The sequence below is a fragment of the Cyprinus carpio genome, chromosome B14 (assembly GCF_018340385.1).
Source record: "Cyprinus carpio isolate SPL01 chromosome B14, ASM1834038v1, whole genome shotgun sequence".
NCBI classification, from domain to species: Eukaryota; Metazoa; Chordata; class Actinopteri; order Cypriniformes; family Cyprinidae; genus Cyprinus; species Cyprinus carpio.
The window spans coordinates 23,859,356-23,930,836 of NC_056610.1; the positions used below are offsets into that span (position 1 = coordinate 23,859,356).

Consider the following 71,481-nt stretch of genomic DNA (forward strand, 5'->3'; position numbering starts at 1 on the left):
TTCATTTAGCCATTAATTGTAATAATGCAGTGAGATGTTTGTGCTATATATATTTGTAGCAATAGCCAAAAAAAACATTGTATGGGTCAATATTATCGATTTTTTTTATGCCAAAAATCATTAAGATATTAAGTAAAGATCATGTTCCATGAAGATATTTTGTAAATTTCCTACTGTAAATATATCAAAACTTAATTTTTAATTAGTAATATGCATTGCTAAGAATTCATTTGGACAACTTTAAGGATGATTTTCTCAGTATTTTGATTTTTTTGCACCCTCAGATTCCAGATTATCTCGGCCAAATATTGTCATATCCTAACAATGCATATCCATACATCAATGGAAAGCTTATTTATTCAGCTTTCAGATGATGTATACATTTCAATTTTAAAAAATTGACATTTAAGACTGGTTTTGTGCTCCAGGGTCACATTTGGTGTGAGCACCCTTTGTGTTTAAAGCAGCTTTAGGTGCACTTGCACAGCTTTGCAGGAAGGTTTCTTGCAGCGTCTCGGAGACACAGATCTTCTGGATTGAGTCTCAGTTTGTTCTGTTTCTTCATGTGACTCCAGACACACTGATGATGATCAGATCACATCTCTGTGTGCAGCACAAACATCTCACTGCATTACTACAATTAATGGCTAAATGAATGCTTGTAAATGTAAACTGATATCACCTACTGACACACTACAGCAGAAGATAGAAATAACTGACTTCAAACCATTTTTAGCTGCTGAGAATACTAGTGTTGTAATCATTTTGGCCTCCTCTGTGTGTCTTTAGAGGTATTTAACAGTCCCTGTGGGAGGTGTGAATATATGCAGATGCAGCGACACTCATTTAGCATGACAATAACTGTGACACACTTCGCTCGTGATGTGCATATCGTATAACCAGGAGCTCCATCAGCTCTGCCTTCTGACCAGAGTGTGGTGTTAACTAAGTTACCGTCTCCGGCTCGTCGTCGCTGCCCTGGGCTATGGACTCCAGAACGGAGGCCCTGGAGAGCCGGCGGTTTTCCCTGTTGGCCTCGAGCGTGGCAAAGTAGTTGACCGCAGCGAACTCCACGAGGGCCGAGGCCACGAAGGCAAAGCAGACGGCGATGAACCAGTCCATGGCGGTGGCGTAGGAGACTTTGGGCAGCGAGGAGCGGGCGCTGATGCTCAGAGTGGTCATGGTGAGCACAGTGGTGATTCCTGAGGGTCACAGGAGACTATGTGAAGACGCACGTGCAGATTTACATCAGAAATTATCCCAGACACAATGAGAACATGAAAGAAAACCTTAAACAGTGAATATTTAAAGGGACAGTTCACCCAAAAATCTGTATGAATGTTGGGAACCAAACAGCTGCTGGTCATCATTGTTTTTTATACTGTCCAGTTACAACATTCTTCAAAATATCCTCTTCTGTGGTCAACAGCAGAAAGAAACTCATTCAGGTCTGGAAAAACATGAGGGTGAGTAAATGATGATGGATTTTCAATTTTCAATTTTTATTTTTATTTTGGGTGAACTATCCCTTTAAGACCACTAATATACAGTATTTTTAAATAGTGTGTCAAACTATGAATTATGTTGTTAGCTACATTGTGGTTACATGAACTAATCATCAAGGACAACATTAAAAACTGTACTTTTGTTTGTAAATCACACCATACTCTAAATACTGCAAATGTGTTGCATGTTCTTTGTGTACAGAAAAAATTGTGTCTGTACAGTTTCAGTGTGATTATTTTTAAGTAAAACTAAAATGCAAAAATATTAAAAAATTATTTTCATTCATTGAAACAAAACTGAAATAAAATATACAGTATATATATAATTGAAAAACTTTAGATGACTGTTTTATCTGAAAATAAGTTGTAGATGAATGGATGAAAGAATTAATTTTATTTAAAAATATTAATATATATAAGCTAAGTACACACACACACCCACAATCACACACACACACACACACACATATATATATATATATATATATATATATATATATTAATATATATATATTAAAGAATAATAAAAAATCTTAAAACTGTTATTTGTACATTTTTTGTAAAAAAGAAAAAAGCAACATATGATCAAATAAAAATTCAAGAAAGATTAATAATTGAAGCTGATATTACTTTCAGTTAATTTGTCTTACTGGAAATGGAAGGTCAAAACAAATGCATTGCATTATGGGATGCAGTATTCTACACAATCTACTCTGTTGTATACAATGCATTTTGTGGCGTGTCCTCCAGTTATTTTATACATACAGAAAAACTGCATACTGTGCAAAGTGCACTATATAATGCAACAGCAAGAGTAAGAGTGGTGTGCTATTCCACAGAATAAATACGGACCATAGCATGCCACGAGTGATGAGCGTGCACTTTACTGAGATGCAGGTAAGCAGCTATTGAAAAATATCCTCTTCGTACAATTAAATAATGTTAATATATATTCACAGTTTTTGTAATAATATGTCACTATTTTACTATTTTTACTGTATTTTAGGTCAAATGAACACAGCCTTGATCAACATATTGATCAACCTCCTTCAGAAATCCAAATCGAAGGATAGTGTAGATGTTTAATTTGATATGACCATCTAAGAGACGCACTCATACCAGCCACTGTTCGAGCCGGGACAGACTCCTTGTTGATCCAGAATGCCACTTGTGACAGCACAACCACCATAATCAACGGGATGTACGTTTGGATGAGATGGTAGCCGAGCTTCCTCTGAAGATAGAAATGGACAACCTGGACAGAATACAGACCTAGACGGTGCCAAGACATTAGAGGAGGACACTGATGAAGACAAATCGTGCAAATTCAGTACATCCATATGATGCTCTGATCAAGCCCATCTGGCCAAGCACGACTCCGAAACATTTAGAGGGAATTTTGGCTTTATTTCTGTCCTTAATTACAAGAAAAGGTAAGCAAGCACAGATCTTTCTTTTGGGTTTGAGCCTGATCCATTTCCCACAGATCTCATTGAGCACCCAGCAAGTGGTCCCTGATTTTTGCCTGCATATAAATCCCTCATTACTGAGCCCCCGGTCATCCTCGGGACACAATCAGAGGCTGAAACGGGCTTATTGTAATGCAGCTATTTTTAAAGACAGACCTCATGAATTAGGCTTGATCAGTTAAGCATCTTAGATTGCCTCTCAGATGGAAAGCTGGCTGGGAATTGTAGCTTTTAACACACACACACACACACACACACACACACACACACACACACACACACACACACACACACACACACACACACAATTCATTACCGTAGTAATATAGACGTGTGATATTGTTTTTGTGGTTTTTTTGCTTGGTGTGTTTTTATTCTGGTAACTTGACTCGTTTAGGCCTGTCATGGAAAACTAGATATGATATTTAAACCACCAGTAGGTGGCGGCAAGTCCCTGTCTTAATTAGTGATTCATTGAATCATTCACTCAAATGACTCATTCAAAGTGGACGGTTCATTTAGAAACGAAGCAAGTGACTGTCTTTATAAGTGAATCATTGAGTCATTGACTCAAATGATTCGTTCAAAAACAGATTCGTTCAAAAACTAAACACTGCAGTGTTGCTCTGAGATGCACCAATGTTTTGCACCGGCTTCGTTGCAAACTATTTCCGTTATCAAAACAGAAAAGAAGACAATATTGTGTCTAAAAAAGAAAAAGTCTCACTCATATCACATCCACGTGCTGATATTCAGGAAAACGCACTCTTGTTTGTAATATACACTAATTTCAGTGTTAGTCCATTTAAGGCTATTTTTTGCTTTCATATTTTTTGTCAATGTAACTGCATTCTAATATGCTTCATCACAGACTCTCAAGACGTGTCTGTATTTTATTTTTTGCAAAGTGAATGACTCCACAATATCAGCTCACAACAATTACCATATTATCGCAGACGATACACATCGCACACAGTAATAGTACAAGACATCTGTAATATTTAGTGAAAACTGAGCAATGAATGAGTGAAAACACACCTGTGCTGAATTTATATGTCTCGCTGAACAAGGTCTGGCCCACAAGATCATACTGAAGTAAGCTGGATGACTCTGGAGGGAAATCTACAGATGCTTGAAGACCCTTCCTCCACGTGTAGACGATTTCACGATTAGTGTACGCATCTGAAGGTGTAAGAGAAAGCAGGTGAAGAATGGTGGATGGAAGGATGGATGGAAAACAGACTGAAAGACGGATCTTACAGCTTCCAAACAGGAGAGGACATGTGTGTCCATCCATAGGAAAGTCCATCATCACCATTGGACACACTGCACTTACAGTCAACCTGAAATATAGAGAAAACGTGCACTTATTCCATGACCCAAATTATTAGCTATTTTAATATCTTATTAAAAACATTCACATTTATACAGATTCCTGAAGAGAAGGGTTTCCCCCTCATCTGATAGTTTTACCTCATGGTGTAAAAGACCGTTCCGTTTTGCATGATCCGAAACAGCTTGTTAGGAGACGTCATGTTGTGTGCGAGGGACTTCCTCGCGTTGCGAAAAAAAAACGTGTCGGGCGTCCAGATCTTGTCCACCATGCGGTTGTTCAAAGGCAAGATTTCGACGGGCCCCTGAAAGGCTAACCTCTCGTCAACCCACATTTGGCGGAAAAACATATCCATAGTGAACTCCTGAGAGACAGAACAATTTCTTTCTGTGAATCGTGTGCTTTTTTTATGCCTATGAATTCATCATTTGAGTTATTTTTTAAGCATAGTGTGGGTGAGGCTTGACATACTCATATTAGTTTGAACAGATGTGAAATAAAACATCGACTTATTCGATTTAGCTTTCTAAGTCTTAACCTTCTAATATGTACAACAATAAAACACAAAAATAAAGATGTAAAATTTGGGTGCTGTATTTTCTTACCATCTTAACATCAGATACTGGTCCAAAACTTGTAACAAATATGTCTGTTTTGACCTCAGTTACAGAGACTGCAAAGTTAATTACAGATTACATATGCATGCAGAAATGCCAGTCTGTTATATTGTTACAGTAAAAGTAAAGGTGAAATACATGTGTCAAAACAATACAGTTTAATACAGCATTAAAAATCGTTTCATGCATTACACTGCATTTTTTTCTAAGCAAATAAATCATGCATTTTTACCACGACTTACAGAAAATGTAATTTAGTGTAACAATAGTTCATATAACAAAAATCTTGACATCTATTTACAACTAGAATCATTAGATTACATTACAAAGCTATTTAAAGATCACAGTTCAGCCCTAAAATACTAATTAACTGTCATTTTAAATCTTAACCAATCTTTGCCACTATCCTTCAAACCACTATTTGTCATTAATGCATATTTAAAATATAAATAAAATTTAGTATGGCTACTTATTCTTTTATATATCTTAGGTCAGAATAAGTTTCTTACATAAATATATGTTACGCTTAATAACAATGGAACAGTGTTTCACACATATTTTGACATTTTAGTTTCTGAAAAACGTTATTAGAAACATTAAAGCAGACACTTTTCTAGCATTTAATATGCTTTCCATTTATAATAGAATCACTTTCGTGCTTACCTCCAGATCCCGGGCGTAGTCGATTGTCATAACCCTCAAGAAGTCCGTCTAGAATCCGTGTTATATTTTCTGAATTTATCTTTTGCTTTCCTAATACGACCTTCACGGAGAGAAATGCCCACCTTGATTAGTTCTTTCAGTCAGGTTAAATTAGGCATTAAAGTTAACTCATTTAAAGTCCATTAACTCACCTTGTGAGACATAACAAGGCCAAAAGAAGAGCCATTTCTGTGACAAAAAGGTAAATGAATGTAAAGTAAAGCCGTCAGTGGTTAGAGCTCATAATGTGATGTATAATGTGCTCTAGATGTGAGAATGAAGTCTTATGAAGAGCTGAATGTGAAATGCTTTCAGGATAATCTAATTAAGAGCTTAGTTAAATCCGCTTGCTTTTTTAGCAACAGGTTAAAGAGTATCATCAAGCAAACTAGACATCAACTAGCAAACTAGTCTTTCTTGCAAAAGTTTTTCAGCTTTAATAAGCATTGCCTCTTGTCTGACTATCATAACATAAATATGGAGTTAAGTTGTTGGTGAAGTATTGCATTACACTGATAAATACATAAATGTTGTTGTATTCATAAATATATGTTATTTAAATCTAGAAGCTAGTGAACGGTGCATTATTGTTCATCCCAAAGAAACACAGAATCACTTTCACAGACTTTTACATTAAATGTTAAAATTGGATTAAAATGTAAATAAAAAACTAACACTAGCTTCTCCGATCTTTTTGTATTCTGTCTGTTTTCTTTTTATTTATTATACTATTAACAAAAAAAGGCCTCTGACACTAGCTTTCTCTATTCTATATGTTTTATTATTATTATATAATAATAATAATAATAAAACCATTATACGTGTACTGCGTTAGGCTAACTGAGACTTGTTATAGCACAAATATCATTGCTCATTTATTTCTTTTGATTGCTTCCATAAGTCGCTTTGGATAAAAGCATCTGCTAAATGACTGAAATGTAAATGTAATATTTTGCAGCATTAGACTTGTTGCTAGCCTGTTTGTTTATGATGCAAGTAACCGATTATTTCTCTTAGAAGTTAGACGGCGGTCTATGATATTACCAGAATGTATGAAGGATTTCTGTAATGAGTGAATCTGTGTAAAACAGTGTGGGGCTGACCACACAATGATTTACGAAAATTAAAAAACGGAGTTGTCTGGTTTTCCAAATAAACTCTTTATCTGTTAAAGTGTAATGTATTTCTGTGATGTGCAGCTGTATTTTCAGCATCATTACTTCAATCTTCAGTGTCACATGATCTTCAGAAATCATTCTAATATGATGATTTACTGCTCAAGAAACATTTCTGATTATCAATGTTGAACACAGTTGTGCTGCACAATATTTTTGTGGAAACTGTGATACATTTTTCAGGATTCTTTAGGAGCATAAAGATCAAAGGAATAGCGTTTATATTTGAAATATAAATCTTTTGTATCAAATCATAAAAGTGACAGTAAAGAACTTAATGTTACAATAGATTGCCATTTTAAATGCTGTTCTTTTGAAATTAAATTCATCAAAAGTAGATTAAAAAAATTAAAATATACTGTAATAAAATAGTAAACAATAGTTATATCTTACTGAGCCCAAACCTTTTAACAATTTAATCCTGGCCAAAACAATTGGTGATATGCATTTTGTGTGTAATAGATTTTTTTTTTTTTTTAATTCCGTTACTGTATTTTTTTGGGTTTTTTTTTTTTTTTTTTTTTTTTAAATGTTCTCCGTCTCCATCAGAAGCCTGTATTTGACTTGATCAGAGCAGAGATCTCTGGGAACTTTCTCAGCGGAGGACCAGATTTCTCCAAGAGGACTACTTTCATTCTTGTACTCTGTGGTCTTACTAAACTGCACCAGTGTTTCTTCCGGAGTCTGAGTTTCAGACACAGGAAGTGCATCACAAGCAGCCTTTAAGTAGAGTCTTCACAATGGGTTTAATTTACAAATGCCAAGTTTTTTTGTTTTTTTTGTGGTAATCACCAGAGGACTGCTTGCTCAGCTTATCATTTGAATTCCAATATCTCAAGCACTTATTAAAAAACCTCAAACAGTACAAACGAACACAAGTGTTTTACGTTCCAATAAGGTTTTATTGAAAGGTTCAACGCTGCTCTCAACTTCCAGATTACAACCAAAACCAAGTCTCAAACTTAAATTCAATCCGCTTTATTTGTAGCACTCATGTCTTCGGTATAAAACAAACGATCACGGTCTCGTTAGACCGTAGTAGCAACCAAATGTAAAATGAGCTTCAGCCAGGTCAGGCAGCGAGTACTTACTGACTCTTCTTCCTATTAGAGGCATATTTAAAACCTGCTTTTCCATAGCCATCAAAGAAAAGAAAACCAAAATAAAAAATAATCTCGTTTCGTCACCTTGGGTAGGAGTGTGCATTACGACAGCTGACAGCCTAGGGTGGGAGTGAAGGGCTTTGGGCCTGATCTCTTGGTTCTGTTGTTGTGTTGAATCTCAAAACCCTTCTCCCTCCTCTTCCACACGGTGGACTGAGGACCTAGGCGGCTCTATACTTCACTGCTTCAAACAACCAGCGCCTCTCGCGCCGATTCAGAGGAACATACTGTACACGTGCAAGCCTTACGCGCTCACACTCACCCTTGACTCGCAATCAAGATGTGAAATAAATACAATCACGGCAGGAGTCAGGAAAGGAAAAGTGCCCAGAACACAGATTAGGACTAAAGCATTCACACGACTCAACGGAGCAGGGTTTGTCACGGGCGCTCGACACTAACGCTGTTAACAAGCGTATTCGGGAATGGTGGGGAGATGGGTGATCTTGTAGTAGCTGTGCTTCAGCTGTCTGGCGGTTCGGCCCGAGATCATCCAGCGCAGTCTCTGGCCGCTTGGCTTCAGGCACTTGGTGGAGGCGTATTCAGCCAGGCACTTAGCCACAAGCTCCCGCACGCAAACCAGCTCCCCAGCTTTAACCTGAAACACACAATCAACACTGACACAGTGTTCTTAACGCATCTTGTTTTCTAGTATAAATATCTACACATTCTTGAGCCAGGATGAGTTTACTTGACAAGTTATTTAAGATTATGTCTTGTTTTCTGAATATATTATCCAAATTTTGTTAGTTTTTGCTTAATGCAAGAAAAATAAACTTAATTCAAACGCTAAACTTTTTTTCCCCCCATTGGCAGATATTTTTGCTTGTATTAAGCAAAAACTAACAAAATTTGGATAATATTTTCAGAACATAAGACTTAATATTTTAAGTCATTTTACTTGTCAAGTAAACGCATCCTGATTCAATAATTTGTTATACTAGAACACAAACAAAAAAAAAAAACCAAAGAAAATCTTTTTTTTTTTGCATCGCTAAAGTAGTTTTAATGTCAGCATTAAATGAAAATGTTAATATTTTGTTAATGCATGTTATTGATCTTACTCGATGGTTAATTGTAAAATTTTAAAAATAATAAAATATTGCAAACTTCGGATTTATCAGGACCCTATGAAATCAGTTTATTTATTTTTCCACAAATTCCTCTTTTGTTTTTTTCCTGTTTTAATTTGAAGATTCCGTATTGTTTCATTTCAATCCTTTTTAATTTGAAGATTCCTTTTGTTTTTCCCTTCCATTTCAGTTTTACTTTACTCCATTCTAATTAATAAAAAAAAATAAAAAAACAATTTAAAAATCAGGACACGTTACATTGCCCACAAAACATTTTTAGGATTGTGAATTTTTTTTCCGGTAATCAAGAGAAGACAATTTAATTTATAATCAAATGAAACTCAACTTATTTTGGCAAAAAAAAAAAAAAAAAAAAAAAAAAAAAAAAGTGCTGTGCAACAGAGGTTTATGGTTAAAATTAGTGCTGCCAAACAATTAATCTCATCCAAAATAAAAGTTTGCTTACATAATATATGTATGTGTACATTTAATATGTATATATACATAAACATAAAAATATAAAGTACGTTTTGAAAATTTACATGTATTTTATGTATAAATATTTAATATACAATAAAAACATTCTTAAACACACATATACATATATATCCATATATCCATACATACAATGTAAAAATACATAAAAATAATGTTTTAGTATAGTCCATATCGCAATCTGATTTAAGTGTACAGACCTACTTTTGATTAATTCTCAAAAAATTACAACATCCACACATCACATCACGCTATACAGTTAATTCCATTTTTATGCCTGGATTCAGTGATTCATCTGCATTTATTGTGTTACACAAATCAGCATTAATTTATGTAGTACTTCTCTAATCATTTAGTCCCCTAACTTTACTTCAGCTCAATGCAACTTTATCACTTGCATCTTATTTGATGCACAGTTCTGCACCTTCACTGAGTGACTAGTTCCCTCCGCTCTACGTCACAAACTAGTAAGTCTCTTTAGCACCAGCTGTGTGTAGAAATCTTTCAGGAAACTTACAGTCAAGCTCTCCTGAAGATCATCCAGAGCCTCACACTCGTGTTGATCCTCCATCTCCAGAGACAGAAGAGCCAAAGCCAGCAGCGACGGCTGTCGAGACAGAACTAGTCAAGCTCCAAACACACTCGGACCGCGGCGAAACAAAGCTGCAGACTGACCTGAGCTTACCTTGACTTTAGTGAAAGTGAAGGAGCAATGGCAAGCCTTCAACTGAGCCTCCAGCCTCTCGAGGTTCAGAATCCGCCTACTGAAGAGAAACATAGCCACTTATTAAACCAGATATATGCTCACTTTCAAGAAATGTTGCTGTTTTTACAACAAGGATGCATTGCATAGATCAAAAAAAATGATAGTAAATACATTCATGTTTGTAATGGAAACCTTTTGAAATAAATGCCGTTCTTTTCTGTGAATCCCGAAAAATAAAAAGCATCAATTTCCACAAAAATATTTGGCAGCACAACGGTTTTCAACATTGATAGTTTATTATAATAAATTAGAAATGCTGCTTTAACTGAAATAAAGCAAGTTGCAGATGAAGCACTAAAATTTCTAAAGTGAAAAATGAATAAAAATGCATCACGGTTTCTGCAAAATATTGAGCAGCTCAACAGTTTAACACTGAGATCTTTCCCCAGACTCAAATTTCCAAACCCCTCAGTCGATTTTCATACGATATTTAACAAATGGTCCATAGAGCATTATTTTCAGCTTTATATTTGGTATACAGCTCAGACATCTGATTTATTTTTTTTCTCTGGGTTTTTTTTTTTTCCATTGATTTTCGAAGTGAAAAACACATTTTGCATAATGAAGACGTGCATATTTGACAATCACTAAAGAATCTCACTTCATGTACAATATATTTCATTAAACTCTTCATTTATTTGTATTAGGCCATACTCTGCTTTTTTTTTTTTTTTCCATACTTTTCCAAACCCCATAGTTCAGTTCATTTATTTGTATTAGGGCTGCAACTAACGATTATTTTGATAATCGATTAATCGGTCGATTATTTTTACGATTAATCGATGAATCGGTTTTTGTGTAATTATATTTTAGTTTTGCCCATTTTTTCCCCAAGTAAATTATTAAAACAAAGGGTCTTTATCATTCAACATAGACTTTTTAGAGATTTTAACCATTTTTGCATTGTCATATCCTCATCAAAAACCATACCTGAGTTGTGTTTTTATTATGTGTTAGTTATCCCGAACTCTTCTGCAATCAAAACATACGACCCATACATACTCTAGCAAATTTCACAAGGAGATTTCAAATAATGTTTTCACCATGGCAGTCCTTAGGGCTCCTAAAGTAGTTTAACATCCCGAACAAAGCTTATAAGAGCTTTTAAGGAATCTTTCAGAACATATCATGAAGAATAAGAATAAAAAACAGAATTAAAAATTGCAGTAAATTGCATTTTATTATTTTTTTTCCTGTAAACACACAGCTTATACCTGGGAAACAGCTTTATAGCTTAAGTGAAATTGTAAACAATCCTTCCAATAAAGTGCCAATGGCATGAAACCCTGAATGGAACTCACATTTTAAAGTAAAATTTTAAAGTAAAATCCATCAGAAATCAATCAGAAGGTTGTCCAGAAAAAAAAATTGGACACACACAAAAAAAAATCAGCTGTGTGAAAAAGAGCAGTGAATGCTAGAAAAAAGCATTTCAAATACATTTAAACACTAACCTCTCTCCTATTCAGTCATAATTAGCTGCGTCAAGACTGAATTATGAACTGGTAAACGACAAAGCTTTAAAATGTTAATTGTTAAAAAGCAAATGTTATCAGCTTTTACGACAGCAAACAACATTGTACTGCAGAATCTACACAAATAAAAAGTCTTTTTGCACACTGTGATTTTCATCGGATTTAAATATGTAGTGGTCCTTTTTAACAGTGCAGCAAAATTCTAAAATGTAATAAAGCGATAAAATGTTAACAAAACAGCTTATGCCTGAACTGACAGGAATTCGACTACCTGTGGGAAATGAGGCAGAACAGTATTCACTCATTATTTAAGAAAAACTTGGCATTGCAGTGCAAAAAGGTCAACATGTCCAAAATGTTCAGGGCAATTAGGCAAGCCTCTTTTTGCTCCCACACTTTGGAGACTTCGTTCCACGATTAGTTTTATCTTCCGCTTTTTCGTTTTCTTTCTCGAGCTTACTCCACTGCTGCCTGCCTCACCCATCACGCTGAATGCTGCAGAGAGACGAAGCACGTGACATAAAAAACGAGGCCAAGCTATTGGCTATTCGCATACTTCTCCTGCTGTACTCGCTTACGTAAAACCTCTGGTGGCTCATTACTGCCACACTTTGGTCACCGCAGATTTAAAATATGCACGAAATGAGCCGCTTACGGCAAAATAAAAAATTATTTAGCAACGAATCGATTACTAAATTAGTTGACAACTATTTTAATAATCGATTTTAATCGATTAAATCGATTAGTTGTTTCAGCTCTAATTTGTATTACTAGTATATACTGTTTTTGATCAAATAAATGCAGCCTTTGCGAGCAGTAGAGACATTAAAATCTTTTACACACAAACACAGTCCAGCGGCTCACCTCTCTGTGTCCAGCTGCTCTTGGATGCGAGAGTGAAAGAATCGGAGGAAGTGGAGGGTGGTTGGAGCCTTGACCTTCCAGTGGAGCTTCTCCAGAATGATCTTCTCCATCCTCATCATGTCGTGGACCGTGAAGCGGTTCTGGCTGATCCTGATGAGGTCACTGGCCAAGGGGACGCTCTTCTGGTCTTCGGACGTCTTCACAGCGATGTAGAAGCAGCAGAGACCCACGCAGGCCAGATGCTTGGGCTGAACCTGACACCAAGAGAAGACGTTACACAGGAAGCGACAGAAAACACCTGCGATGCATTCTGAGAAGAACAGCTGGACGATCAATCAAAACACAAATTCAGAACCTCATACAGACATCATTTCCTTCATGTCTGTCATCTGTTTTTTTTTTTTTAATCCTAATAACACTCTCGCCTTAAAAACATAACGCCGTGTTGGACGTGTGATTTATATTCATTCAAAACATGTTTACACAGATGCAAGTCACTTTTTCTGCTTTTCACATTGCATTATTTAAATTATTAATTTACAAGTTTATTCACTCACTTTTTGACGTCATGCCAGCATCAAGGCTACTTCATGGCAATCTCTAAATTATTAAATTTAGAAGAGAAACAAGTTATTTCCTACTTTTCGCATGACAATATTTAAAATGGATTTTGTTTGCAAGAGATGCTGGGTATTTTATTCTTCCAACATGGCAATTTTAACTTATTTTGTTGGCAAAAAAAACACGTTATTTTCTTAAAAAAAAAAAAAAAATTATGTCTTCATTTATAGCAAGTTTTGATTTCAACTGTTCGAAATATTCAACAAATAACCATAGTTTGTTTACTTCAATTATTAAAAAAAATAAAATAAAATAAATTAAAAAAAAAAAAAAAAAGAAACACTCATTAGAAAAAAAATTAAAAAAAAAAAAAAAAAATACACATTTAATAGTGGAGTATTTTTACACTAAAGCACTTTAATGAAATATGAGGGCAAAAAAAAAAAAAAAAATAAAAAAAAAAAACTCATTTCACAAAGTGGTATTTTTTTTTCCTTTCAAAAATGACCATGATTAAAAATGTGAATAAATCAATAAGTTAATTAAGACACTTAGTTCTTTTTGTGTTTAGAAATAATTCTAAACACAGCCACAGCACTGAGCTACGGAGTTTCGTTCCTGAATGAATCAACGGTTTAAAAGATTCGGTTCGATCGCAATGACTCACTTATTAACAGTGACTCGCTGCCACCTGCTGGCGGGTTTAGTTTGACATTTAAAACACCTTTTTATGATTTAAATAATATTATATGCATGTGTAACTGCAGGCTAAATGCACTCGTGTTCTGCATTAAACGGTGTGTAAATGCATCTAAATGTCACTCCAGACACAGCTTCTGTGTTTCCTCTGCGATGCAAAGATGAATTGATGAAACTGATATCATTTGTTTGGTAACAGCCCGAATGACTTTATTCTAATTGACTGATTAAATGCAAGAATTTCACTTAAAAGATGCACACTTTTGGAAAAAAAAATGGCTTTATTAAAAAAAAAAAAAAAAAAAAAAAAAAATCATCTTTTTAAACAACACAAAACAACAAATAACATACTCTGCAAAATATAGTCTAATTATTAAAAAAAAAAAAAAAAATCCCAGAAAACAACAAGATGTTCTTTTTTGTCAATACCGCACCTTCATCACAGCCAGGAACCGATCGAGAAGATTCACAGCGAGGGAGAAGGTCTCCGAGCCGAAGCCGAAGAACTGCGTCAGGGAGAGAAGGTCTCGCACTTGGAAGTCTCTCAGCTTGACCGTCATCCTCAGACCGTTGTCCTGAGCGCACTCCATGACCCGCAGGCCACAGAGCTTGGGCTGGAACCTGGCTTCTAGCTCCAGAAGAGCTTTGAGCTGGACGGTCCCCGCTCCGGTCACCTGATCGATCATCTAAAACAATAACAGCAGCAGCATTTAGATGAAGCTGAAGCAGCATCAGAGACAGACGCTCTGTGATCAGTATCTCTGCCATGTGCTGCTGAAAGCCTTTATTATGAGTTTCACATATAGACTCAACAGAACATGAAATGCAAACAAACTGAACATTTGACCTCTGCGCTAACAAGCTTTTTTTCATTTTAAAAAAAAAAAAAAAAAATTTTTAAAGAAAACAATCAGTAAATGAAGTGCAAGTCTAAAAGGGACATTTTTTCTTTAGAAATAAAATATATATAATTTTTTTATAATTATATATTTAATAATATATAATTTACATTTTTTTTTTCGACTGAAGAAAGACAGACATGAACAAATGAACTAATCCTTTAAGCATCCCAAAAGAATATCTGATTTCGTACTTTAAAATAAAAGCTCGTAAAGGGTTTATTTTCTCTCAGACAAATTATTAAATCACGTTAACCGCGTAAGGGACATTAAAACAAGTGTCCATCTTACAACATGTCCAGGCTTCCGAAACCGGGACGTTATCGGTTTACTCACTTAAACATTTGCACATAATTGGGTTACTCCAAACAAAACGACTCGTGTTTACACTTTTCTAGTTATTTCTACGTAACGCGGTCGCGTACAGCGCGAGACAGCAGGCGTGCGTGCGCGTGCGCGAGACGCTGGTCATGTAGGGGCATGTCCACTAACTAGTGCGCTAGCTATATTTTACCTCAGTTAAAGCCATAAACCAGTTGGTTTTGTGTCAGTCGTCTCTAAATAACATTAAAATCCACATATCTACACATTTACGCCTTATAATCAATTCCCACGCCATTTATTTTAGGTTTAGCGTACGAACGTGAGAGTCTGGTGTTGTTTTACGGCGGTGGAGAACATCTGAGCTCAAAAGAAACCACTAGAATCTGACAAACCACACCGCAGCGTAATAAGTAAATAACACGTATACGTGTAAAATCGGAAATATCGGTAATAATTGAATAAACTGCTTACCTTTCGTAGTTTTGACGATCTAGATAAAAAAAAAAGTGTGTTTACGAAATAAAACGCAAAATAAAGTTATTAAAAACAAACAAAAAAAGAAAGTTCCAAGTATGTACGTTTAAAGCACTATATCTTCTTCTTCAGCGCCCTGCACACCCCCAACCCTCGGCATCAGGCGAAGACGCTCAGGCTGCCTCCGAGCTTTATACCCGGAGAGACCCACGTGTGAACATAGGATCACCTGATTGGGCAGTGCTCGCACAGAGCTCCGTCTTACTGAATGCCTATTGGTTGTGCTCTATCTGTGGGCTTTGGCCACGCCCCGCTAGCAAGATATAGGCGGGGTTTACGCGCTCGGCACTGCAGTGAAATCCAGCATGTTATTTATTTATTTATTTATTTATTTAGTGCGCTCCTTTGATATAGGCCTGCAAACTAATAAAAATAACTAACTAACTAAATAAATATATTTAAAAGTATTAAAAGTATTAAATCACCACCATAACTGAGTTGCAACATTTAAATGTTACTTATTATATTATATTATATTATATTATATTATATTATATTATATTATTAAACATATAACCAACTAATATAACAACCTGTAATAAAAGCCAATGTGTTGATAAAAAAAACAAAACAAAAAAAAAAACACAATAGTATTTAGTTAACCACACACATAAACACATAAAAGTGAAGCACTAAATCTGAATCAAGTCATAGGTTTTTTTTTTTTGGACTTGTGTAATAAAACAGAATCATTTAAAAACGAATCGAGAACAATACTGTAATAACTTTTTCTAGAAGGATCTAGAAGGTTCTAGAAGGTTCCAGAAGGTTCCAGGGGCTTTAGGACAACAGCAGGCCAAAACATTTACATTTACATTTACATTTAATCATTTAGCAGACGCTTTTATCCAAAGCGACTTACAAACAACAAAAAAAAAATATATAATTAATATGCATTGTGGCAGTGACCCTCACGGTCAAGCAAACAATCATATCAAGAAACAGATCATAAAAGAAATACAAAGTTGTCTGTGTATGAGGACATAGTCAACATTTCTAAACACATGCTCCAAATCCACAGACGACAAATTCTGCAAACATAAGCGATATATATAAGATGTTTGCAAAAATCAGAATAAAAATCTAATATCTGTATTAATTTGAGATTATAAATGCATTAGTTTAGTTCCAACAGATGACGCCCAACACATTACAAGGCCTCCATCTCAATACACTTCACTGCAGAAACATCACACCGAAAGCAAAGAACTCCACATTTCCCGTGCTAAGAGCATTTATATGCGTCTTACAAGCATGTCGAGATGCTTTTTAGCATTTCTTATAAGCATGGATAATCCCTGACCCTCCTCACAGCTATTTCTAGAATTAGAAGTGAGAGTCTGACAGCTCCGATGCGGCTGTGTACAGACAGAACTCAGTGTATTTGTCCTAAAGAGAGATTCCCCAGAGCCAAGCCTTCTACACGAGCTTTCCTTCGGGATCCTTTTAACCCCAAAAACTGAGCTTCAGCAAGGATCAGGTGTTATTTCTGTCGTGTGAGACGTGGAAGCAGTTAAACAGCATGGTTTGGAACAGTAAGACTTTTAATATGTTTTAAAGAAGTCTCTTCTGCTCACCAAGCCTGCATTTATTTGATCCAAAAATACAGCAAAAGCAGTAATATTGTGAAATATTGTTACTATTTAAAATAACTGCTTTCTGTGTGAATGTATGTTAAAATGTAATTTATTTCTGTGATGCGCAGCTGTATTTACTCCAGTCTTCAGTGTCACATGATCTTCAGAAATCATTCTGATATGATGATTTGCTGCTCATGAAACATTTCTGATTATTATTATTATTATTAGCAATATTTAAAACAGTTGAGTACATTTTTTCAGAATTCTTTGATGAATAGAAAGATCCAAAGATCAGCATTTCTCTGAAATAAAAAGCTTTTTTGTACCATATAAAAGCTTGGAGTCATTCTGATTAATTTCTTCTTTTTTTGGAAATAAGTTATAGAAAAGAATACTTTTATTTAGCAAGGATGATTTAAATCGATCAAAAGTGAAGAGACATTTATGATGTTACACAAGCTTTCTATTTCAGATAAATGTTCTTCTGAGCTTTCTATTCATCAAAGAAACCTGAAACAAATTCTACTCAGCTGTTTTCAACATAATAATAATAATAATAATAATAATAATAATAATAATAATAATAATAATAAATGTTTTTAAAAGCAGAAAATCTGAATATTAGAATGATTTCTGAAGGATCATGTGACACTAATGATACAGCTTTGAAATCACAGGAATAAATTACAGTCTAAAATGTATTCAAATAGAAAGCAGTTATTTTAAATAGTACATAAATAAATAAATAAATAAATATATATATATATATTGTATTTTGGATCAAAGAAATGCAGGCTTGGTGAGCAGAAGAAACATTAAAAATCTCACTGTTCTAAAACTTTTGACTGCTGGTGTATAAATACATTTTGCTCATATATGTGCACAAACTGGCAGGTCTGAGATGTTAAAGAGGCATCGCTGCTGATTAAGGATCTTACTGTATGCTGCACATATGTCAGAATGCCAAACGGATGCAGGGCTGATTTGAGAATACTTAATTATTTCCCCCTGATTGAATATTCAGATATTTAAATAATGCTCTGTTATAAAATGGGGAGCACACTCTCAGTCACAGCTTGAACAGGAGAGCACACAGGAATCCTGCTGTCTGGAGCACATGCCTGATTACTGAGATTCATCTGCAGCCCTCTTTTCGCCGGGAACCTTGGCAAACTGACGTTAGGACTCCAGGCCACGAGTGCGTGGCATACACGGCTGATTTGATGGCACCTGACAGCGCTCATAGTGCGGAAGATGAGCAGGTGAACAGTAAACGTGTTTGAAGCATAATAACGAGCATTCAATGCCAAAATACCTTCCACTTACACACTCAGTGAAACAGAACACTGCAAAAAAAAAAAAAAAATCTTCCTTTTTTTACTGGACAAGTAAAATTATTTAACATATTATATCATTTTCTGAAAAACAAAACAAATTGTGTTAGTTTTTGCTTAAAACAAGCAAGTTATTTAACCTTGGGAGAGAGTGAGTGTGTGTGAGTGAGAGAGAGAGAGGGAGAGAGAGTGTGTGTGTGTGTGTGTGTGTGTGTGTGTGTGTGTGTGTGTGTGTGTGTGTGTGAGAGAGAGAGAGAGTGTATGCATGTGTGTGTGTGTGAGAGAGAGAGAAAGAGAGATAGAGTGTGTGTGTGTGTGAGAGAGAGAGAGAGAGAAAGTGTGTGTGTGAGTGTGTGAGAAAGAGAGATAGTGTGTGTGTGTGTGTGTGTGTGTAAGAGAGAGAGAGTGTGTGTGTAAAACTTATAGACACCAAACATTTAAACAAAACTGCACATTCAAGTTTTTATTTTCTTTTTCTTTTATTTATTTATTTACAGTATTGTTGTTTTTTCTTTCTTTTTGGTAAAATAAAATAATATAATAATTGCTATTGAAAACCTAGACATTAATATGAATAGAAACCTACAATTCAAAGCAATTCAAGGTATTTTAAAGAAATATCTACAGGAAAAAAAAAATATATATATATATATCCCTTCACTGTAAATTTCAATTTGTTAACTTTACTTGAAAAAAATCTTGCAAACTTGTTGCCTCAGAATAATCTAGTTCGGGTTGCTCAATATATTCAAGTTCACCCAGAAGCCAATTTATGAAAACTTAAATATACTAAGTAAATATAAATAGATTTTTCTGAGGCAATAAGTTTGCAAAATATTTTGAAGTTAAATTGAAATTTACGATGTAATAACCCTCGGCAAACAAATCAGATCTGACACTCTTATAATCATATATGTATATATTACACACTGTGTCCAGATAAAGGGGAAAAAAACCTTTATGCATCATAAATGCACCCATTTCTTTCTGCTGCACTTGAGTCTCAAGATGACACGTGTGACCCTGGAGCACAAAAGCAGTCATGTGTAGCACAGGTATATTTGTAGCAATAGCCAACAATACATTGTGATGCATACATCTCAGTTTAAAAAAATGACTCTTATGACTGGTTTTGTGGTCCAGGGTCACATAGAGAATATGGCATCACACTGTGAAGGATTTCCAAACATTTTCCACAGATGTTGTTACCATCCTGCAGCTGGAATCAACGTCTAACACCAAAAGAGTGCAAAAGTGTGACAGGCGTCCTGAGTGGAGTGTGACAGAGGCGCTCTGATCCACGCAGCAGGCGGCGCCAGACATCTCCAAGTGCAGGTCTGCCGTGTCAGCCTCAATCTGTCTCTGTATCCTCAGTCTGCCACAGTACTGGAGCACCTGCAAGCCCACATGAGCCTCACCGAGATTCACATTCAACAGAAGCAGAGAGAGTAACAGCTATTAGCCTGTTTATTGTGTAGGAAATGGCATCATATGGTTATGGCTAACTTTAGGTACACTTACATGTAAATACTCTGGATTTATTAACATTAGAAAGACACAGCAAATTGCATCGAGAGCGGAACAGCCCGCTTCTTTAGCAGTGCTGCTTCATTTTAAAACACTAATGCACTAACACTTTTAACTCTAATACACTTACACTAATCACTAACATTTTTCTTCATCTGAACAGATTTGGAGAAATGTAGCATTGCATCACTTTCTCACCAAAAGATGCTCTGCAGTGAATGGGTGCCGTCAGAATGAGAGTCCAAACAGCTGATAAAAACGCCACAGTATTTTACTTCTACGTTACTTTTTAACTGTTTACTTTAGAACCGTTGCCTCCAGCTAAAATACAGTCCTTGATAATCCATAATAACGCAGTTATAATCCTCCAGTGACAAAGAGGTCTGGTCTGAATCAGGAGAGAAATCTGCACAGATCAAGCACACTTTTTCACTGGAGGAAGTGTTATTATAGATTATGGACTCAGTTTAAAGTTAAAACGTCTTGATGGATTTGTTACAATTCTTACAAATACAAATCCTTTGTCTTCTCCAGATGTTAACTGATGGACTGTGGATTATTGTGATGTTTTTATCAGCTGTTTGGACTCTCATTCTGACGGCACCCATTCACATCCATTGGTGAGAAAGTGATGCAATGCCACATTTCTCCAAACCTGATGAAGAAACAAACTCATCTACATCACAGATGGCATGAGGGTGAGTAAACTTTCAGCATATTTTCATTATTGCGTGAACTAATCCTTTAATGTGAGTGCAGAATGCACGTTCCACAATCTATAACAATCATAATTTCTGTAGTTTGATTTCTATTACTTATACATAATTGTTGTAAGGTTTCATATTAAGAGATTTTTCCTTTTTTTTCCAAATTCTGCTGTGCTCACACTGATGATCTCACACTGATGATCATTTTCTCTTTTCATTTTACACAATTATAGTACTTTATTGTGTCTGTAAATGCCATTATGATATTAGGAAAGAAAGAATAGACCCTCTAGAGTTGGTGATTATAGTTATTGTACAGTCTGGCTTTTTTCCAGTAACCATTTTAAATTAAAAGTGATCGCCTGTTTTGATTAAACCATCTCGTGTTGTAAGTACTGACCTGTTTTTACATCTTAATCTCACCTTTATATGTTTTTTTTTAAGCTATTGTTTATTTAAGTATTGATGGTGGTGGTACTTTGTATTTGATTTGATTTTATATATATATATATATATATATATATATATATATATATATATATATATATATATATATATATATCATATATATATAAAATAATATATATATATATATATTATTTAAGCATTAACCTTAAATTGTCATTTGCAGTTTTATAGACTATACTTAACATGTTCCCTGTTTTGCATGATGTGTAGACAATAAACAAACAGTACTGGTAAAGATTTGCTTGGATTAAAAAGTTTAAAATACAGTCCTATTCGTTGTGTTCATGAAAAAAAAAATAATAATAATGCAACATACTTGCCTTCTTAAAATGTAATGACATTAAACAGCGCCCTCCAGTGAAGACTTTTTCCCAGACAGATATTTAGACTTTTATTTTGGAAGTATATAATCGCGCAATCGTGACTTTTATTATGAAATTCACATATTCTCCTCCCGGATGTTTTTCACCGCGGTGAAAAATACAGGATTTATCATTCATTGTTTTCAAAATGAACGATGTCTGTTTAGATAGACATTTGTTGTAGTTTGGCTCGCATTCTTACAGGAAAAAAGACGGTTTAATTCAGAAATAACTACACAAGACCTTTGTAAACAAATCATTAGCAGGCTGCTGCTGCTCAAGCAAACATGCCTCTCGGGTTAAAACCATGCTGTGCTGTCTGCAAGACCAGCTCTTCTTCCATGTGGAAAAAAGGAAGCCAGGGGGAGATTCTGTGTAACAGCTGCACGGGAAAGAGCACAAGCAGCGGAAGCTCCGGAGGATCTACTTCCTCCGCCATCCAGCAGAATAACGGCGGAGGGAGACAGGTTCGACCCGCTTTGTAACATCGAAATAACGCAAACTATCATTTAGACTGAACTAGAATTATTAAAAATAAATCTACACTGCAAACAGAGCTGGATAGATCACTTACAAACTGTAATCCGTTACTGATTCCAAACTACACGACAAAAATTGTAGTTAGTAATGTAATCCGTTACAGTACACGTAACGTACCGAGACTACTTTCAGATTACTTTTGACGTACCTCGTTTATTGCATTGATTAAAATAGAATAATCTTGTACCATATATATATATATATATAAAACACAAAACTTATATATATATATATATATATATATATATATATATATATATATATATATATATATAAAAGCTATTTTAGAAATGACGTCATAACTGTCAAGCAATTATGACTATATTATGTTAACCTTTAAATACCACTAAACAAAGCTTTAAAAAGTTTCTAAACAAAACCGGTGACACTAATCTTGTATTTTGTAGTCCAAACATGAAATCCACAGACGCTCGGCTCGGTTACGGAGCACCAAGTACAAAGCGCCGGCCTCTGAGAAGAAAGTCTCGACCAAAGGAAAGGGAAGACGACACGTTTTCAAATTGAAAAACGTAAGTGGTTTTCATCCAGGGTCGTTTATGAGGGTTTTCTTCCTTTAATATCTGTGTGGGTTAAAGGAATAGTTCACCCTCGGGGCATCCGAGATCATCAGGTTTGGAGAAATGTAGCGTTGCATCACTTGCTTACCAATGGATGTGAATGGGTGCCGTCAGAATGAGAGTCCAAACAGCTGATAAACACATCACAATAATCCACAAGCAATCCACAGCACTCCAGTCCAGCAGTTAACATCTGGAGAAGACAAAAGAAACTAACTCTTTTAACTTCAAAACATTGCATCTTGCAAAAATAAGAGTCCTCTATCTCTGCAGAGGATGCATTGGTGAGCAAGTGATGAAATGCTACATTTCCTTATTAAGAAACAAACTCATCTGCATCTTGGGTGGCCTTAGTGTGAGCAGATTGTCATTGCATTTTCATTTTCGGGTGAAAATGCTTCAGTGGCATTTATATGCTTCTCTTCTTTACACGTCCACAGCCTATCAAAGCCCCAGAGTCCGTGTCTACCATCGTCACGTCAGAGTCCATGTTCTACAAGGTACCATCATCTGCTGTTCAGAGTGTTTGGTTTGAGTTAAAGCGCCACTTATGTATCCACTAACCTGCTCGTCTCGTGTTCAGGGCGTCTATTATCAGATAGGAGATGTCATTAAAGTAATAGACGAGGACGACGGTAAACCGTATTACGCACAGATCCGAGGTTTCGTCCAGGACCAGTACTGTGAGAAGAGCGCGGCGTTAACTTGGCTGATCCCGACTCAGACCAGTCCTCGAGACCGCTTTGATCCTGGCACGTACATTGTTGGTGAGTTCATGCAGTTCCTTGCTGATGCAAATGTGATACATATTTGTGACCCTGGAGCACAAAAGCAGTCTTAAGTCGCTGGGGTATATTTGTAGAAATAGCCAACAATACATTGTATGGGTCAAAATTATACATTTTTCATTTATGCCAAAAATCATTAGGCTATTAAGTAAAGATCATGTTCCATGAAGATAAAAAATAAATTTACCACTATAAATATATCAAAACTTAATTTTTGATTAGTAATATTTATTGCTAAGAACTTAATTTGAACAACTTTAAAGATGATTTTATCAGTATTTAGATTTTTTTGCACCCTCAGATTCCAGATTTTCAAATAGTTGTATCTCAGACAAATATTGTCCTCCTAACAAACCATACATCAATGGAGAGATTATTTATTCAGCTTTCAGGTGATTGACCCTTTTTTTTTTTGGAAATGAGTGCTCATTTGTAACATTGCACTTTTCAAAATGTACACCTTTGTAACTTATTTATCCCTGAAGGGTGCATATTAATACCTTAAAGGGACAGTTCACCCAAAAAAATGAAAATTCTGTCATCATATGCTCACCCTCAAGTTATTCCAAACCTGCAAGATTTTCTTTCTTCTGTTGAACACACAAGAAGATATTTTGAAGAATGCTGGCGACCAGAGAGTTGACGGTAGCCATACACTTCCACAGAATGGAAAAATCAAATACTATGGAAGTCAATGGCTACCATCAGTTGTTTGGTCACCAACATTCTTCAAAATATCTTCTTTTGTGAGAAATTTGGGTGAGCAAATGATAACAGAATTTTCATTTTTGGGTGACCTATCCCTTTAAAAGTACGTATTAGTAACTAAATGGTTCATATTTGTATGTTCTGACCGAAGTTAATATCGAGTGAGTTACAATTTAGACACGATATCATCTGTTTTTCTGAAAATAGTTCCAATCAAAACTGGAAAATATGTGTGCATATGTGACCCTGGAGCACATTTGCATATTTGTAGCAATAGTCAAAATTATCGATTTTTCTTTTATGTCAAAAATCATTAGGATATTAAGTAAAGATCATGTTCCATGAAGATATTTTGTAAACGTCCTACTGTAAATATATTAAAACTTAATTTTTGATTAGTAATATACATTGTTAAGAACTTCATTTGAACAACTTTAAAGATGATTTTTTTGCTCCCTCAGATTCCAGATTTTCAAATAGTTGTATCTCAGACAAATATTGTCTGATCCTACAGACCATACATCAATGGAAAGCTTATTTATTATTAAAAAAAATTGACCTCAGTCAGTGATTCAAAAATCCACTCATGATGAAATCATTTGCTTTGTTTCTAAATGAATCAGTCGTTTTTGAACGAATCGTTTGAATGAATGATTCAGTGAATCACTCGTTAAGACAGGGACTTTGTTTTAGCGTCACATCAATTCATCCATAAACCAGCGAAGGTACCAACACAAAACACTTTATTTAATAATTATCATTATTGATTATTTTGAGAATATCGCACACTCTGTTGCAGACAAGTGTACTCTACTCCAAATGTCAGGTCTGCGTTGATTAATTCATTGTTAAAGGATATCTAAACTGACGTGGTAATCCTGGATATCTCTGCTTAGGCCCTGAGGAGGACCTGCCAAGAAAAATGGAGTACCTGGAGTTCGTCTGTCACGCCCCGTCAGAGTACTTCAAATCCAGAAGCTGCCCTTTCCCAACATTACCGGTTCGTCCAGAAAAAGGCTACATCTGGACTCATATAGGACCGACGCCTGCCGTCGCCATCAAAGAAACCGTAGGGTGACGTCCACCCTAAACCCAGACTCACACGAAAACCTCATAAACACCCTAACCTCATGAAGATACTGCCCTTCAAAGACTAAATTTCATCGAATATTAAATTTCATTGTATGTTTCATAGCAAAACAGGGGTACAGATTGCAAACTGAAATTCATTTGTAACACATCATAAAGCCACAGCACCCGGTTTCCACGAGCTGTCCTCTGTGCATCTCTCAGATGTGTTTCCTGAGCTTTCCTGTTCAGGTGAGCGGCGTCTGGAAGATTCGGCCGAAACACACTCCAACTCTTGCATTAGATTTTAGACAAAAGTTGATGTGAGCAAAAATGTGACCCTGGACCACGAAACATGTCATAAGTGTCCATTTTTAATCTTTCCATTGATGTGTGGTTTGTTAGGAGGACAATATTTGTCTGAGATGCAACTATTTGAAAATCTGCAACTATTTCAAAATATGCAAAAAAAATAAAGCAAAAAAAAATAAAAAAAATCAAAATATTGAGAAAATCACCTTTAAAGTTGCCCAAATGAAGTTTTTTTAATAAGTTTTTATATATTTATGGTAGAAAATTAACAAACTGTTTTCATTGAACATGATCTTTACTTAATATCCTAATGATTTTTGGCATAAAAAGAGATATTTATAATTTTGACCGATACAATGTATTGTTGGCTATCGCTACTTATGACTGTTTTTGTGCTCCAGGGACACTAATGATAATTAGTTTGATTTTAATATAATTTCTGGAGCTCACATCGAGCATCTGTTTTCAAAGAACTAGGAACGTAATCTGATCCTGGTTCTTAAACCCCTACTATACTAAAATAAAATAAAATAAAAAATTAAATAATCCAACCAAAAAAAAAAAAAAAAAGAAATACCTGGAAAGGACCTGGAGTAAAGTATAGTATAATCTTTGAAACAGACTCTTAGTTAACTCCAGGTTTCTCTGCATTGCCAATCTTTAGCAGGTCTTCTGATGAAACTGACCACTGCATTTTAAACCTGTCCTGTAATAAATGTCTTCTTCATGCATCTGCATACTTTGTTACGATTCTTGCATTACAGAATCAGAGATCATGAAGCATTTAGCCTTTTATCTTTAGGGGAAGTTAACTTAACGTTGTGTTCTTGTTTTTTCTGTTTTAAAGCCTGATATTTTTAGATCAGACAGTAATTGGAAAAGTACCACCGCGGACCCCCCGCGGAGTAAAAGAATAATGCGATTTAAAAACGATTTTTCCTGTCGATGCAGAGAATGAATGTGAAGAATATGGCCTATAGGACAAACAAACTCAAGACACACTGGATGCATTCATTATTAAAAGCCAGAGGCCAGAAATCGTAGGTTTATGTGTTTATGTGTTTATGAAAAAAAAAAGTTTCCTGTAAACTAATGAAAGTCACAGACGAGATTAAAGTTAACAGGAAAGGTTTCTCTCACATGTGAGGCATTTGTGTTGGTCTCTGGTTCTTCTCTTCTTCAGGACAGTCTTCAGCTCCTCAGGCTTCTCTCTCTTGTGAAGTTTCTTACATCTCTGTTGTATTTCATTAAGACACACAAGCGCAGGTCTTCACCTCAGACCTGTAATCAGAGCATAGGACTGAAAAGTTAGTTATCAGTGTGATATCATATGAGAATAAACCATTTTCTAAAAAAGGGAGAATGGACACAAGTTATTGGATGCTCTGCAGTGAATGGGTGCCGTCAGAATGAGAGTCCAGACAGACTCATCAGTTAATCTCTCATGAAGATTAAAGCTGTGTGTTTGTAAGAAACAGATCCATCATTAAGAGGTTTTACTTTAAACCAGTTTCTGACAAAAATATTATGTTTTTATCCGCTGTTTGGACTCTCTTTCTGACGGCACCCATTCACTGAAGAGTTCTCCAAATCTGATCTGATGAAGAAACAAACTCATCTGTTTCACTCACGTCTCTCCTTTGAAAAGGTTTGCAAATATATATTTACATTATATATATATATATTTCCAGATTTGATTCATTTGATCAAAAAATACAGTAATATTGTGATTTTTTTAATATTAAACAAAACTGTTTTCTATTTTATTACTGTGATGTAATGCATTTCAGCATCATTTAATTCAGAAATCATTCTAATATACTGTTTTGCTGCTTAAGAAACATTTCTCATTATTATCAATGTTGAAAACAGCTTCATATTTTCATAAAAAAATACCAAAAATAAAAGTATCACACAAATATTAAGAAGCAAAAGCTCTTTTTCACATTATAAACCAGTATGAATTGAACACCGATAATAACTGAGCAGCAAATCAGTATATTAAAATTATTTCTAAAGGGTCATGTGACACTGAAGACTGCAGTAATGATGCCGAAAATATAACTTCGATCACAGAAATAAATTATATTCACATTAAAAACAGCTATTTTATATTGTAATAATTTGTTACAGCTTTTCCTGTGTTTAATAATTAAATAAATGCAGTGTTGGTGAACATAACAGACTTCTATAAATAAAATAAAACACATTTATTAATTGCACATATAAATACATATTTAAAACAACAGTATCTATAAATAGAATCATGGCACTACTGTATAAAACAGTTTTTTTTTCTGTTTACAGGGACAACACAAAGTACAATAAAGTAATAGTAAAATATCATATCAAAGTACACATGATGAATAAAACTTGAAACTTGGCAGATTATGATCCTGAAAAATAATCAAATAAACCCAAGAACGACAACAACGAGAAGAAACGCGTTTTGGGTGCACGGATTGAATCTGGCGGCTGCTTGCTTTCCGTAGTGTGACGCGCTTGCTGTTGGCGGGCACTTTTGTAAACATCAACAGAAGACCATGGAGGAGTCAGAGAAGAGCTGTGAATCTGTCTCGACTAAGAGCAGTGTGGATAGAGATGACTCGGTCAGGTCATCGCAATCTAAACCGAGACTCAAGCTCTTCAGTAAAGTGATAGAGAAGAGTCTGCGGTGGCTGCTGGACAACGCCAGGTAACGTTAACATTCCGAAATACAGCCGTTCCCTTCCTTCGCACTGAACCCGGTGTTTCTGTTGTCTCTTACTGAGCTAGTTCCGCTCTTTGTGTCAGTTTCGACAGGTTTTCCCACTGTTTCCAGCCTCTGTCAAAGCAGAATCCCCAGCTGACTGAAGCCATGCACAGACAGTTCATCACCCAGCTGCAGACTTTAGTTCAGGTGAACTAACTTACCGTTACAATACTATACTGCCGAGAACATCCGGGCGCTTTCCAAACGAAGCTTCGAATCTTTTGCGAATCATTTGTTTTCGAGTCAGTGATTCGGCACGCGTTTCAAAAAGTGTTGCCAAGTAATTTTTTAAGGGGGGGATTTGCTAAAGAAAGGTTTATTTGTTGCCAAAAGACTTTTTGATGTCATTGCGCTATTGTGTTATTACATAATCGGGTCTGAGAAATACGAACCTTTTCAAAGCTTCGAATCAATTGCTTCGCAAAATGATTCACTGTTTCGAAGCGCGTGAAACACCACACGCTGGTGACGCGTGCTGGTCAAAAAGGTGTAAATGCAACAAAAACTCCATGGCTAAAACATGCGTAAAAATGCTTTCTTGAAAGTATATTAATTTTTATTCAGTGGCGGAAACGGGCTTCCATAATTTTCCGTATTGATTTTTCACTTTTTTTTTTTTTACGTGCATTTTAAATTACACATTGTATTTTGTGTGTGTTTTTTTATGATGGATAACATATATGTCCTGGAAAATTACTAGTACATTTTTCTCAATGTTTTTCTCACTGTGTACTAACTGTTCAAAAAAAGCAGGTACAAGCTACTAACGAGGTGTGTTATAAATTAACAATGATTCAATTATTATTATTATTATAGTTATTATTAAATTGAAGAATTGCAAATAGCAGCTAATTTAATTAATGTGTTGTGTGTACGGCTAAGCATCTTTGGTTTCCTCTTTTTGTGTAATTTAGATGAAAAATGTGTGCTTTTTTATTGTCTAAGTCACTTATCAAAATTAAATAACTTTTAAAAATAGCTAAATTTGTTGCTAGGTCCTTCTGGAAAGTATATATATATATATTTTAGAAGAAACCAAGCAGGTACAAAACAAATAGATGGAATAGAAAAATAAGAGTAAGCTAGCGTTAGATGCTTTTTTATGAAAAATAGAGTGCAAGTCTTTTTTAAACAATAATAAAAAACGAAAACAAATAGATAAATAGAATTAGAATAGAGAGTGCTAGAGTTAAAGTGTCAAATAAAGATGGAAGTGAATTTAGGTAAAAAGGGTGCATTATCCCTTATAATTTAATAAAACATAACACACACATTTCATATCAACTTTATTAAATTATTTACTAATAGCATTAAATAGATCACGTTTTCGATAAAAACATTTGCAGCTGGTTTGTAGAAAGTGTTTTTATGCATGTTTTTGCAACAGGCTGAATCATATCCAGTTGATTCAAAGTTTTGAAAAGCTTCGTTTCTCTCAAAGTAAACGGGACCATTATTTACATGACAACTAAACACATTTTCTCATTTTATAGGTTGTAAATATAGGAGGAAATCTTCTTGTATTCTCATTACTGTAATGCAAAAAAAAAAACAACAACATTGCTTTATGGTAGCTTTCTGCATTTGTGTTTTAGTCGTGATGATGTTACTCATGTTTTGTGGTGTGACTTGTGTGTTTAGAGTGAAATCTCCTCTGTGATTGAGGAGGGCGAGCTGCAGGCGAGGTTTGAAGAGCTGGACAGACTGGAGGAGCGCGCTAAAGACACGCACCCGGCTGCTTGGTGAGTTCACAGCCCTTTATAACGAAACAAATAAAATCAAAAACACAAGCAAAGACCGAAATATTTTTTATCTGTGCCACAAGCCGGTTATTCTACTTTGAAATGTGCGTTCTGTGTCGGAATGTCTGTTTTTGTTGTGATCTGTGTGACTCCGCCCACTGCCGGTTCAACCAATAGGATTGCAACACTCTGGGTTGCCAGTTGGTGGAAAACTCATCAGACAAATGAACTGACAACAGAGATGCAAAGACTAGATTTATAAAATTAATTTATCTTTCCAAAGCTAGTGTGAACTTGAGTGTGTGACATGATTTATGAAAATAAATAAAAACGGGGTTATCTGTTTTTGCAGTTTAAATCTAATCTCAACCTGTCAGTATTATACATACTTGCAGACATTCTCTAAACACTTCCATCTCTCGTTTTAACTTTTTCTGAGTCTTGTGTATTTAATGTGTCCTGATGTAATCGCTGAGGCTCATGTATTGCGTCGCAGGCGTCCGAGCGGCGTTCCGGAGCAGGATGTGTGCAGTGGTTTAGTGTCGTATTATAAGAAGCAGGAGGAGTACATGCGGCTTCAGCTGAAGAAGCTCCAGAAGGAGAACGCAGGTCTTGCTCAGAAGGTGCAGGCCGGCCGAGAGAGCATCACACACACCGAGCAGCGCATCGCCGCCGGAGTGGAAGAATGGAGGGTACGAGACATTCCTCTGATACACTCACGTTCTCATTCCCATAACTGTGTGACCACAAACTCAGCTTCGCCTCTTCTTCTCCGTCTGCAGGCATCACTGGAAGATCTGGAAGCTGTGGTCTCGACTCTCTCCTCATCTGAACACTTCGGGTCTCTCTAACATCCTCGCTCATTTCTTGGATTTAGTGACGCCTGGATATAATTTTATTGTGCATCTGCAAGGTTTATTTTGTGTTATAATACGTCATTAATATGTGTACTCTGTTCATTAAACAGCTCTTGCACTTTTTAACAGTGTTGTGTCATTGTCTCTGTATAAAGAATAAATAAACGAGGGAAAAACATTACATTTAAATTTAGTCATTTAGCAGACGCTTTTATCCAAAGCGACTTACAAATGAGGACAATGGAAGCAATCAAAAACAACAAAAGAGCAATGATATATAAGTGCTATAACAAGTCTCAGTTAGCCTAAACGCAGTACACATAGCAAGGGCTTTTAAATAATATAATAAATAAAAAGAAAACAGATAGAATAGAAAAAGAATAGAGCAAGCTAGTGTTAGAGGTCTTTTTTATAATTGTATAATAAGTGAAAAGAAAATAGATAGAAAAAAAAAAGATTAGAAAGGTAGTTCGTTTATTTTTTTTTTTTTAAATAGAATTAGAATAGTGAGTGAAAAAGTTAGAGGGTCAAATAAAGATGGAAGAGATGTGTTTTAAGCCGATTCTTGAAGATGGCTAAGGACTCAGCTGCTGGATTGAGTTGGGCAGGTCATTCCACCAGGAGGGAACATTTAATTTAAAAGTCCGTAAAAGTGACTTTGTGCTTCTTTGGGATGGCACAATCAAGCGATGTTCACTTGCAGAACGCAACCTTCTAGAGGGCACATAAGTCTGAAGTAATGAATTTAGGTAAAGGGGTGCAGAGCCAGTGGTGGTTTTGTATACAAACATCAATGCCTTGAATTTTATGCAAGCAGCTATTGGTAACCAGTTCAAATTGATAAATAGAGGTGTGACGTGTATTCTTTTCGGCTCATTAAAAATTAATCTTGCTGCCGCGTTCTGGATTAATTGTAAAGGTTTGATAGAACTGGCTGGAAGACCTGCCAAGAGAGCGTTGCAATAGTCCAACCTGGACAGAACAAGAGCTTGAACAAGGAGTTGTGCAGCATGTTCGGAAAGAAAGGGCCTGATCTTCTTAATGTTGAATAAAGCAAATCTGCAGGACCCGGACAGTTTTAGCAATGTGGTCTGAGAAAGTTAGCTGATCATCAATCATAACTCCAAGGTTTCTGGCTGTTTTTGAAGGAGTTATGGTTGATGAGTCTGGATGGTGAAATTGTGATGAAACGATGGGTTTGCTGGAACCACAAGCAGTTCTGTCTTGGCAAGGTTGAGTTGAAGGTGATGGTCCTTCATCCAGCAAGAAATGTCTGTTAGACAAGCTGAGATGCGAGCAGCTACCGATGGATCATTAGGATGGAATGAGAGGTAGAGTTGAGTGTCATCAGCATAGCAATGGTATGAAAAGCCATGTTTCTGAATGACAGAACCTAATGATGCCATGTAGACAGAGAAGAGAAGTGGTCCAAGAACTGAGCCCTGAGGCACCCCAGTAGTTAGATGTTGCGACTTGGACACCTCACCTCTCCAAGATACTTTGAAGGACCTATCTGATAGGTAAGACTCAAACCACTGGAGTGCGGTTCCTGAGATGCCCTTTGTCAGTAGGGTTGACAGGAGGATCTGGTGGTTAACCGTGTCAAAAGCAGCAGATAGATCAAGCAAGATAAGTATTGAAGATTTGGATTCCGCTCTTGCCAGTCTTAGGGCTTCAAAAACTGAAAGCAAGGCAGTCTCAGTTGAATGTCCACTTATGAAGCCAGATTGGTTGCTGTCAAGGAGGTTGTTCTGTGTGAGAAAGGCAGAGACTTGGTTGAACACAGCTCGTTCAAGTGTTTTTGCAATGAAAGGAAGAAGGGAAACTGGTCTGTAGTTCTCTAAAAGAGATGGGTTGAGGGTGGGTTTCAAACATCAAAAAAAAAAAAAAAAAAAAAACATCACAATGGAATCAGTGCAGTGGAGGAGATTCTTAAATAAACACAACACATAAATAAATAATCTCCATGGCAACTAGAATTTCTAAAAGTATCATAGTAACTACAGTTAAGTATTTAAATATATCGGATCTCCTGCATTATAGGAAGCCTTCGTGATCTAATTTTCATTGTATTTTTGATTAAATTGTTAACAGTTTTATTATTGCATTTATGATCTGATATTGAAATATATCTGATATATTTATCCAGAGTACAAACATATGACGGATTTAGCATTTTAATAGTTAAATTAGTTAAATATAACAATGCATTTTAAATAATTGGAAGTGTGCGGTGAATCATTAAGTGTTAAGAATCACTGCAGCAACAAATCGTGTCATTACGGTAATGTACCACGTGATGAACACAATGCGATTGTAAGCGGCACCCGCTCGGATTTATTATTTGTACTTTTTTATATATATATATAAATATATATATAATCATGATTTAGTTTCAGAAGTCATGACGGAAATATTTTCAACGTTGTTCGGACAAAATGACGCACAGCCGTCTACAGGGCAAGCAGGTTTAGGGTTCGCCGCCGGTAAACCTCCGCCGCCGATGCCGTCAAACCAAGCGCCGGTGGCGGCTCAGATCCCAGGACAGCTCGGGGATGAGGGGCCTACACTGCGAAAACCCGGAGCCATGAACGAACCTTTCTATTTACTCCGAGAACTGCCCGGTAAATACATCCGTGGTGCTTAGGAATACAGTACAGCGTGTGTGTGACTTGTAATAATGTTATGTAACTTGGTGAACTGCATCTAGATGAGCTTTTGTGTTTGTTTTGACTCAGTTGGAAACGAGCTGACGGGGAACACGAACCTCATCACGCACTACAGTCTCGAACACGCGTTTAATAAATTCTGCGGCAAGAAAGTGAAGGAGAAACTGAGCAACTTCTTACCAGAGCTACCAGGTGAAGCAAACATGTTCGTTTCTAGAAAAGGAGATGGTTATTATTCACCGAATTCCATGCAAATGATTCTAACATGTGACCCAAGACAACAAAACCAGTCATAAGGGTGCATTATTATTTTTTTTTTATTTTTTATTTTTTTTGAAATTTAGATTTATACATCATTTTAAAGTTGAATAAACAAGCTTTCCATTGATGCATGGATTTTAAGGATAGGCTGAGATGCAATTATTTGCAAAAAAATAAAATAAAAATCTAAACATTGAGAAAATCACCTTTAAAGTTGTTCAAATGAAGTCCTTAGCAATGCATATTAATAATCAAAAATTAAGTTTTGATATATTTACAGTAGGACATTTACAAAATATCTTCATGGGACATGATCTTTGCTTAATATCCTAATGATTTTAGGCATAAAAGAAAAATGGATAATTAATGCTTTTGTGCTGCATTAATTATCATGGTCAGGGTTGCCAGGTATTCACAGAAAAACCTGCCCGATCACTTTCCAGGGGGGTTCCCCCAGTGAAAATCTACATTAATACACAGTAAATACATGTTTTTTGGCAGGGTTCCCCTGATTAAAGTCGCATTCCAGTTAAAAACATCCCACGGGAAGAGTGTTAAAGTATCCCAAATCCGCAGGAAAACTGCAGACTTGGCAACACTGAGCACTTTACTATTATTATAGCTGTGTTCTGTCTCTTGCAGGAATGATAGACTGTCCAGGGATTCAGGATGGCAGTTCTCTGCGCTCTCTCATAGAAAAGCCTCCGGTCTGTGGAAACTCCTTCAGTCCGCTGACGGGAGCTCTACTCACTGGATTCCGATTGCACACTGGCCCGGTAAACACCCAACGAGCTGCCTATTTAGACAACTTACTATCTACAGCGTTTAAGAGATCTGCGCCGAGCCTCGTGTTTACTGTGTTTGTGTGTGTCGCAGCTTCCAGAGCAATACAGACTGATGCACATACAGCCGCCCAAGAAAAAGAGCAAACAGAAACGAAATCCCCGACCTCTGGATCCTCTGCCGCCAGGTGACACACAGACACGATGTTATTCACAAGCGCACAAACACGTACGGGCATTAACTCATCTGTGTTTCCTCTGCAGAGACCCCCTCAGATTCTGACCCCAAGAAGAAGAAGAAAAAGAGGGACGATGATCCCGATCGCAAGAAGAAGAAGAAAGACAAGAAGAAGAAAAAGGCAAGCCTCAAAACAGTGCAAATGAATGAATAAGACTGAGCTTAGAGGACAGTCTATATCATTCTTAGAGAAATAATAGAATATTAAATGCATAAACTTTTTGGAGATGACTTTCGATATACATTTAAAGGGACAGTGCACCCAAAACTCTTTCTCAGACCATCCAAGATGTAGATAACTTTTTTTTTTTTGTCAGTAGAACAGTAAAGAAGATTTTTAGCTGACACTGTGCTCCTTGATTCGTGAAATACAGGTATGAATAATTGGATGTAGTCAGCAGCTGCCAGTTTTTGAGATGCATAAAGTATATGCATTATTATTATTAAAGCACACAATACTGATCTGAAACGTGGACGTTTCACGCATCTAAAGCTTATAAAGTGCATAGTCTTCATCAGTTTACCTTTTTACGTAAACAATGAGAAACCATCAAAAGATCCCATGTGGCGATGCCATTCAGGGTTGCCAGGTTGGTACTCAAAACTAGCTCAAACGTGTTTCGAGGGTAAAATGCAGTTTTATTTATTATTATTATTTTTTTTTAATTGATTTATTTATTTATTTTTGGTGGAATTCTCATTCCAGAGGCTAAATATCACGTTATTGGGGGTCACTTCAACCCGTGGCAACAGTGTTAAAGTAGCCCAGTTCTGTTGAAAAACTGCAGACTTGGCAACACTGATGCCATTGTGTTCTGTGAGTGATTTTGACTGATTTTAAAACACAAAAATTGTCTTTTCTCTTAGAGTCGACACAGTCCTGATCACCCTGGTCTTACTGGATCTCAACCCAACAGCAACAGCCTGAGATAGAACCACTGTGTGTGTGAGTGTGTGTGTGTGTGTGTGTGTGTGTGTGTGTTGAACAGTCACCCTGATATGGACCAGTGTGTTTAAATGATGTTTACAGAGACCGATTGTTGAAGATTTTTGCCATTTTTTTTTCCCCCTTTCTTTTTCTGGTTATAAAGAAAACCTGAATGAATAAACTGTTATTCTTTACACAAGCTGTAAATGAATTTTTATTTTTTTTCCACAGCGTGACTCGACAGGCAACAGGCCTAATACGTAACAGGCTACATCTTGCACATGACTTAAGAATAAACAAGCAAAATATAAATCTAAATCTTTATAATAGTTTGTCCAGTGTGGGCGTCTGGTCACTTTTTGTTAGAGTGTAGTGTTGCATGGAAAACCAGATGTCGGGGGATTTGTGTCCAGATCTAGAAAAGTAACGAAAAGTCTTAAAAACTCACAAATTGTTGTAGACAGTCAACTTTTAAGTGAGTGGAAGCTAATAAAACATCTTTTAAAATCCTTATCCAGTCAGGAGAGGGCAGCGTTGAACAAAGAAGCCACAGTCAAAAGCCTCTGTGTGTGTGTGTGTGTGTGTGTGTGTGTGTGATGTGTATATGCATAACATTCCTCTAAAAAATTAATTTCCTCTTCCTGTGTGTGGAAATATGCAAAACTGTTTGCGAGATCATGCTTTCAGAAAAAAGAAAAAAAAAGTGCAAAAGCTGTCACTGGGTTTTTGTACACCTTTGTACTGTTTTTATCCCTCAAGGTGCATATTAGTACCTCAAAGAGTGTGCATTGTTACCTTAACTGTATATTTTAGTACTTAAAATGTGCAATTTAGTAGCTTTTAAAAGGGTGTCATTGTAGTAGCCTTTCTTTCTGAGGAAAAAATAAATGGATAAATATTGTCAGGGATAAGTTTTCTAACATTACAACTGGAAAAAATGAAGACCCCAAAATAACATACTAATAATAAAATAAAAAAAAGACCAGGGCCTGTTCAGGAAAGGATTTCTGACATCATCACAGGGACTGGGACAGCTTGGTTGTCTCCCAAATACACTGGTGGTGAGATTTCTGAATCAGTTTAGTAAGAGCAAGAGAAGCCACTGATAGACTTCACTACAGAATCAGCTCCCTCGTGTGACAGACACAACACAAACACACCGCATGTGCGGCTCGGCCAGACTGACAGCATTCCCTGCTCCCTGCGGTTTCAGGCGGAGAGTCTGCTGCTTACTGTGTCTGGAATCTGCATTTCATGAATGAGTGAAGATGCCAATACAGAGCCTTTTTTCCCTTCGGTGGATGATTTATTAAACTGTCATTATTTCCGACCTGTCATGAGAAAACAGCAAGTTTCTAATATTTAGGCCGATTTATTAATTATAATGATGGTTACACAAATTAAGCGTATAACAAAAATGATCTCAAGGTTTTTTATTTGATCATAAACTGCTCCAGATTTAGTATAACGACTTGTACCCCTGATTCAAAGTTTCAAATTTTTGTTTATAATTTCACAGTGCATCTAACATTATTTTCATATTTGCAATTCCCATTTAAATGCATTTATTATATTGTGTAAATGTGTTTTTGACTCTATATGCCTTATTTATAGAGGCACATTTGTAATTAAATATTTTTTTAAAATAATTTTACCTGCATATAAGAAGTGTTGGTGTTAACTGAGACTATAAAAAATCTTTTCTATTGACTGAAATAAGCCAAAATAAAATAATATTAGATGAAAAATTAAAAAATGCAGGCAACTAAAACAACTTTTTTACTAAAAATAAAGCTAAACAGAAATACAAAGCCACAAAAAAACTTGAACTAAAACAAAAGCTAATTTAAAATATTATTACATACTATAATAGAGAAATGAAAATGCTAAAATAACACTGCATTAAATATTGAATCTCCATCTGGCTAGTTTTTATTTTTTATTTTTGCAGGCACCAGATTGCGGCATGCTTCAAATGAACTCAATCAAGACTCCAGTGAACAATTCAGAGAAACAGTTTGCATATTTTATTGTTTTTGGTGCTTCGAATCTAATTTTCTTGCACCCTGGATGCTTTCTTCCTCTCACACATTCTCTCCTGATCTCATATGGCTTTATTGCATCCATATGGCTCTGGTTTCCCACATTTCTCTCGCGGTGAGATTTGAATTGTGACACATTTGAACAACATAAGGCACTAGTTTCACACAAAACATTAATCTGGAAGAGAGACATCATCGGTTCCTCTCCCGACCTTTCGAAAAAACCAAATTAACCCCTCCTACGAGCTTCCTGCACATTAAACCAGACATGAACACACATCAAGCTATTTACAGAGCACATCTAATAACAGAAATACAAAAATAGGTTTCCATTTCAGTGCCTATGACACTAAAATGCACAGACACACAAACATTAATTTCTGTTGCTTCATAAAAATCTTGTTAAATCTGCCTGAAATGTTTTAGATTTAATGCAGTGAACCAAAGGTTTATAAAGCTCCATTAGCAGTGTCTTTGGTGGCAGCCGAAAAGCTCCTGTTGATTGTTTCCCAAGTTTCCAAAAGACAGAAAAACACACTATTATACAGCAATCATGGTTCTTTCTCTTTGGTGAACAGACAGGTGAGGTAGTCCATCAGTCACAGCCGATGTGTGTCCAGTCCAATAAATATCTCTCTAAAAACCATTGCATTCGCTTCGCAGGCAGATTTCTTGATTTTCAATACGAATACTCATATTTTGAGTCAGCCGATCGTCCAAAAAGACAATCCTGAAGTGAAGCTGCTTCCACAGCAATCAGCCTAATGCCTCTCATACAACAAAAACGTGTTTAAAAGTTAGGAACGGCAGGGTTTGCTGTAGCGTGTTGAAATGTGAAGAGTCCCATGACAGTCCCATGATGCTCCGTTGTTGAGTTAGGCTTCCTGAGGGACGTGACCGTTGCTGAGCGGCTGGTTTAGAGCTTGATTCTCAACAGGAGTGTGTCCGTTCGCTTTTCCTCCGGCCTTCATCTGAAGAAGCTGTCTGCGATGGTAGAACAAATACCCCGGCAACAGGAAACCGGCCAATGAGAGGACCAGAAGCCCCACGTTGATCTGATGGGGTTGAAAGAATAAATAAGAATAGATACCCATAAACAGAAGCATACATAGGCAGCTACCTTTCAAGACAGCGTCTAGCTGTGTAATGGTTACTACATTTGTGACCCTGGTCAGTTTGTAGCAATAGTCAAAATTATAGATTTTTCTTTTATGCCAAAAATCATTAGGATATTAAGTAAAGATCATGTTCCATGTAGATATTTAGTAAATATCCTACTGTAAATACAGTACAGGTCAAAAGTTTGGAAACATTACTATTTTTATTGTTTTTGAAAGAAGTTTCTTCTGCTCATCAAGCCTGCATTTATTTGATCAAAAATACAGAGAAAACAGTAATATTGTGATATATTATTACAATTTAAAATAATAGTTTTCTATTTGAATATACTTTAAAAAAATAATTTATTCCTGTGATGCAAAGCTGAATTTTCAGCATCATTACTCCAGCCTTCAGTGTCACATGTAACATCCAGTCTATCACATGATCATTTAGAAATCATTCTAATATTCTGATTTATTATGAGTGTTGGAAACAGTTCTGCTGTCTAATATATTTGATGAATAAAAGGTTAAAAAGAACTGCATTTATTCAAAATAAAAAAAAAATTCTAATAATATATATTCTAATAATATCACTTTTTATCAATTTAACACATCCTTGCTGAATAAAAGTATTGATTTTATTTAAAAAAATGAAAGAAAAAAAAATTACTGACCCCAAATTACTGACCAGTAGTGTATATTGTTATTACAAAATATTTATATTTTAAAAACATAGCTTCTTTTTTTTTTCTTTACTTTTTATTCATCAAAGTATCCTAAAAAAGTATCACATGTTCTGAAAAAATATTAAGCAGCAGAACTGTTTCCAACTTTGATAATGAATCATCATATTAGAATGATTTCTAAAGGATCATGTGATAATGATCCTAAAAATTCAGCTTTGCATCACAGAAATAAATGATAATTTAAAGTATAATAAATTTAAAAACAATTATTTTAAATTGTAATAATATATCACAATATTACTGTTTTTTCTGTATTTTTGATCAAATAAATGCAGGCTTGATGAGCAGAAGAGACTTCTTTCAAAAACATTAAAAATAGTAATGTTTCCAAACTTTTGACCTGTACTGTATATCAAAACTTAATTTTTGATTAGTAATATGCATTGCTTAGAACTTCATTTGAACAACTTTAAAGATGATTTTCTCAATATTTAGATTTTTTTGCACCCTCAGATTACAGATTTTCAGCCAAATATTGTCCTCCTAACAAACCATACATCAATGAATTGATCAAAATTAAATTTAAAAAATGTTTATTACTGTTTTTGTGGTCCAAGGTCCACTTCACGACTGTTAAAAATCATGTTCTCTATAGTATTATTTAGTTTAGTACAGAGTCTAATTTAAAGAAAAAAATGTATTCTTTTATTCAGCAAGGACACGATGACAGTAAAGACAACTACATTGTTACAAAATACTTTTATTCTGTCAACATGAATAAATCAGCATATTATACTGATTTCTAAAGGATCATGTGACACTGAAGACTGGAGTAATGATGCTGAAAATACAGCTGCACATCACAGAAATAAATTACAGTTTAACACATATTCACACAGCTATTTGTTTTAATGATGACTGAAATGTTGTCTAGTTTGGTAGCTCGCTTCATTTTTAGTTCTAGCTTTAAATATGAACTATTGAGAGGAGAGTAAAAGCAAACAGTGTGTAACAGAGACTACCGCAGCGAGCCTAGTGTTTGTTTCTCCGTCATTCACTAAATTAAGCATCCCACAGAATCTCACCGCAGCGCTCAGGATCAAACTAATATTTTTATCTTTTCAGTCTTAAATACAAAAGATACAAATGTGTGTTTCTTACCCAGTAAGCATCTCCGTTCAGAGGTCCCAACATAACCATGAAGAGCGGCTGCTGCAGCAGAGCCACCACTGCACTGATCATAGACTGCAGTCCGGTTAGTGTGCCAAAATGATTAGACGGGTACCTGAGAGAGAGAGAGAGAGAGTGTGAGCCTGGAGCATGAAACCTGTCCTAAGTGTCCATTTTCTGAAACTGAGATATATGCATCATCTGAAAGCTGAATAAATAAGTTTTCCATTGATGTATGGTTTGTTAGGAGGACAATATTTGTCTGAGATACAACTATTTGAAAATCTGGAATCTCAGGATGCAAAAAAAATCTAAATATTGAGAAAATCATCTTTAAAGTTGTTCAAATGAAGTTCTTAGCAAATGCATATTACTAATCAAAAATTAAGTTTTGATATATTTACAGTAGGACATTTACTAATATCTTCATGGAACATGATCTTTACTTAATATCATAATGATTTTTGGCATAAAAGAAAAATGCATAATTTTGACCGATACAATGTATTGTTGGCTATTGCTACAAATATACCTCAGCGACTTAAAACTGTGTTTGTGCTCTAGGCTCACATTTAGTTTGTCTGCACACTTCTCAACACTGAGATTGTATTGAAGTGCTGTGGCATTAAAAGGTGTGATTTGGTTATATGTTACATGTTTTACACACACTCTGTGCTGTACTTCACACACAAACAGGGCAAACCTGATCCTGTCAGGTGCAGTTTTAAAACCATCTGATTTGATAAGTCTGTACTTGCCAGTGCGACCGAATAACAGGTTTAGTGGACGCAAATAAACAGATACTTGAATGTGTGTAGTGTATATGTGTTTGTAGTGTACTCACACAGCAGCATACAGTCCTCCACAACACGAGTGAATGAAACCTCGGACCATAGTGTGCAAAATAAACGTCAGAATCTGGACAAAGACAGCACGAGTTTACTGTAATTAAGACAGTCCTAATATCTAATATCAGTCGTGATTTTTAAAACTATATCTTTATTAGCTATTAGCATGCACATTGCTTGTTACAGTATTACTGTAGTGATTAGTATTACTGTGTGTATTAAAATTAGTATTAAAGTGTGACCCTTTAAGGTTATAGTTATCATCCTTGGTGTGAACAGGCCTTTATTAAGCAAGAATGGATCAAATTAATAAAAAAGACGTGTAATTTCTATAAAAAAAAATGCTGTTTTTTTTTTTACTTTCTGTTTCTGAAAGAAGCCTGAAAAACTGTATCATGTTTTTCACAACAATATTAAGCAGCACATCAGATTTCAGCATTAATAAAAGTTTTGTTTTTGCCATCACAGAAAAAAAACAAACAAAATGTATTCATTCATAAAAAATAAAAAAAATAAAAAATCAAATAGAAATCAGTTTCTTTAAATTGTAATAACATTTCACAGTGCGTTTTTTTTTACTGTATGTTTAATCAAATAAACGTGATATTGCTGAACATAAGAGTATTCTTTAAAATATATATATTTTTATAACTTAACTTTTGAACTGTAGTGTATATGCAATAATACTGAAAAAAAATCAATCAAACTCTAGTGCAGCTTTATAGATGAATTAAACTCATTCCAGTTACTGAACCAACAATGAACTGACTTTGAAAAAAAAAAAAAAAAAAAAGTTGTGTTTACTATAGTCCTGTTATAGCTGCTGTATGTTCCTGTTTAACGCTGTAAAGCTGCTTTGACACAATCTGTATTCTGTAAAGCTCTGTAGAAATAAAGGTGATTTTGAGTTGAATCAGGTTGTTACCTGTAGAGGCAGGTTGTCTACGAGTGAGAGGACACCAAACACAATGAGCAGCACATTAGTGAAGATGAAGGCTCTCATGGCGTTGGTCAGCTTCTGGATCTTTCTGTCACGCTTCGGTACTGAAACGGCTCTGAAAGGAGACAAGACTCGAGGTGATGATGTCTGTGCGCTCGCTTCTACATATAAAATATGGCTTGTCACTTTTTTTTAAGGTGTCATTGTTATAGTCAGTCTTAAGTCGCTGGGGGATATTTGTAGCAATAGCCAAAAATACATTGCATGATTCAAAATGATAAATTAACAGTCATAATTAGCACAGGTATATTTGTAGTAATAGCCAACAATATGCCAAAAATCATTAGGATATTAAGTAAAGATCATGTTCCATTGAGATATTTTGTAAACGTCCTACTGTAAATACATCAAAACTTAATTTTTGATTAGTAATATGCATTGCTAAGAACTTTAAACATGATTTTCTCAATATTTAGATTTTTTCCAGATTTTCAGCCAAATATTGTCCTATCCGAACAATGGAAAGATTATTTATTCAGCTTCCAGATGATGCATGCATCTCAGTAAATAAATAAAAATTACCCTTATGACTGTTTTTGTGGTCAAGGGTGACAATATGGTTAGGGTTTGGCTTGCATGTAATTATGCATAATTAATTGTCATTATAATAGTAAGTACATGTGACATGTCTAACAAGGACACTTGAAATAAAGTGTTACCGAATCACGTTATTACTGAGAGCGGAAGAACTTGAATTTCTTACTCGTTTTCTCCCCGGCGCGCCGTCTTCTGATGCACCTCACACTCCTTCATCTTCCAGTCCATGATGTATCCGATCAGAGGACAGGTGACCAGACACAAGAGCTGCAGTGTGCCAAAGACGGACGAGTAGAAGCTCACTGGAAGTTCACATGCATGCATTGGTCATGCTCAGATTGCAATAAAACGTTTTCACTTTCATCACATTTATGACTATTACACTAACACAGGTTCACCTCACCTTTCTCCTCAGCCTCATGCACCAGTTCTTTAGAGGCTAAACCAGAGAAACGCATTATGAGTCAGCTGAACAGAGAGCAGCTTTAATGAATACAGTCAAAGTGTGTCGGTTTGGTAGCTGGGCTTACGGTGCTCCTCTCCGTGGATGACCAGGAACTCCAGCATCTTGTTCATGGCTCCCATAAAGAAGATGATTCTCAGCTGAGTCATTCCCATAGTGATCAGACTCCACAAGAAGATGGGAGAGAACACGGAGCGCCGGAACGGGACCGAAGCTGAGAAACAGATTTCCAGGAGTTCGTACGTTATATTTCACATCATCAGCTACACGTTCACACAACTGTAACAAACGGCCTCAAAATGTATCACTCCGACTCGAGGTGTCTCACCTTGTGTGTCCTGAGCTACAGCCGGCAGTTTCTCCGTTTCTCCCGTCGCCTCTTCAGACAATGCTTTCCTACTAAATGGTTGCAAAAGGAAGAAATAAGGAATTGTTTATTGTTTAGAAATCAAGACTGTTTCCTGCAGTCTTCATATTAAAGGATTACATGCAGTCTGGATTATGTCATCAGATTCCAAAAATTAAGTACTTATTAAAATCTGACTGCAGTTACTTTTTTATTGATTACGTTATTTCATATTATTCACATAAGAGCAATATTTTTTAATTTTTTAAATGTTCCTTTCTAATATAACCTACAAATGACATACAGGTAAACAAATAAAATATTTCATTTATTTTTAAGCAAGTGTAAGTATTCCAACTGTTGTCATTAAAAGAAAGAAAAAATAAATAAATAAATAACGTATAAATACATTTACATATAGTCATTTATTATAAATGACTAATGCATCAAAACACATTTTAATTTTATTATAAACGTAACATTATATCAAAACCAATGCCGTCAAATGATTAATCGCGATTAATCGCATCCAAAATTTAAAAAAAATGTTTATATAATATATGTGTGTGCACTGTGTATATTTATTATGTATATATAAATACACACACAGTATATATTGTGAAAATATTTACATGTACTGTATATGCATTTATATATTTATATTATTATATTTTGCATTATATATAAATATATTTAATACATAAACATAACATTTTTCTTCAATATATACATGCATGTGCTTGAGTATATATACACAGTACACACACATATATTATGTAAACAAAAACTCTTATTTTGAATGCGAATAATCGCGATTAATCGTTTGACAGCATTAATCAAAACGTATTTTAATTGTACATTTTTATAATTTAATTATTAGCTTTTTGTTTAACTCACCCCCAGATTGTGAGACCTTGATGTACTGTAATTTTTATGTTGTTAATTACAAAGCATGGAATATATATTCTTTCCTTTTGTATTTTAATATAAAGATGATCCTATTTAAATCCATGTGATAAAGGAGTTAGGTCAAGAGTAATCAAAAAGTAGTCTGATTATATTACCTCAAATGTGTAATCTACCCAGCACTGAAGGTTCAGTGAATCCCTCTCCAAAAGTGTAATGGTGATTTTTAGTAACATTATGTTTCTGTTTTCAGAATATTTGAGTTATCTATGATATAGGTTAACGTGATTTGTACTAACATCTCAATCTCTTCTTCTGTAGGAAACGCTTCTGCTGGCCAGTTCAGGAAACAGTTGAGAAAGACCAGAGCTGCCAGGCCGGCCCACATCCACATGATAACAGTAAACGACACCCCGGCATCATATATCAGCTGGAGAAAGAGACACATGATGAGTTTTTTCCATTTGTATGACACGCTTGATTGAATGGCGAAGAAAAAAAAGAAAGAAAAAAAAAATTCACTTGTCTGGAGTAATGACGCTGAAAATTCAGCTTTGATCATGTTTTGAAGTATTACAATAGAAAACAAATTATTATTAAATTGTAATAATATTTCAGAATCATAAGGTTTTTACAGGATTTTTAAATAATGAATGCAGCCTTGTTAAGGCCACTGAATTCTACACTCAAAATAGAACACTTACATGAGCTTAATTTTGATTCTGAAAACACCAAAGTTCACTCTTTAGACTAACATTATAACATCAGACGTCTTTGAAATAAAATATTTGATTGTATATAATCATAGCTTAAAACCTTTAGCTTAACTGCTTTTATAGCAGTTTAAGGTGATGAGTTCACTTTCATTCAATCTGATGCAACATTTCATCAGAGGCTTTAATTCCGAGCACACTGTACAAGTTAAACAGGTTTAACCTTTATTTACAAAAAAAAAAAAAAAAAAAGACCTTGACTCCAGGGAAGGTGACGGCCGATGAAGCGTAGGAGCCGATCATCAGAGACATAACAGTGGAGCTCAGACTCCCAAACATGTTTGGCAGCTACCAGAGGAAGAGAGGAAAAGCACATCGTTATCCCTATTGGAAAAATCATAAATGCAGCTGAGCCTACACTTACAATGAACAAAAACAGGAAGGAAAACTAGATTGTTATATTTTCTGAAAACAATAAGCGCATCCATGGAAAACCTCTGGGCATCTGGATTGCTTAATTGCTCAAATCAAGTGTCAAGTGAACATCATGTGTAACCACAAGTATGAGCAATATTGATGCCTGACGTAAACATCACTAATTAAGTGTAAAATGCATAAACACATTGCTGCGTGAGAAATATTAATGCTTCAGTAAGCAGGAAGTCCTGCTGTGGATTGTGGATATGAATCAAATTTGTTTTCCACATTTTGCATGAATTTCCAAGCAGTGCTTCATTTTTCCAGACTCTTACAGGGATGTGTGAGTGTGCTTTACTCCCCTGTGTGAAATGAGAAGGTTAAAAACACATACTTCCGTGAAAACGCGCATTTGTACTTCCTTGTGCTTTTCACACACAAACACGGAGTGGCATGACAACCTCAACCTAAACTTGAATTTGTTACAGAAGGCTGCACACCTTAAACACCAGCACTGTATCCAAAGCAATGTTATTTATTTTTTACAGATGCTGTTCACGGCTCAGGAGAGATCAGTTATGTTTATTGCAAGTGTCAACTTTATCTCAGATGTTTCTCATAAACGTCCTCATAAAAATATAAATGGGCATAAAGAAGACAATTACTGACGAAGTGTATATGTCAAAATCTATCAAATTACTGTGGATAGCATATCTCAGATCATATAGAATGAGACAGAGTTAAAGCGGTGTGTCATTGGCACAGCAGTGGTAGGAAAAACTCTTGTGCCTGGTGGATAGATGCCAGTGATGTTATATATCAGTGATTCCCAACCCTGGTCCTGGAGGCACCCCAACACTGCACGCTTTGCATGTATCCTTAATCAAACACACCCGATTCAGGTCATCAGCTCATTAGTAGAGACTCCAAGATCTGAAATTGATGTGTCAGAGAAAGGAGAACCACTGTTATATATACTGAAAGAAGGAATGGACCCAACACAAAACCTTGAGGTACACCAATGGTAATTTAATCTTGGAAGAATTTGATAAAGAAAAGTTAAGGTTCGTATTACAGAGGTACATAAAAAGAAGATTATTGACAAAGAAGGGCTATATGGCAATAAAACCTACAACATTACTGTGGAAAGCATAGCTCAGATCACATGGAATGAGCCTGATAGTTAAAAGCGGTGTCTCAACGGCACAGCAGTGGTAGGAAAACTCATGTGCCTGGTTGATAGATGCCAGTGACGTTATATATACTGAAGAGAGAAAGGGACCTAACATAGAACCCTGAGGAACACCAATGGTAATTTGATCTGGGAAGAATTTAACATGAAAAGTTAAGGTTCATATTACAGTGGTTCATAAAAAAGGTACACAAAAGACAATTATTGACAAGAGTATGGATATATAGCAATAAAACCTATAACATTACTGTGGGTAGCATAACTCAGATCACATGGAATGAGCCTGAGAGTTAAAGTGGTGTCTCAACGGCACAGCAGTGGAAGGAAAACTCATGTGCCTGGTTGATAGATGCCAGTGACGTTATATATACTGAAAAGAGGAAGGGGCCTAACATAGAACCCTGAGGAACACCAATGGTAATTTGATCTGGGAAGAATTTAATAAGAAAAGTTAAGGTTCATATTACAGAGGTACATACAAAAGACAATTATTGACAAAAGTAGGGATATATAGCAATAAAACCTACAACATTACTGTGGGTAGCATAACTCAGATCACATGGAATGAGCCTGAGAGTTAAAAGCGGTGTCTCAATGGCACAGCAGTGGTAGGAAAACTCATGTGCCTGGCTGATAGATGCCAGTGACGTTATATATACTGAAAAGAGGAAGGGGCCTAACATAGAACCCTGAGGAACACCAATGGTATTTTGATCTGGGAAGAATTTAAAATCTCTGAATTCTGATTTCAGACTTTTTTTTTATCTAAGCACAGTGTGAGACTGCTAGGTGTGAGGTTTGTGATGCCCTTCGCTTAGTAGAAACATCTAAGAGGAAGAATAAATCAAAAGTTTACATTTGCTCTCACCTTAATATCATTGACTAGGACAAATATTTAAAAATTAAATTAATGCATTTAGCAGATGCTTTAATCCAAAGCGACTTACAGTGCATTCGGGCTAACAGTTTTTACCTAACATGTGTTCCCTGGGAATCGAACCCACAACCATACGCAATCCTCTACCACTGAGCCACAGGAACCAGTTAAGGGATTAAAGAGATCTCATTTGTGATTGGTCTTTTTTTATGGATACTAAGTTTCCTTACTAATTTAGAGGAACTGGAAAAAAAACACAAAGTCATTAAGGTCATTGGCTTGTTGAGTTCAGATGATATCAAAACCAAAAAAAAAAAGTATAAATAAAGTGATCAGAACAAAATCAGCTGCTATTTTTTCCATACTGGTAGTAATGCACTGTTTATGAAGACATAGAGCATGTGCTTTTCTCAGAAGTGTACATAAGGACGTCACTGAAATAAAGCAGTGTTTGTTGTCACATGTAGGGCAGTGTGCATGCATACCTGAGCTGCTCTAGTTGAGCCATGTGAATGCACAAGCGTAAGTGCGTGTTGGCATCTGCATGATAGCGGTGGGCTATCTAAAGGCAGCTGATATATATATATAGTCATTCTTTTCCACACCAGGTGATTTCACTAAACAAATTGGAAATTCACAATCTGTTTGTTGATGAGTGTGGGTACAAAGTCTGTGCCCCAACTGGAGGTTGACGGGGGCGTAAGAGAAGGCGTGTGGGCAGTTTAGCCTTCTGATTGGTGGGCACAGAAAAAGCCAGAATTTCTCCTTCAGTCATGTGGGTCGATCCTTTGCCTACCCCCAAACACATAAATACACACACCCACACAACTGTCTGGAAAAAATAAACTTCAAAAAGCTTCGTGTGACAGCTGCACCACAAAACATGCACGTCACCGCAGTTGTCCATGACCCCATGTGCTCCCTTCTCTACCATTTTCTCTTTTTTTCTTACCGTGAGAGATGTGAAGGTCAGACAGATCCCTCCGAAGCCGTTGAGTGAAAGAGCCAGAAAAATTAACGCAGAGAGGACTAGAAAAAAAGGCGCAAACCAATATTACACAATCAAAATGTGTGCTTGAACAACTCAAAACTGTGGCAATGACTTTGATATGACAAATATAATATAACGTGTCTTCTGTATAAAGTAGTATACATATAAATGCAACATTTGATCTGGGTATGGCTGTGAATGTTTATGAACATTTCACACAAAAAAATCGATTTTAATATTTGAAAAGAAAATTCACATTACGTTCTGCTGCCTGTACATTTTAAAATTGGATAGTTAATTCATGAAATTGGTCAAATAATGAGTAATTAATTATCCCTGCAAATATATTGTTTTGTCATTGCTCTTTTTTCAAAAGCAGCAACAATCAAAAAAACAAAAACAAAAAACAATTGTCACATTAAGTAGTAAAATTATTATTCCTTCTGAAAAAAAAGAAGAAGAAAAAAAGAAAAACGTGCCAAAATGTGAAATTTCTGAATATAAGTTTAGTTTTTTTTCCCAGTTAATTGAAATCCTATTAATAACTGATTACTAAAATAGCCTCTATTGAATTTATGTTTTGAAAAAATAAAAAACTCCAGTAATTATTGACTGATTGATTATGAATGTAATTTGAAGACTTTGTTTGCAGCTCACCTTCTGGTTGATATGATGATATGGACATAATCACACAAGAGAGTGCAAAACACGCACTAGAAAAAAAATACAAAACATGAAAGACTATTAAATAAACACACACACTTAAATGTGAAAGTGCTTTGAAATGCAGAGATTCTATGACTCAAGTGCATTTTTAAAAAAAATGTATTGCTTCCTGATGGAGTGTTGCCACTGTGATCTAAAACATGCACAGCACTTGAAGCATTAATGTGTAGGTTTGTCTTCACCTTCCAGCAAGGCGAAGAGGTCTGGGGCCAAACCGGTCCATCAGTATACCCAATGGCAATGTAGCAGCACTGAGCAGGAATGAGCCAATGGTGAAGCCCACATTTAGCATTTCTTCCTGTTCCACACAACTCAGCCAATCATCTGGTTCACTAGCGTTCACACTCTCAGTCTTATTTTCTACAGAAAGACAGAGAGAGACGGTCAATGAAAGCAAGAGACAGAGACTTTATTAAGTTTTAAAGTCTCCACACAGTTCAAGTTTCTCAGGCACTCCGGCTCGGGTTTCTTTCGGTGCTCTTTAGTGACCGGTGTTAGGATGCTTGTGCTCTGCTTGACGTCTATAACTGATTACCTGTGCACAGGTGGGAGTAAAAGCCCTGTCCTTTGAGCATGATGAGCAGAGAGCCCCAGCCCAACAGCACGGCCGAACACGACAGGTTCTCCAGCACGGCTGTGACGGCCATCCACCAGCGCCTCCTGTACGCCTTCAGCACAGACGGAGCCATCCTCCTATCAGACAGAGAAGAAATGAGTGCCAAAGCTCTGGCAGAAAACACACAGTGGCATATCAGAAAAATATATACAGTTTCTGAAGGCAATATTCCGCCTTAGCAAACTACATTTTTAACCCATAAAGTTTTATATATAGAGAGAGAGAGAGAGAGAGAGAGAGAGACAACATAAAGCTCTTGCTGTTTACAGATGATCTGGTTCTGCTGTCTCCAACAAAAGAGGGTCTACAGCAGAACCTAGACGTCCTGCACACGTTCTGTCAGACCTGGACCCTGACCATTAATCCTAACAAAACTAAAGCACTAATATTCCAGAAAAGACCCAGAGTTCAGGGAAAGAGACACAACTTCACTCTTGGTATGACCAAAATAGAATATGCCACAAACTACACACACCTCGGGCTGAAGATGAGTGCAACTGGTAAACTAAATTTTGGCTGTGAATGAACTGAAAGAGAAAGCGAGAAGGGCCTTTTATGCCATCAAAAAATCTATCCAAATTGAAATACCAATTCGAATCTGGCTCAAAATATTCCAATCAGTCACTGAACCTATTGCATTATATGGCAGTGAAGTGTGGGGTCCTCTCCTGAATCATGAATTTGAAAAATGGGACAAAAAATCCGATGGAAGCCCTGCATGCTGAGTTCTGTAAGAGTCTCCTCAGAGTACAGAGGAACACTACGAACAACGCATGCAGGGCAGAATTAGGCCAATACCCTCTACTAATGCACATTGAGAAACGAGCCATCAAATTTAGAAACACCAAAAAATGAGCGACCCCAACTCTTACCATTTTAAAACCCTTAAAATCCATGAAGTGAACCCTGAAAAAAGTCCCCTGATTCAGATCATCCTGAAGCTGCAGAAGCAAACTAACACGACTAACAACAGCCAGCATCAGGACTCTGAAATATCCATCCACACAATTCAGCCCAACCAAATAATAAAAATTATCTGAAACAACAGAAAAACAAAGTAAACTTGAATGTTATTTGGCCCTAAATAAAGACTACACAACTGCAGAATATCTGAGTTCAGTGAAAGACTGTAAATGAAGAAGACAGATGACGAGGTACAGACTGAGCAGTCATACTCTGACTATAGAGACGGACAGATATCCACAGCACTGACCGCCCAGAGAGAGCCGTACCTGCCCTTACTGTAATCACAGAGCAACACTTCCTCACCACTGCTCTAACTATGAAGAAATTAGAAATAAATTTTATCCCAAATTTGAAATACTTTTCCCTGACTTCAAAATGTTAAACAAGAAAACACAACTTCAGTATTTATTAGGTGAAAAACAAGACTGTATCTTACTAGCAGCAAGATACATTGATGCCTGTCACAAAAAGAGGGAGGAGTCAACAAATCAGTGATGTGCACACACACACACACACACACACACACACACACACACACACACACACACACACACACACAAACACACACCACACACGCACACCACATTGAATTATAAATTGTTTGTGGAATTTTAAAATGTTATTTGTTCTACTTTTTAAATGTATATACATGCATGTATATAGATTCAATGTAAACCACTATGCTTTGGCAATACATTGTAACAATTGTCATGCCAATAAAGCACATATTGAACTGAATTGAATTGAGAGAGAGAGAGAGAGAGAGAGAGAGAGAGAGATTGTGTAAATGTGTGCAATTTTTGCATGTGATGATTGAATTCCACTTCACAATCATTCTGTTATAAAATACTTACACAAATATATAGGCTGTATTATAAATTACATTTAAACATGAATATATGTATATACATACACGATTATATTTCTGTTTTTACTGTAGTTTCGAAAATTTTGGGGTCAGTAAGATTTTTTTTTTTTTTTTTGTAAAACATCTTGCAAGCTCATTTAGGCTGCATTTATTTAATTAATAATAAAAAAACAGTAAAATATAAAATATTATTACAATTTAAAATAGTTTTCTATTCGAATATGTAGTAAAAATGCACTTTATTCATGTGATGCAAAAACTGAATTTTGAACATCATTACATTCAGTGTTTTTGAAGTCTTTTCTGCTAATCAAGACTGCATTTATTTGGTCACATATATAGTAAAAAATCAGACATTTTTTTTTATTTAAACTAACACTTTTCTTTGTGAATACATTGTAAACTATAATTTATTTCTGTGATGCGCAGCTGTATTTTCAGCATCATTACTCCAGTCTTCAGTGTCACATGATCTTCAGAAATCATTCTAATATGATGATTTGCTGCTCGAGAAACATTTCCTACTATCATTAATGTTTAAAACATTTTTTTGCTGCTCATTTTTTTTTAGGAATCACTGATTTGTTTCTCAATCAATTTGACACTTTTCTCCAATGCAGTGTACTTATTCTCAAAACAATTAGCAAAGCCTGAATTACTGATCTTGCCTTCTGTTTACAACTAGAAGAGAATTTAATCACATTTTATCTACATTACATATTAGCTGCAACCTCAGTTCTGAAAAATGTTTGGACATTTACAGTAAATAACAGAAGTTACTGTCCCAGGAGGAATAAAAAGCTGTACTATCAACAATCATAGTACAACACTTCAGAAGCGTAACTCCCTCTAAAGGAGAAACCATGATTTTGTACACGGTCAATTAGGGTCATTCAAATATCAGTTTAGGGCCGATCGCAAATATACCATGTTCATTTGATCGAATGACACAGAGTTTTGTTTGTTGTGTTTGTAAAAATGTTACATAAATGTTTGTGAACTTTTTTTTCAGATGTTTTAAAGTATTGGTCGGTTGTATTAACTATTGTGAAAACATCTGAGAGTTTTGTGCACGTTGTTTTGATAAAATTATTTGCATGATTTGTAATTAGCATGTAATGAATAAAAATGTTTAGGACAACTGTTTGGAGAACAACAGTGACCCGAGTTTGGAGAAATGTTTTAAATCGGTGAGAAGAACTGTGATAGTAAGTTTAGGTGAAATAGGAATCTTTTCTAACATAATATATACTTTTAAAACCAACACCCACGAATCTTCATTTTTGAAATCTCTGGGATTTAGTAAGAAAGAGACACTCCCTAACAGTCGCTACAACCAACACACGCAAATCTTCCTTTCAGTAGGAGGTGTGCCCAAACTATTTGCATGCGCTCTTTGTGAAACCACTCACAGTAAAAACCACTATCACACGTGCTTTGTTGTATCACTAATTTTAACCCTTAGTTAAGTTATTAAATCAGAACCTGCATCTGAAAGGCATGAGAAATGTGTATCCTCTGACTCTAGTAGAGATAATAAAATTTTTCTTCAAATGCATCCAAGTTTTTGTTTGTAAACGGGGTCAACTTATCCCATGACATGACTGAAAACGATCGGTCATTATAACTTGGATAACCAAAACACTCACACACACACACACACACACACACACACACACACACACACACACACACACACACACACACACACACACACACACACACACACACACACACACACACACACACACACACACACACTCACAGGCACAGATATAAGAGACACAGGCAATACAAGAGATATACAGAAAGCAGAGAGAAGGAAAGGCAGGGATCTCAGCAAGACATGGACTCAGCGTGTTGTGTTTAACACGATTAGACACACTCCACATACGTCTCTGGATTTTTATTTTTTTTGTAACTCACACTCATATTCTCCAGAATGAAGAAAAGCAGGTTTGACAGTGGTGCAAATCCATACGCATTTCCAAAGATCACCGATTTTCAGTTTACAGGACGACGAAATTGTGAAATGTTTCAGTTCAGGTTTAAAAGTCTTGAGAGCATTTCAAGTTTGCCCTTAACTTTCCATCTGTGTCCTCTCTCCATCTATGACCCTGAGCCAAAAGCAACAAGATGTCACCATTTATTCCTGTCTTCCCCACATTCAGTCCAGTGAACACGCTCTGGCGAAGAATTAAACTAAAAACACTGAATCTCTTGCGCTCTCTGGATAATAATCGAATCAACTCTTTTTGTGCGCTCCTCTGGTGAGGAATCAAATCTTTTAAATGGCTGAATTCATCGAGTCTTTTCGAATCTTTTTTAACGGCTGCAATAAAGACTTCTAAAATCTGAACAGAATGTAAGTCAGAGCAATTCTAAGAAAAAAAAGGCAGAATTGTGAGATATAAACTCAGAACAAACGGATGTTAACACATTTCTGAGAAGAAAAGTCAGAACTGTAATAAGTAATAAAAGTTGCAATTACTTTTATTTTGTGGCGGGGAAAAAAAAACTAACAGTGTTGGGGAAAGTTACTTTTAAAAGTAATGCATTGCGTTACTCCCTAAAAAGTAACTAATTACGTTACTTAGTCATTTTTTATGGAAAGTAATGCGTTACATTACTCTTGAGTTACTTTTGTGTTACATTACTTTTGCATTACTTTCACGTTACATTACTTTTGCATTACATTACTTTTGCGTTACTTTCGCGTTACATTACTTTTGAATTACTTTTGCGTTACATTACTTTCGCGTTACATTACTTGTGAGTTACATTCGCGTTACATTACTCTCGCGTTACATTACTTTCGCGTTACATTACTTTTGTGTTACATTACTTTCGCATTACATTACTTTCGCGTTACATTACTTTTGAATTACTTTTGCATTACATTACTTTCGCGTTACATTAATTTTGCGTTACATTAATTTTGCATTACGTTCATTTTGCGTTACTTTCGCATTACATTACTTTCGCGTTACTTTCGTGCTACTTTTTAAATATTGATTGTTTTTAATGTAAGAAGTTCTATTTATAGCAAATGTAAAAGCGCTTTCGCACCAAAAAGTGTAATGAATAAACCTCAGGCTGAAGGAAAAGTAAATTAACGTCTGTACAGTAGAACACAGAAGAAGAAAGTTCAACACTCTTCAGCAATAAAAAAAAAAACAATGAAGCACAATTGTTAGTTTATCTAAAGTCATTTTTGCTTATTAGTACGGTTGAACTGGATCATCAAAGGTCAGCCGCAAAGACATTAGTTAATATAACGGGATCAGATTTGTGTTATTAACATATTTAATTATTGCAGGTTTGCGTCATACTCTAATATTTTCTTGTAAATTAAAAAGTAATGCGTTGCTTCACTAGTTACTTGAAAAAAGTAATCTGATTACGTAACTCGTGTTTCTTGTAATGCGTTACGCCCAACACTGGTAACTAATTACTAGTTACTGTAATGATATTGCTTTTTGCAGTAACTAACTAGTAGTGTAACTAATTACTAATAAGATTTCAGTAATAATATTACATTTACCATCCATAAAACAGCTTGTTACTTAATTACTTTAGATGCTTTAATCCCTACTGATTTGAAATCCAACAATACAATAATTACTAGATTTATTTTTATAAATTTCACGATTTTTGTCAGGAGTTGTGGCGTTACTTTACTCTGGCATTACATCCCACCCACATCCCTCAGCTCCCCATATAAATTATATTACTATAATTAAAACCCTTATGTGATTTCTTTTGATAAAATACTTCGTGACATATAATCATAGTTGAGTAACAGAGAAATTATAGCTACAATTAGCTTCAAGTTACAACACTTTGACTTAAAAGTCACTTTTAATCACTTGAGTGTTTGTAAAAACTTCTGGCCGCGATCCAATGCAGATAAATATAAATATATTGTTAGCAATATTTTTATGGGGAAGATACACAATTACAACTTCTGTGTGGAGTGAAGGAAAAGTAATGTAAGTAATAACTGTTACAAGATAGTAATAATTAAAGTAATGATATTACTTTTAAAATGAATAACGAGTAATAAATTACATTTTTGGAGTAACGAGCCCAACACTGCCGAGATGCGAACTCAGAATTTTAAGGGGAAAAAAGTCATAATTGCGAGATATAAAATCAGGATTGCAAAAAAACAGATTCAGAATTGCGAGAAGTCACAACTATCTTCTTTATGCTTTTTCTTTTTTACAGGCTTCCATTGGATTCCACTTTTATCACAAACAATAGAATCAAATAGTTCGGTTCCCACGGTTTTAATCGAATCGATTCCTCAGATCTGTGAGTCACTAAACTTAGGAAATGTCCAGTGTGCGTACTATCCATCCTAGATTCTGCGTGATGTTAGTTATTTTACCATCTAGGGCAGATAAGGTGGATAGTATGCACACTGGGACGCAGTGATGGTCTTCTGCTCCATGTTGAACCCTTTCCAGAACCCTAAACGCCGATCTTGATCTCTGCATGTCCTCTGAGGACAAAGGCTTGCTGTTCTCGACGGGTTTAAATTAAACAAACAAACTTTTTTCTCAACTCGAGAACGCACCATATGCTGGACACAGCTAGTCTAAAATAGAACATTAGCTCATGTAAAAGACATCTGAGCTCATTTAAAACACTAAACATGGGCATTTCCAGTTTATGAAAAAATAAAAAATAAAAAAATAAAAAAATAAGTGAAAAGCGCGAGAACACAGAAGCCATTCAGCTCACAGCCACGTGTCTTACTGTAGTATTTGTACAGTAAGTCTCTATTTACACTCGTCTAAAGATGAACCCAAAAACTAATGTGTTTGTCCCTACGGCTATTATTATTTTATTCTGATCTAAAACTAAACGTAATAAGCATTTAATTCAATTTAAACCACTTACTTCATTTTTTGTGCAACTTCTCAGATGTCAGCCGCGCGTTATTTCCTGGTTTTCTTCTGTTTGGGCGCTCATACAAAAGATAAATACTAACGTTACAAATTCTTCTGTTGCCACTTGATAATAGAGTTAATCTGGCACGAGCTTCTGTTTCTCGTGTCTTTCTTCAGATCTCCAGAAGCCTTCTTACTGAGCTCTCGTATATATATTTAACACTGATGGAAGAGCAACCCCCTTTCTGAGGGCGTAACTTACTCTATTAACACCCGAATAGTGTATTAACACCCGAATGTAATTGTTATGATAATTTAAACAAGCTTGTTTCGTAAGCATCATATTACTCAAAATATAACAACCCGCAAGAAAATGTACAATTAAACCCGATGTTTTTAATGTATCCAATAGCCTAAAGATTAATAACGCATTGTGTGAACTATTTAAGTCACTTATATAAATAAGGTGATGGTCACATGTCGTTGTGTTTAAGGGAAAGATATGCAAATGCTGTATTTTGCTAATTACATCAAGAACAACATTTAGGCTTTTCCACAGTTTAGTCTCAAATAGTTCATATGTCATAAAAAAATAATTTTATATTTTTATATTATTTATGTTTTAACCCTTTTTAAATCATTCGTATTATTTTACATTTCTGGGATATTAAATAATAATTTAAAAACGGTGTGTGTGTTCTTGTTTATCCTAACAAGACCAAATGTCCCCACAACACAAACAAACAAACAAACAAACAAACAAACAAACAAACAACAACATGGTTTCCACTACAAATACCATTACAAACCATCAACTTTTAACCATTAAAACCATAAAAAAATGCTTTCCTGTATAGTGTGTTTTGGGACATATTACATTAGGATTTATTGGTTTTAACAAGCCACCAATAGAAGACCAACAGCGTATGGTTTCCATTAAAACCAATACAATTCCCATTATAACCAGTGAAACCATTGCAAATTTTGTGATGGTTTCTATTGTTTTTTTTTTTTTTTTTAGCATTTAAACCTGAAGTCTCCCACAGGAAAAAAAAAAAATATATATATATAAAGGTTGGATTTATTACCAGAATCGGGAGAGTTTTCCAGGGAGGAAGCATGCTAAATTTAACAAAGGTCTATTCACATACAGAGAGCCTGTAATAATCATGGATAATAATGATCAGCCTGAAGATGGAGGACATTAATGAGGTGAGGCTGTCCTCTGCTGGTGGATTGTAGAATAAGGTCTTCTTCAGTGTGTGCAAGTGGATCAAGATCTGGATGGTCTTGGTGGAAATCACTAAAGAGCATGTGTTTCATCACATACAGAGGAGAGAACGACTAGTATAAACCTTAGCCTGAATTTCTGTGTTCATGAATGTTATTAATAATGGTTTTGCATCTTAACTTCACGTGTTGTGATTTATACAATCAAAGAAACTCTTAAAAAAATCGAGGGAACTTTTTAGAGACAACAAAAGCTGCCCGTAGTAAGAATAAATACATTTGTCCCTAACATCAAAAATCAGTGACTGATCAGGCAAACTATTGTGATTGATTACTGTTTACTGATCAAAATCAATTGGTGACATAGAAAAGAGTATTATTTTTATGCTATTTTTACAGCACAACCAGTGTTATTGGACTGCAATTATATCTGCGTGTTGAGATGTCAGATGTCCTGTTATCAGTTGATTGAAACCTTTGCATCTGGCTAAAATATTAGTCAATAATCCATAAAAACACATAATCCAGTGAAAAAGTTCATCTCCTGTTGTCTCTCACATCAGCCACATTTTCGTTTACGTTGTTTTGGCTTGTAAACGGTGCTTGATCTGCGCAGATTTCTCTCCTGATTCAGACCAGAACACTTTATTATGGATTATGAACTCATATTTTAGCATGAAGCAGTGGTTAATAAATTAACAACGTCGTAAAGATGGATTCGTTTCTTATAAACATGCATCTTTTCTCTTCTCAAGATGTTAACTGATGCACTGTGGATTACTTGTGGATTATTGTGATGTTTTTATCAGCTGTTTGGACTCTCATTCTGACGGCACCCATTCACATCCATTGCTGAGACACTGATGCAACGCTACATTTCTCCAAATCTGATGCAGAAACAAACTCATCCTAATCTTGGATGGCATGAGGATGAGGACATTTTCATTAAATTTGTATTTCTGGGTCAACTATTGCTTTGATGAAGCTGAGCAGTGATGCAGAAAAGGAGATGGATTGTAATATACAGTAAATGTAATTGTATTTGTTATGCAGTACATCTCTTTAATATACTGTAACAGCATCGCCATTTAAAAAAAAAAAAAAATCTTCATAATTAGATATTACAGTTATTTTCAGCTTCTTACACACATTTTCAAAATTGCACACACAAAATGCAAAAAGCAAACAACTTTTCCATAATATTAATTCCTATTAGATTTGTGTGTGTGTTAATTGTGTGTTGTGTTTTGCAAAAAGTTTTTATGAAATTGAAAACTGATTCAGAGGCTGAGAATTAGCGTATGGTTTTGCAGATTTGGTGTCTCTAGCTGTGTATTCGTCTCTGAGCTGCAAGTTCACTTCAGCTGCACTCAAGGTGCCATCATTTGTGGAAAACGAACCCTTCCTGATGCTAATCATCTGCTTCCTGATCACACACGTGACTGTTATCCACACAGATGGTCAAAACAGGCCTCTTCAAACCCTAAATCCACACTCACACGCTCTCTCTCTGTCACAAGCGGTCAAATATGTGCAGAAGACACTGACAAAAACAGCACACTTAGATTTCCAAGAAGTTTTTAACAATCATTAAAGGCACAAATCTTGTGCTGTGAGATGTTAGACATGTCTTCCTGTAAGATATGTGTGATTAACACATCTAACATAACACTGAACTGTTAATGATCAAAACATAATGTAGATTACTTACAAAATGTAATCCAAATTGCACGACAAAAATTGTAATCAGTAATACATTTCATTACATTACACATTTAGAGAATGTAATCAGACTACGTTTTGATTACTTCTGACCTTACTGATTTAAAAAGGATAATCTAGTACCATATTGATATAAAGAGAAAGAAGATATATTCCATTACATTACTCGAGGTTTCCCAAACTGGGGTTTATTAATGAACTGCAGGGGGTTTGTGAATTTAACGGAAAGCTAATAATATATTTATAGAAATGTATGATTAAAATTACAACATTCAAAATAAAAACTTAGTGTGTGAATGTCCACACAAATGGAAGACTTTCTGATTGTATATAAGTGTTAGGCTATTTTAGAAAAGAAGATAAAAAGAGAATAAATGAATTATTTATTGTTCTTATGTGAATGATGGGTAATCATATAATCAATAAAAAGAGTAACTGTCGTCTGATTACGAGTATTTTAAAAAGTAATCTAATCTAATCACAAGTACTTGGAATCTGATTACATAATCCAGATTACATTTGCACCTGATAATTAAATCATTTTTTACAGCATGACTGGAAAACTAATAAATAATGTCACTTCATTTTCAATTAAACACACATATCTAAGAAGTCTCGGCAACACTTTACAATACGGGTGCACAAATATACATTAATTAATGCTTAACTAAAGCACAGATAATCATGAGTTTGTGTATAACTCACGATGAACTAAACCATTTATTAATGATTACTGCATCAGAAACAAATGAACATATACATAAGCAATCAATAAATTGTTGTTAGTTAAATGTGTTACAATGTATTAATTCCCTAATAACATAGTATATTAACTAATGAGGTAAATTCATATGTTAATTAATTAATTAATATATTATTATTAATAAATGGTTTAGTTCTTTGTGAGTTCAACATTAACTCTTGATTGTCTGTGCATTTGTTAAGCATGAATTGATAGTAAAAAGTATTGTTGTGATATATTATCATTTTCTATTTGAATATTGAAATGTAATTTATTTCTGTGATGCAAAGCTGATTTTTTAGCATTATTGCTCCAGTCTTTAGTGTCACATTATTCTTCACATAATAAACTACATTTCATTTTTATGTTTATTTTAATGCTTATTTTTAGTGTGTCTGTCACTATTCTTGGAAAGTGCGTTTTACTGCACTTCTTCTAAAAAGAACTGAGTATTGTATTGTTAGCATTGTTTTCAAGTCACACTGTTTGAATTTAAGATTCGTTGAAACTTCTCGATGATGACAGAGGTGTATGAGTGGAAACACAGACTAACAGTATTGATAAATACACTCAGAATAGATTACAGATTCAAAGTAATGCCTTCAGTATCAGTGACACTCGATTATCGTCCCTGTGAACAATTAAAGCTTCAAAGCTAAATCTGCAGTCCAGTTTCAGTAATCAATAAATCAGTTCCAAATTCAGTGCTGATGTAATCCAATAATCCAAACATACGAGGGGTGTTCAAAGAGAGAAGTCAAAGATACAGATTAGGATCATGAACTCAAAATTATAAACAGAATCCAGACAGGGAAACATGCAAGACTTAGAGGGATGAGAAACGGACTCGACGCTGATGAAGAACAGCTTTGGTGACAGACTGTAAGTGAAGATGCTGCTGATGCTTGAGTGTGTGTGTCGTTCATTTCTTCAGGTCCAGCAGTGTCCTGCGTTCAGCTTTCCGTGAGCTGAGCAACATTTCTGCTGCAAATCAGTGGATGCATAACAAAAGTGGGATGCATTAGGCCTATTACTTTGTTATTAAACAGATGTCAGGAGAATTTCTGTACAGACAGTATACTAAAAATGTACTTTGAAACAATTTTCACTCAAAAAGTGCTTGTGAATTTCACAAATAATTACAAAGAAATGGCAAGTAACACACTGAAAAAACATTTTAAAGCTGAAAGTCAGAAATGGGACACATTGCATTATATTTGCATTATAGCATGAATCCCATGTTATGTTAAATTATTGTTGGGTCATTCCGTGTCAAATCAACCAGAGGTCCCTGGCTCAAATTTTTGATTTTGCTTGTTTTTTTTCTGAAGAAAGATAAACGTGTATAGTGATGAAAGCCTAAATATTAAATGTCATATTTACTGAGTAATCCGCTTTTTGTAGAGGGGGGTCAATATGGCAATTTTCACTTGAGATTTTGAGCCAAATTACATGGGGATAAAAATGACTTCAGAAAGATGGCAGCATCATAATGTTTCTTTTACACAGAGATTGGTAGATCTATTAGTAAAATCTGTTAACTTTAGCGATCTCTGTTGTATTATGTCCCAATGGTGACCATTCAAAAATGGGAAAAGAACACTTTTCAAGTTTTTTCTCCAAAGTTTGAATGCCTGTAACTGAAGAAGTATTAAAGATATCTTAATTCCCTTTTAGATATTAGGTCTTAACAAACTTTCTTTTTGGCATCTTTATTTTTAAGGCTCTATATGGTTCAGGTCCAGAGATATTGCAATTTCAATATGGCTTCAGGAGTAAATCATTAAATTGTACACGTCTTTGGAGGTCAAAAACCAAATGTGGGTCACTTCGCAAAAATATGACACTTCGTTTCTTTTAAAGAGGAAGGTCTGAAGAACAAATAATGTTGAAACTAGAGATGTATCTCGTGTCCTTGTGTCAAAACAACTGCATTGAACATACCAGTCTTTTCCAAAGTTTGCATAACTCAAGAAGTACTAAAGATATTGCAATATGATTTTAGATTGTAGTTCTTAATAAACGTTTCTTTTGGAATCTTTTGGATCCTCATTTGGTTTTTGACCACCAAAGACATGTACAATTTAATGATTTACTACAGGAGCCATATTGAAATTCCTTTATATCTGGAACCGAACTGTATAGGGGCTTAAAAATAAAGATGCCAAAAGGTAAGTTTGTTAAGACCCAATGTCTAAAAAGGCATTAAGATATCTTTAGTACTTCTTGAGTTACAGGCCTGCAAACTTTGGAGAAAAAACTTGAAAACTGCTCTTTTCCCATTTTTGAATGGTCAGCATTGGCACATAATACAACAAAGATCACTAAAGTTAACAGATTTTACTAACAGATCTACCAATCTCTGTGTAAAAGAAACATCATGGTGCTGCCATCTTTCTGAAGTCATTTATACCCCTCTGTAATTTGGCTCTGAACCTCAGGTGAAAATTGCCATTTTGACCCCCCTCTACAAAATAGTGGATAACTCAGTAAATATTCATCCATGACATTTAATATTTTGGCTTTCATCACTATACATGTTTATCTTTCTTCAGAAAAAATATTAACAAAATCTGATCAAAAAGAGCAAATGGGAGAAGCAGATCAACACAAACAGATGAAATGTGTTGTTAGCTCAGGTCCACAATTTTAATAATGTGTTAGTAAATTAATAAATGTTGGGATTAACATTAACAAATGCTTTAGATCTATTTTTCATTGTTAATGTAAACTAATGTACATTATTGTAAAGTGTTAGCCTACCTAAAAGGTTGCTGGCCCCTTTAATATAGATACACAGTGGGGGAAAGAAAGTATGTGAACCCACCGGAATAGTTTGTTTTCTGCATTAATTGGTCATAAAATGTCATCTGATCTTCATCAAAGTCAGGAGTACAGACAAACACAATGGGTTTCTGTTAACAACACTATTACAATCTTTCATGTTTTTATTGAAACCATCAGATTAAACAATCACAGTGCTGTGGAAAAAGTGAACTTCACCCTGTTGTCATCACCAGGATGATCCAAAACGTCTTTTTGTGATGTCTGTTCATGATGTTTGTTGAGTCCTGAGCAGTACATCTGACCGCTGTTCTTCACCAATATCATATTTTCATTTAGTACCGCCATTCAGAAGCTACAGAAAACGTTTCCCAGATATACTGATCGATTATATCTCTGACTCTCAATGCATTGTGTGAGTCCATCCATTGTTCTCAGTGTGAAAAGATGACCTTAAAATGATGCGGTCGCTGCTGTAAACGGTTCAAATATGCAGAACATGCTGGAAAACCAAAGAACGAGCAGGACCTGGAGGATTTTTCTGAAGAACAGCAGGCTCGGGACTCTCACTCTCACAGCACTCATGGTTTCAATAAAGATTATAACAGTTTGTGTTGTGTTAGCTTAAGCACGTTGTGTTTGTCTATACTTGTGACATTGATTAAGATCAGATGACATTTTATTGCCAATTAATGCAGAAAACTAACCATTCCCGGGGGGGTTCACATACTTTTTCTTGCCGCTAAACACTACGCTATGCCTGAGCTCTTCCGTCTAGACACAGAGGTTTACGGTTCTTGTTTAATATGATAAACACATTGTCCAGACGCACCTGTGGTTTGTGATGGGGATGAATGGCTGTGATGTCATCGAATCACTGAGAGTGAAGCGTGTGTTAAAGACTCCAGAGATCAGCAGAACATCTGTCTAGAGTTAAAAAATTACATTCAGCACACTTTGGGCCAAATTATGACCTTACACTCATTAAGTATTGTTCAGCAAGCCACAGCTTATCTCACGAGGTCCTCGGAGCCATGAGTCATGAACCATGCAGACTTTATTGTTGACTTATGCTATTGTGGTGTGCTGATAGGTTTCATTTAATGAGTAAACAATCGGAAATGTAGAAATTGCTAGAAATGTAGCATAAAAATACAGTCACAAATTCCATTGGTGCCTATATCTGTATATTCACCGTTCATAACTTTATATTTTATTGCCTGGTATAATATTAATATAAAAGCCTTGAAAAAATGAACTAAAATTCTGCTTTGTAAAACAATTTAACAATATTTTACTGTGCATTTATTGTTTTTGAATATGGCATATTTTCACCATAAATTGCCCTTTCATTTAATTTTTCTCAAAAACAAAATTTTTACAGTAAATTACATGTATTGTGCAATTTAATTTAAGAATGTTTTTAATAATGTAATGTTTTTGTATATGGTACGGTAACTTACCGTTAAACAATTACATGTCTCTAGGGCTATTAATATGAAAAATAATTAAAATATAGCATTTGCTTTGTACAATATTGTACAATAATTTACCAATATTTTATGTGCATGTGCATTTATAGTCTTTCTGCATGTAACATAGGCCTAAATACCATAAATTGTTATAAAAAAAGACAAGAACAACTTTTACAGTAAAATTTATATCCAATGTAACTTCATATTTTTACTGTATATGCATGTGACTCTAGGACAGTATTTTAAATGTAAAATGTGTAGCATATATTGAAAGTTTCTGATTGAAAGGAAATGTTTAAATCTGAAATAATACCAATAAGCTGTATTTTCAGCACTAAATGAAGGTTGCTGAATGTGATTCCAGTGTAAAGCAAACAGGCTCAGTCAGAATTGGTGCAAATCTGAAGTGTTGAAAACAGTTAAAGCAAACAAAATGACATTACATACATTACAGGTCTGCAAATGTGAAGAAGCTGACATGAATTTTCCAATAAAGAAAGACAATGGTGCTTTATTAACGTCACATGTTTTTTCTTCTGATGCTAAAAGGAAATACATCACAAACGAGCATCTTCCTTCATCAGATTATATTTAATTTCACATTTTGCAGGAATGACTCCCCACCCTTTATGCATGTTATGATTTACAAATACAGTCTGACAATAGCAGATCACCTAAAAAACAGCCTCAAATGCTTTGATGAGATTTAAATTCCTCCCAAATTAGACCTTATTATCATTCCTCAATTTCTCTGTTCTTAATGATGACCAGACTGCAATCAGTATGAACATATAAACAGACATCTCTCTCTCTCTCTCTCTCTCTCTCTCTCTCTCTCTCTGTCTCTCATGTGGTTTTAATTTTCATCCCCAGGCAACGTTTGGAGTTTGGCTGAGCTTAAGTTTCATTGTAAAACTTCAGTAAAAGACCAACTCCACTTCCAAGGCAGAAATGCAGGACTTGAGTTTATTATGATTTCCTCAGAGGATCAGCGAGGGCCCCGCGGGGCTCCGTTCGGCTCTCAGGGGCCACGGCGACCAGCTCAAACAGCTGCTATTCATATCCACATGGTGGCACCAGAACACTTAATCTTTACTAGCACTTGATATTTGTTGTGTATTTTGACTTAATATTACTATTTTAGAATTTGCTTGCTTTCAGTATTGTCGTCAGACTTGTTTCTTTGAGTAACTATACTGAATGCAGTATTTTGGAGTTGCTTTCATGTGATATCAAGCACTTTGAAATGTTGTATGATTTGTCGATTGCCCCCTGCAGAGACTATTTAATTTAAACTTTATGTTGCGATGTTTTCTCCTTTAGAGGATAACGTATAAACAATGTGCTGATAAGTAATGACAAAAGGTTTTTAAGTGATAATTTCTGAACAAGATCTTTATTTATTTTTTATTTTTTTTAAGTTGTAAATAAAGCAAAGATTATTGGAGTATGTTTTACAAGAAAATGCTATTTTGGACTTGTCATCAAGGCTTTATATATTTCTACTTCAGTCATTTGATTCAGTGTCACTTGCCATTTCTTTACATTTACTAGCATTTTCTGAGTGAAATTTGTTTTTACACCAAATTGGTTTCAGTGTAGTTGCCAAGAAATAAAGATAAATTACTTGCTGAAACAATTTGAAAATTTAGTTTTTACATCAGAAAGCTAAACATTTGATTTGTGGTTGGATCAAACACTTTTATAATTTGTTTTAATTTTTAATTAAAGTTTATGTAATTCTGTTGTTTTTTGCTTTTGTAAATTTTTCAAAAAATATATTTTTAATGTGCATATAATATTACTGATATTTTATTTCAGTTTTAGCTATTTTAGTGAATCAAGTTAAACTAGACGAAAACAGAGAAATTAATATTGTAAGATAAGTTTAAAAAAAATCATATTTAATTTTATTTCAGTTATTTTTAATTAATTTTAAATAAAGTGTTACTTTTTTTGTTTTTGTCATTTTTAAATGTGTTTATAGTTTTTAATGATATTTTATTTCAGTTTTAGTTTTTTTAGTAAATCAAGTTATTGTGTCAAGATATTGTAAAATATACATTTAAAATAAGTTAAACATTTTTAATATTTAATTTCATTTCAGATAAAATTTTACATTTTAAAATGTAAAATAATGTGTTAAAACTTCAGATATTATGTTGCCATGTCATTTTGAGTTTTATCATCCTTCTTTCTTTCTTTTTATGGTGGGTTTTGTTTTGTTTGTGTTTGTACCAGTCATATGTTTCCTTCCAAGGATGAAGCAAGTGATGAAACACCCTCTCACATCCTATTAATAGCTGCACACACAATCATCATTTTAGCAGTCATCATTATAAGCTGGACTGATTCAGATCAGCAGGTTTAAGACAGGAGCGGTGTGTAAGGTGGAGGCTGATCGATGGCTTGTGACCTCCAGCGACACGGATGATGGATGACGGTGGAAGAGGAGAGAACGTGAGGGGAAAAGTGTCGGATAGGGTTAAACTGTAAAACAACAAAAGGTGTCTTAAATGTCTAAATGCCTTCACCCATCCCGAGGATAAAGAACAATAGTGTTGTCATTCACACAGTTAGCTCTCATAAACTCTTCACACATCCTCTATTGCTCGGTTAAACTGAGCCAAAGGAGAGCGGTTTCCCCTCCGCAGACTCTGTAAACGTCAAGCTGAGCCTCCTGTAAACGGCTGTGTTTTCTGCTGATTATGTGATTGCTCATGACAGAAAGCACTCTGAGATCCAGCTACAGCGCTGCTGCCATAAAGAGCCTGTTTAGAGCGGATCAGCAATGAGCTCTGACACGATAACAGGCCTTCTGTCAAAAACATTAGTTTTCTCCTCCGCGTTGGACGATCGAATTTGATTTACAGAGTTTGGTCGTATTATGATCATTTATGACGTGGAATCTGAACACTTTATGCAGTTTAATGCGGATTTCATCCTGACATATAAAATAACAGATAAAATATGATTCACTGTTAAGGTTTACAGTATTGCATCGAGCAAATTCATGGTTTGGAAGATGGATTTTATTATTATTATTATTATTTTTATGTACTCGCTCATTATTTTCAGTTTATTAAAACTTTAAATGTTTATTAATCTAAGCATTATTCAAAAATCATTAAAATCCTATTATAGTTGTTATTAATGTTTTAAATGTTTTTATTTTTGTATTTTCTGTTTTATTTTTTTTATTTTTTTTAAGTTTAAATAATTTTGTTGGTGTTATCGTTATCATGATTATTTTTAAAATGTGCACATAGTTTTTATTTATTATAGCACATCAAGTTAAAATTAATTGTACACTTAATATCAAATAAATGTAAAAAATAAATTAATTTAATAGCACATTTATTTAGTTTGCATTCCTTGTTGAAAAATACAAAAAATGAACTACTGTTTAACTCTGAAGTTGAAGTCCTGTTTTGCACATTATTCATTGAAAGGGTCAAGATGTGCATTCGTTTGTGTGCTTGATCAGTCTCTTTGTCTAAAAACAATGTTCTGTGAACAGTTCAATTTGTCTGGTTCAGCTGACAGGAGAATTTTCTAACATATGTTTGCAGTGGTATGTATATATACAGTCTGTCAGTAGCCTTTAACTCTTTAACTCTTGCCTTTAAGTCTGCATCCGTAAAGATCTCTAAAGGTCACGCTTGCATGTCAGAGTTACTTCTTACCTTCAGAGTCCACACATGTCTGTAATTACACCCCAATTGCTTCCCCAAACTTTATGTAGGGCTGTGCGTTTATGTGTGTGTGTGTGTGTGTGTGTGTGTGTGTGTGTGTGTGTGTGTGGCTCCCTTTGCTTCCAAAACAGGTGTGTGATTCTAAACAGTACTGCTCAAGCGTTTAAAGGAGACTCCACTGACTTTTCATCTTTTCATCATGTTTCCACCTTGAAGGTTCCCAAACGAATGGAACGCAAACAAACTCCTCACACTTCACTGAATTCAAAGGCCGAACACAATGGAAGCGCAAGGCGCGATGTTTCTCTGTAAATCCTGACCTGAGTCACGTTTGAGAAGGCCGCGTTTCATCTGTTCGGAAACAACGAAGCCTCTTAATAATCATGAAGATCCTAGTGAATAAAAAAGAAAGAAAAAGACGGAATTTCCCCACTAAATGGAATTCCGTGGAACGCTGGTGCTACATTGTTCCACACAATGAAAGTGAATGAGGACACGGAGAACCGTAAACATGCGCTTTTATGTATTCCAGGTCTTCTGAAGTCATCGACCACAAATAGAAAAATGAATCTGTTCTTAAATGAGCTGCTGGCACTAATTTAACCGCAGTATCACTGGAGGGTGCGCGCAGCAATCACTCGCAGCGTGAGAAAGCCATTCTTCACCTGACAGCTCGTGTTTGGGTCACGGAAAAACAACAGAGACAAGTGAAAGAGAGAGGAGAAGCAGAACGGAATGGAAGAACATATCATGCTCATCCGGATTTTAAGAAACCGTTACAGTTCATTAGTTTATGTTGAGGATTCTTGGAACTTTTAAAAGCCTCTAAAAATAGGCCCTGGCCATGTGTGTGTGTGTGTGTGTGTGTGTGTATGTGTGTGTGTGTGTGTGGAGAGACAGATCAGATACTGTAATCTCTGACACTAAAAGCTTTTTATTTACCTCTCGCTCACTCGCTCACTCATACGTTCACAGACAAACGTCTCCGTGCTCATCAAACTGAGTGTGTCCTTCACTTACAATTGAGTTCACATTCTCTGGCACAGCTTAAAACCATCACCTATTCCTCTCACACACTCGAACACGTGTGAACCGTATTTTTCTTCTGAGAAACTAGGATGCGTTTCAGACCGAACCACTGGCTATTGACCTGATTCTATCATCAAGTTCATCTTCATTCGGAGCTCTCTCTCCTTAATCAAACCTAGATAACAGAAATAATTATTGCTACATACACAAAAAAAAAGGTTGGCGGCTGCATTCTGCACACAGCTTTTAGCCCATTGCATATGTATCTTCAAAGAGAAGCCGGTCACAAAAGGCTTTGCAACAAGCTCAGTTTATGACAAGTTGAGAAAAGCATTGATTATGAGTTGAAGCATTGATTATTGATACAGTTGAGAAGTCTGCATATTCAGATGTGGGAAATAGATCAAGGTTTGGCTTCTTAGGATAGTCCAGTCAAAAAAATTTAATTAAAAAAAATAAAATCCTTACTGAAATGATTAATTTTTAATAATTATAATATCATTATAGAATTATTATATAAATTATAACATTTGAATAGTTTAATTTTTACACACAACATACACTATGATAACGATACACACCAAGATTTTTTATTTTATATTATTTTATTTATTTATTTATTTATTTTACAAGAAAGTAATACGATTATTCAGCTTGCAATGCATTTAATTTTTTTGTCATGGTTTCCGCAAAAATATTAAGCAGCACAACTTTTTATATAAAGTTATTATAAAATGTATTTGCTGCTCAAGAAATATTTCTTGAGCAGCAAATCAGGATCTTAAAATTATTTCTGAAGGATCATGTGACACTGAAGACTGGAGTAATGATGCTGAAAATTCAGCTTTGATCACAGAAATAAATTATATAGCAGTTAATTAACTTTTTCACAATATCACTGTTTTTACTGTATTTTGATCCAATAATTCCTGCCTTGGAGAGACACTTTTCAACCAGCTAGCTCGCATTTTCCATTGAGATGAATGTGAATCCTAACGGATAGCTTTCTAGACCTTCTTGAAGGAGCACAGTTTGCATGTAGTCACTTCAAATCAATCATTTATGAGGTGTCACTCAGTTAAGATGCCGTCTATGTAGGCGTTAGATAGCAAGCAACTTTACACACACATAGTTGACTCATTCACCTACATTCACACACCGAACTCTCTGTAGGCGATCCAAAACAATCATCCATAATCTTTTCTGAAAGCATGTTGAATAACACTAAAACACGCCACGGTACATTAAAGTCTGTTGTTCCTCGAGGGCAACACTCACATAACATAAATGCACGGTGACTGTGGTTAGCGACTCTTATCTGGGAGGATCAATTGATTAGGCAATAAATCAGTCAACCTGTGCCCTAGGTTTCCCCCGCACCGAGAGTCAGCCCAGCCCTGCGGCCAAACACGGGATCCTGGGTGAACAGGAAGGGCTGGGCTACAGGTGAGAGGCACAGACAAAGCAGCGGGAGAAAAACCGGCAGAATCGAGGAGGAGGCACAGACAGACAGAAAGAGAGAGAAACAGGAATGCAGAAACTCCCTAGGCAGCGGAGCAATCCTCTGGCTCCCGCTCATTCTTT

General features: G+C 35.4%; 6 protein-coding genes across 8 annotated transcripts in view; 3 read left to right on the forward strand and 3 right to left on the reverse strand.

The window, feature by feature from the left end:
- LOC109073778 (gamma-aminobutyric acid receptor subunit alpha-4-like) overlaps positions 1-6,078 on the reverse strand; it is a 10,111-nt gene extending 4,033 nt beyond the window's left edge. Inside the window, exons 1-8 of one of the 2 annotated variants that reach the window (XM_042738669.1) lie at positions 5,779-6,075; positions 5,588-5,687; positions 4,913-4,980; positions 4,448-4,671; positions 4,235-4,317; positions 4,013-4,156; positions 2,625-2,777; positions 955-1,202 (exon numbers count right to left, since the gene is read on the reverse strand). In XM_042738669.1, coding sequence (XP_042594603.1) covers positions 955-1,202; positions 2,625-2,777; positions 4,013-4,156; positions 4,235-4,317; positions 4,448-4,671; positions 4,913-4,980; positions 5,588-5,687; positions 5,779-5,790 — 1,032 coding nt within the window. In that variant the 5' untranslated portion in view covers positions 5,791-6,075. Of the gene's footprint in view, positions 1-954; positions 1,203-2,624; positions 2,778-4,012; positions 4,318-4,447; positions 4,672-4,912; positions 4,981-5,587; positions 5,688-5,778 lie in introns of both variants that reach the window. The other variant, XM_042738667.1, reaches the window with a different exon arrangement.
- A 1,604-nt stretch (positions 6,079-7,682) lies between these two features.
- LOC109048090 (cyclin-G1-like) lies at positions 7,683-15,765 on the reverse strand. 2 transcript variants are annotated; one of them, XM_042738672.1, is made up of 6 exons: positions 15,592-15,765; positions 14,332-14,583; positions 12,638-12,891; positions 10,218-10,296; positions 10,050-10,139; positions 7,683-8,562 (listed from the first exon to the last, which is right to left on the reverse strand). In XM_042738672.1, exons 2-6 carry the CDS (start codon positions 14,581-14,583, stop codon positions 8,371-8,373), a joined length of 867 nt encoding a protein of 288 aa, XP_042594606.1. In that variant the 5' UTR covers positions 15,592-15,765; the 3' UTR covers positions 7,683-8,370. The 2 variants fall into 2 exon arrangements, with proteins under 2 accessions (XP_042594606.1, XP_042594607.1); XM_042738673.1 differs by lacking the exon at positions 15,592-15,765 and adding an exon at positions 13,195-13,237 and having other exon boundaries at positions 14,332-14,444.
- A 5,932-nt stretch (positions 15,766-21,697) lies between these two features.
- On the forward strand, positions 21,698-25,345 carry LOC109048091 (GATA zinc finger domain-containing protein 1). The gene is made up of 5 exons (XM_042738674.1): positions 21,698-22,099; positions 22,580-22,702; positions 23,191-23,250; positions 23,334-23,517; positions 25,143-25,345. Exons 1-5 carry the CDS (start codon positions 21,920-21,922, stop codon positions 25,322-25,324), a joined length of 729 nt encoding a protein of 242 aa, XP_042594608.1. The 5' UTR covers positions 21,698-21,919; the 3' UTR covers positions 25,325-25,345.
- A 2,721-nt stretch (positions 25,346-28,066) lies between these two features.
- On the forward strand, positions 28,067-31,100 carry LOC109048086 (polyamine-modulated factor 1-like). Its single transcript, XM_019065774.2, has 5 exons — positions 28,067-28,321; positions 28,420-28,525; positions 30,020-30,120; positions 30,617-30,812; positions 30,903-31,100. The coding sequence occupies exons 1-5, from the start codon at positions 28,170-28,172 to the stop codon at positions 30,969-30,971; spliced, it is 624 nt and encodes a 207-aa protein (XP_018921319.2). The 5' UTR covers positions 28,067-28,169; the 3' UTR covers positions 30,972-31,100.
- A 2,075-nt stretch (positions 31,101-33,175) lies between these two features.
- med19a (mediator complex subunit 19a) lies at positions 33,176-36,054 on the forward strand. The gene is made up of 7 exons (XM_042738677.1): positions 33,176-33,293; positions 33,371-33,601; positions 33,716-33,838; positions 34,550-34,683; positions 34,784-34,877; positions 34,954-35,048; positions 35,795-36,054. Exons 2-7 carry the CDS (start codon positions 33,382-33,384, stop codon positions 35,858-35,860), a joined length of 732 nt encoding a protein of 243 aa, XP_042594611.1. The 5' UTR covers positions 33,176-33,293; positions 33,371-33,381; the 3' UTR covers positions 35,861-36,054.
- Positions 36,055-37,859: 1,805 nt separating this feature from the next.
- On the reverse strand, positions 37,860-57,460 carry LOC109048084 (large neutral amino acids transporter small subunit 3-like). Its single transcript, XM_042738676.1, has 15 exons — positions 57,231-57,460; positions 50,408-50,565; positions 50,055-50,232; positions 49,804-49,859; positions 49,108-49,184; positions 45,925-46,017; positions 45,256-45,386; positions 44,033-44,103; positions 43,772-43,918; positions 43,645-43,680; positions 43,408-43,543; positions 42,630-42,759; positions 41,701-41,774; positions 40,848-40,971; positions 37,860-38,952 (listed from the first exon to the last, which is right to left on the reverse strand). Exons 1-15 carry the CDS (start codon positions 57,233-57,235, stop codon positions 38,773-38,775), a joined length of 1,596 nt encoding a protein of 531 aa, XP_042594610.1. The 5' UTR covers positions 57,236-57,460; the 3' UTR covers positions 37,860-38,772.
- Positions 57,461-71,481: the final 14,021 nt, after the last annotated feature.

Excerpts from the sequence above, each read along its gene's own strand:
- LOC109048090 (XM_042738672.1), bottom strand. The coding sequence starts at position 14,583 with ATGATCGATCAGGTGACCGGAGCGGGGACCGTCCAGCTCAAAGCTCTT. Across the intron at positions 10,297-12,637 it reads GAGCAGCTGGACACAGAGAG|TAGGCGGATTCTGAACCTCG; the intron begins GTGAGCCGCTGG and ends GTTTCTCTTCAG. Across the intron at positions 8,563-10,049 it reads ATCTTCAGGAGAGCTTGACT|GTTAAAGCTGGGGAGCTGGT; the intron begins GTAAGTTTCCTG and ends TGTGTGTTTCAG.
- LOC109048091 (XM_042738674.1), top strand. The coding sequence starts at position 21,920 with ATGCCTCTCGGGTTAAAACCATGCTGTGCTGTCTGCAAGACCAGCTCT. Across the intron at positions 22,703-23,190 it reads ACGTTTTCAAATTGAAAAAC|CCTATCAAAGCCCCAGAGTC; the intron begins GTAAGTGGTTTT and ends ACACGTCCACAG. Across the intron at positions 23,518-25,142 it reads TCCTGGCACGTACATTGTTG|GCCCTGAGGAGGACCTGCCA; the intron begins GTGAGTTCATGC and ends ATCTCTGCTTAG.
- LOC109048086 (XM_019065774.2), top strand. The coding sequence starts at position 28,170 with ATGGAGGAGTCAGAGAAGAGCTGTGAATCTGTCTCGACTAAGAGCAGT. Across the intron at positions 28,322-28,419 it reads TGGCTGCTGGACAACGCCAG|TTTCGACAGGTTTTCCCACT; the intron begins GTAACGTTAACA and ends TCTTTGTGTCAG. Across the intron at positions 28,526-30,019 it reads AGCTGCAGACTTTAGTTCAG|AGTGAAATCTCCTCTGTGAT; the intron begins GTGAACTAACTT and ends TTGTGTGTTTAG.
- med19a (XM_042738677.1), top strand. The coding sequence starts at position 33,382 with ATGACGGAAATATTTTCAACGTTGTTCGGACAAAATGACGCACAGCCG. Across the intron at positions 34,878-34,953 it reads TCTGGATCCTCTGCCGCCAG|AGACCCCCTCAGATTCTGAC; the intron begins GTGACACACAGA and ends TTTCCTCTGCAG. Across the intron at positions 35,049-35,794 it reads AAGACAAGAAGAAGAAAAAG|AGTCGACACAGTCCTGATCA; the intron begins GCAAGCCTCAAA and ends CTTTTCTCTTAG.
- LOC109048084 (XM_042738676.1), bottom strand. Across the intron at positions 44,104-45,255 it reads ACAGAAGAAGAGATTGAGAT|TAGGAAAGCATTGTCTGAAG; the intron begins GTTAGTACAAAT and ends GCAACCATTTAG. Across the intron at positions 38,953-40,847 it reads TGAACGGAGATGCTTACTGG|ATCAACGTGGGGCTTCTGGT; the intron begins GTAAGAAACACA and ends CAACCCCATCAG.